The sequence below is a fragment of the Strigops habroptila genome, chromosome 4, assembly GCF_004027225.2.
Source record: "Strigops habroptila isolate Jane chromosome 4, bStrHab1.2.pri, whole genome shotgun sequence".
In the NCBI taxonomy this organism is placed as follows: domain Eukaryota; kingdom Metazoa; phylum Chordata; class Aves; order Psittaciformes; family Psittacidae; genus Strigops; species Strigops habroptila.
Window position 1 is genome coordinate 14607767 of NC_046358.1, and position 72089 is coordinate 14679855.

The following is a 72089-nucleotide window of genomic DNA, read 5'->3' on the forward strand; positions in this document are numbered from 1 at the left end:
GTAATCTGCTCACATCCTTGCAAAATTATAACCCACTAATACTAGTGAATACTGGCTCCACGGATTAGTCAGTTTGCTTCTTCCACTAAAGCTACTAAATCAAAAGAGACAGCTAGGAAGATGCACCTGTAATTATTCAAAAGCATTACACGTGTAAATCTCCATGATTTCCATCACTAATATTTATACTGTGACTTTTTCTGTTGTTAACACTGCACCTGTGTCTTCACTGGTCTGCAACTGGAATGGTCTCTGTACATGCTAAGGAAAGGCTTACCAGAGCTGTATGAGTACATTTGCATGATGAAACCTCAAAAACATGTTTTTGTAACCAGGCAAATATTCATGCTTCTGAATGATTTGTGAACTGCACCTTCTCCAGTGAAAAAGTACTCCAGTGTTGCACAGCAGAAATATTCTGTCTGGTGTTTGAGAGATGTATTGCACATACTGAATACATTATTGTTATTATAAAATAAGCATACCATTGTATTCAGCACATCACCAAAGAATCCCTGTGCACACTGGTACAGTGATATGATGCAAAAATGGTTCAAAAAGCCAAACATGGGCTTGGAGGCAGTTTTATGTACAGCTGATGCAGTGACAGTTCTCATGCACACTTTAGAAAAGTGCATGTCCTTTCTGGGACAACACTGACAAACAAGAAAGGTTTCAGGGTAAATCTGACAAGAATGATTTGAGGTCTATAAAATCTGTGGATTTAGTGGAAGACTAAACAAGCTCTATCCATTCAGTTTACCCAATGAAAAAAACTTATTTCATCACTACCTAAGTACTTGCAGGGAAAAAGATTTCTGATAGCAAAGGTCTCTAATTTATCAAGCAAATGTACAGTGAGGTCCAGTGCCTAGGAACAGCAGACAAACTGCTTTGAAATAGAAAGAAAACTTTTTTGACATTGAGCAAATCAAATCATCGTATCATTATAAGCAAGGTGATGTGGATTTTCTGTCTTTTGAAATCTACTCAAAGGCAGGACGCATTTCTCCATCAGTCTGCAGCAGTGGGAAGTCCCAACCTGCTGACAGACTTGGCATCTACCTCTGACTGTCTGTGAGAGAAGAAAAAAGTTTATTTTATAAAGGTAAAGAAACGGATAAACAAGAATATGGAGCGCATTGTCAGCTGAAAAAAGGTTTTGGGGGTAGCAGGTACAAAAAAGGATGAAGGCACTGACTTAGCTATAATCGAAGTTACAGAATTTATGCATACGTTATAGAGTGGATTTGTGTACGTTGCTGTGTTGTTGGAAGACTGTTGTCTTTCCTTCAAATGCATATAGGAATGTGTAGGCATGGCTACTGAACTGACTCAATAGATTGCTGAATAGCCTGTTGATGTAGGTCAGGAGAGTCATGTAGCAAAAAACATGGTTAGGTCAGTTTAGGACATGGTTTTTGATAGCAGAATCACTGCTGTCTGTAAAGCTGATGTATCTGCTAGAGGTAGTTGATCCATCAAGGTATTTAATGCATTAGTGCATTATTAATGTGTAGCATTTTCCAACAAGCCCTCCAACATGTGTATGTGTGGGTATATATATAGATGCAGCATAAGATCTTCATGTGCATAATGTAAAACTGTTGGAGCAAGTCCAGAGGTGGCCACAAAGATGCTCAGCAGGCTGGAGCATCTCTGCTATGGAGACAGGCTGAGACAGCTGGGCTTGTTCAGCCTGGAGAAGAGAAGGCTCCAGGGAGACCTTAGAGCAGCTTTCTGGTGCCTAAAGGGGCCAACAAGAAATCTGGAGAGGGGCTTTTGGCCAGGACAAGTTGGGATAGAACAAGGGGGAATGGCTTTAAACTGACAGAGGAGAGATTTAGATTAGATATTAAGCAGAAGTTCTTCTCTGTGAGGGTGGTGAGACACTGGCACAGGTTGCCCAGAGAAGCTTTGGCTGCCCCATCGCTGGCAGTGTTCAAGGCCAGGTTGGATGGGGCTTGGAGCAACCTGATCTAGTGGAATGTGTCCCTGCCTACGGCAGGGGGCTTGGAACTAGGTGATTCATAGAACCCAAACCATTCTATGATTCTATAATGACAAAAACTCAGCCAAAAGCTGAGCTATCCACATTAAGGTATCTTGCTGTTGAACCTCCTCAGGGTCAGCTGAGGGTAGCCCAGGGCAATGCTTCCCAAATAGGTGGGGAGATGCTCAGGGTACACTGTGCTCTCAGCCCCACAGCATGGCTGGAGCACTGGGCCTCAGAACTCTCATTCAAAAAATATATGTTTAAAAATATGTTCTTTAATGGAACTGTTTGTGCGTAACAACATTTCAAATATCCTTTTGTTTTTGCTCTTGGTAAAATCTGAGTGCAAAACCTTAATCATCTTGTGTTTATTTATTTGTTTACTTGTTTATTTATTTGCTCAGTTTCCTTGCTTCCCTCCAGCTCTTTGGGTTTCTGTGGAAAAACAGAGATAAGTTAATCTGAACAAAACACAGTAGTACTTGAAAAAGTCCTTCCCATCAAATTACAGGGAACAACGTTTACTTTTCATCTGTGTTCCATATTTTTGTGTCGGCTTTAATCATACTCTACGTCAGGCAGCATATGCCATGAAGGATTTGTTGTCCTAAATCACTTGGCTGCATTTCCCCCCAGAGATGACCAAACAGCAGAACCTGACAGGCTCTTAGACTTGGGGAACTGAGGCTGATCAAAGGCACAATATGCAATTCATGTGGAAAAACCCAGTGGGAGGGGCTTTTCTCCCCCAAGGGTCTACTAACTATAAAAATCTTGTTAGAATATTTATACCTGTTTTTATTTTCAATTTTAAAGATTTTTTTTCCTCTGCTTCAAACTATTAATGACATGTTTTATGATAACATTGCATTATATTTTAAAGACAACATGCATTTTTATTCACCGTCTTTTAGAAATACCCCAATTATTTATTCATTTCTGAAAAGCCCTATGGTAGTATTCATCTGCCTCCTGTGGCATCCTCCAGAGCCTGTTTTTGCCCCCCGGATGAGGAGGGCAGGGCTTCTCCGGCAGCATCTGCAGGAACCGCAGAGGAGGGTGCTGGTGGTCGTCATGGTGGCCGTCATGGAGGTGGTAGTGATGGTGGTGGCAGCGGTGGCAGCAGTGGTGGCAGTGGAGATGCATGCTCCCACTTCTACACCAGAGGGCAATAAAGTGAAGGTAAAATTTATTCTCTTAAATAAGAGTAGTTCGTAGAACAAAAGTAACTTACATTATTATTTATGATTTGATAATTGAATATATTATTTACCTGCCAAATATGTTTGAGAAGCAGATCTCTTTGTACATCGTTAATACATTGAACCAAGATTTTTCTTCCACACCGCTGTATTTTACAAAGCTACAGTTTTACAGACCTTAAGCTTTTACCTTGACATAGATATACATTTCTATTTTTACTTTTGAACAATAGATAACTTTATAGTATTATCTGTCATGTGTTCAAATATTTATAACCACCCATGGAAAGAAATAAAGTGATTATTTCTCTCAGGAAATTAGGATGCCAGCTGCAAACCTGAAATGCTTTGGATTTTGCAGATAAATAAAACACTCTCTTCCATTGCATGGGCTGCTTCTGGAAATGCAGTGTAGCAGCTGGGTATTATTTGTAAAGCTGAAAGCACTTGACTTCCCAGACCTTTAGAGCAGGTAGGAGAGAAAAAGGAAATATATTAAACATTCTGCCACAGACTTTACAGAAAGAGTACCAACACTCATGAACAGAAACAGAAAGAGAAACAGAATATTAAGGAAGGAGTGTTTGGGGGCTCATGGAAAGGGTAGGCTAAAAATAATTGCAAGACAAAGGAGATCCCGGGATCTGCCACGTATGACAGTGATTGTGGTGCTTCCTTGTCACTCTGTGAAAGCAAAAGGCACAGCCAGTCTCGGGTGTCTTCAGCAGCATTGGGCTCTGCCTTGATGGAGAAATGCAGCTTCTTGTAGGGATGAAGTTAACGAGGTCTGTGCTAAATATGGCTGGAAAGCAAGACTTGAATCATCTGAGAATACACAGATGGTTTCTAAAATGCTGATGATCAAAATATCAGGCAATGAATTTCTGGTCGTCTGAACCTGATCAGCACCAATAGCCCTGAACAGACATGCTGGTGAATTGGCACGTGCTCCAGGGCTGCAGCTGCTGCCTGGGATGATCCCACATCTGGGATATGCCTGCTGTCAGCCCACACCTCATATCCGTGTCCCTGCCACTCGCCGAGCTGTGCTGCTCGCAGGAGCAGGGCAAGCCGGTAATGAAGGGCTGGGAACTGAAGACCAGCAGCGTGAAGGCGTTTTTCTTCTGACACAGGCCCTCGATTATGTGTGACGGCACTGAGGTCATGTTAGGAGCTAAACAGAATGTACTTCGTGGTAGGATGGATCTGGAGTGCTTGTTCTGCCCCTTTGGTGTTCACAGAGCACCCAAGTGCTGGCTCATCAACACCCATGAACCGTTGAGGCTCATCTTTGCTTCTGTAACCACTTCTCAGAGCCGATGCTTAGATCTGAGTTGTGTTTCTGATATGGATTTGCCCCGAACTCAGCAAAACAGGGCTCTGCTTTCTGCCTGGTGTTTAAGGATGATCATCAATAGTAGCGCTCTAATCCCAGAACAGTGTTTTAAAGTGAAAACACCAGAGTTGGTGTGAACTATTGAAGCTTTGACTGGGGGGCATCTGGTGAAGGTCATTCTTAAATTGAAGCACACCCCTGCTCGATTTGAGCTGGAGCAGTGGTTTTTCATGCTGCAAGAGGTGCTCCTCAAGTGGATCTTTCTGTAGCCCAGGTTTGTGTCCTTGCTGCCCGTAACTGCCAGACTGTCTTGTTCTCTTGCATGAAAATGCCAAAGCCAATATAGAGCAGCAGCATACTGGAGGCACAATAACATAAACTGAGGTTGATCTTTGTGACAAAAAAGTACTCTGGTCCTCTGTTGTCGCTGCCTTATCCTGACACACGGGATGACTCAGGTCTGCCTGTGGCTGCTATAACCTTAGGACTCTTGTCCGGGTGACTTTTTCTGCTCCTGCTTGTATTTGCTTGTATGAAGCTAGTGCACTGGAGAATCTGGGCTGCTGGCTGTGCTTTCTGGGACTCACCTCTACCTTATCATCTCTGCCAGTGAAGTTTTGCCAGGCTTGAACAAAGGCATAAGATTATTCTTTGAGTCTAAACAACACCTTTGAATCTTTCATATCTTAAAATTATGAAGATTTACAACATTGGCCTTGTTCATCCCCCCTTCCTCCTGGAACCTAATGACCTTAGTCCAGGGGTTAAGCATTCTAGCCAAAATGAATGCTGAACACAGGCAGTTCCTGCTAGAAAACGGTCCCTGAGTGGAGCTGCCATTCACAGCTTCTGCTCTGTGGAGGGATTCCCCTGCCAACCATCCCACCAGGGTGGAGGTCGCCCCATGACTTGGGAAGGGGGAGTCTGGGCAGACCTGGCAAATACCTGGCAACCCACTACCCTGACTTGTTAGTCCCTACGCATGATTCTAAAGTGTCTCTGCAGCAGCTTTGGCTGGTGCTCTTGGATGGAAAGACAATCATGGGAACAAGCGTCAGAGAGCCATCAAGCCTCATATGCAATGCTTCTGTGGCAAATCCTAGCTGCTAGTCCCCTCCTGAGAAAAAGTAGTAGGTGTCTGCTCCACCTCAGGTAAACCCAGACTTAACCAGTTGGCTCCTGGTGCTTCCCAGAACTAGGTTTACTCAGTAAGACTCTTCATTTCTGCAGGACATTCCCCTGCACTGCACAATACCAGCTTCTTCAACACTAACAAATTCTCAATGGTGAGAACAACCAAAGTTGATGATAACCTCTGCCTGTGGATTATTAGGTTATGATGTTTTCTATTCATCAGTATTTTCTATTTCGAAAGAAACTATAAATAAGTGTTCAGAAAGTGCTCCCTGGTTAAATTAAAGATTATTTGTGATTACTATAATTTGAAACTTCTGAATCAACTCAAAAGTTAATCTTGACAGCTCTCTGGCTGATAAGCTCATATTACCCTTTGTTTGATGTAGCTATGTTTGAGCTAAGGATATACTCTTTTTAATGCAAACTGAGACCTTGGGGATCATTTCTGAACAGTTGATGATGTCTTGTAGCAGTGACACAGCCTGGCAGGGGATGGCTGAATGAGGAGCACTGTGCACCTGGACGGCTTAATAGCACTTTAAATGACTTTGTCTTTTTTTGTAAAGGTTACTCAGATAATATAGTTGAGAAGGAAGGCAAAGGCCATTGCTTAAAACTCCCTGCACTTGAAGCCATAGAAAAACCTGTGCTCCTTCATTGCACAGCACAGCATTACCAGCAGTGGACATGCGATTTATGTGTGCTGTGAGGGAGCTGGAAATTAAAGGTATTTTCTACTTGAAAGGATGAGAGGTCAGCAAAAGAAGAGGCTGCACGTGTGATTTGTCACTAATAAACAGCACCTTCTCCTCCAGCAATGCTTGAAATTAGCAAGTTCAGTTAAGGAGAAGCTGTAGCTTGGGTCATTAAAAAACGAAGGCAGCAAAGCTGGGCAGACTGAGGGATAATTGTCCTGGCATTTTAAAGATTACCTGAAAGTACCCAGGATATTATGACTGTTTGTCTACAAGAGGCTTTGTTCTTCTTCCATCTCCTTTGCCTTTTTGTATTCACAGTCTAGTTTGCTGCCTGCGTCCCTTCTAGCGCCAATTCATCAGGTCCTTGAACATTGAAATGACACTTGTTTTTCATGGAATTATTTGCAGGCAAAGGAAGGAAGGTTGGATCCTAGGTAGCTAGTGTGGGGAGGAGGAGCTCAGCTTCTGTTTCCAAGTTTAGCATGAACCCTGAAAAAATTTTCCTAACATGGAAATTTGGCAGGCTGCTCGTAACTGGGGAGGTATTTTTTGAGAGAGCAACTGAATAGCAGCCAAAGAAGGGTACAAGAAGATCTGAACAACGTTCCTCATGAATATTTTGCAATATTGCCCTTTAAAAATTGGGGTGGACTCAATTTTGCTTTTTTATATTTCTGTCACCCAAAGATAATGTGGAGACCTGGGCTTCTGGCTGTCATGCCTGTGATATCAAATGGAGATGAATGTTAAAAATTAGCTTCTTCAATAAATCAGGACTAGGCTAAGAATGTCCATTTTGCAGAACTCATAATACCTGTACCAGTGCTGGTCACCAAAATACTAATATCTGCTTCACAACACACTCTGGTGCTCTGCTGGCACAACCATCAGCTGCTCTTACAAGCACCCGTTGAATCCTACCTTGTACTGTGCTTCACATTAGTGCCTGCCCTTGGGAAGAGGATGAGCCACAGTAATACGGAAAAGTGAGTTGCTGTTTTTTCCACAGTAACTTTTCCTATACTTTGAAAAAAACCCTAAACCTTTGTAAAAATGTTATTGGGGGGAGAGGAAGTTGTTGGTTGGGTTTTTTTGGTTGGTTGGTTGGGATTTTTTGGTTTGGTTTTGTTTGGTTGGGGTTTTTGTGTGTGTGTGTTTGGGGGGGGTGGTGGTGTTTGTTTTGTTTTGTTTTTTCTGTGGAAAATATTGATCCTTTGCAGTTATTGTGTGTCCTGAGCTGGGCAGAGAGCATCAATAACAAAAACTTCTAAATCAGTGTTCAGGAAGTGCTCCCTGTTTAAATTAAAGATTATCCATGGTGACTATAATTTGAAACTTCTACCCTGGCAAATGCCACATATATCCACCGAGATGTGGAATGTGGATGTGCCATATGTACTGCCAGAATCTGACTTTTCAGGAACCCTCCATTAACTGTATATGCAAAATGTTAGTGAGGAGCCTGTTAAGTTGTGAAAACTCCTCATTTGCAACTGCAAAGTGGCTGGCAGGTATAGCCATATACCAAGGTGACAGTGTGGTTTTGAGTTGGCTGTTTCTTGCGTGTGACTGACTTTGACAGAGGTGGTGTTTCTAGCATATAGGTTAGTATTGTGCTTCCATGCTGTGAGGAGGAGGACAAAACCCATGCAGGGAGTCAGGGTGCTTGTAGGTGCCTCACATCCCTGGAAGAGACTGTCAGCGTGGTTTTGGTAGATCCCTTTCTCATCACGATCGTGTCCCGATTGCTTCAGGTCACTGGGAATGGGAGAACCCTCTGCATGACACCCAGGACTGGAAAGATGGCACATGCAGAGCTTCAGAGCTGGCACAAAGGGCCACGCTCTCACAGCCCTGCTTCCAGGACAGAGCAGCCAGTCTCAGGCCATGCTCTCCATTGGTTTAGGGCTTGCTCAGTTCAAAGGCAGGCTGCTCGAGTGAACCACCAAGTTCAGTTCTGAAACTACAGCAGCAAGTGGTGCAGTGCTAGGAGTTTTTAAATGAATGTGCAATTCTCCTTTTGCTTCATATCTGGTCAGCAATAAAATGAGAAATACATTCTGAAGACAGAGTTCTTCTAGCAAAAGCACTTCAAAGTCTACCTGGAGACAAACAGGGATGCATAATTTAAGCAGAGTGTTATTTCCGCACGTTATTGCATGCAGCCTGCTGAGGGTGCCCAAGGAGAGGCTCCCACTCAAGCTTCTGTTTGCAGTTTTATATTGTTTCCCCAGAACTTTCTATAAACTTATAAAGGGACTTCATTGACAGTAGGAAGATAAGGTACTTCCCAGAGCCTTAGAAAAGACCGAGAAGCCCAGGTTTTCAAAGTTTGCCTACCCCACAGTGACAGCTCTCATTTGAGGCTGTCATCATTATGTTCATTTTATTTCCACAGCAAATGTAAGGGAACCTGCAAACACTGCCTTTGTCTTTCCTGATTTTCTTTCTGCTGTCTTTCTTCTTCTCCCTTCCCTACCACACGTCCCATTCAACAGGCCATTATTTCAGCAGAACTGGTTGAAATCTTTGTTCACTGTGGATTCAGTCTGGGTTATTCCTAATCTTTTCTTGATTTTTTCAAACACATTTTGCTGTCTCATGTTAGAAAGCATTTTAGAGAACTTGACTGTGTTTCTAGACAAGAATAACCTGATTTCTACAAGACTTTCATTTTGAATCTCTGCTATTACATTTCTTATACTCTTAAGTTTAATATCAGCTTTTTCTTTTCATGCTTGAATACTCTATGACTAGAATCCTTTAAAACAGTTGAAGATTTTCAACATGAGCTAATGGTTTAGTTACTGAGTATCTTAAGAGCTGATAAATTTGGCTGTTCATTACTAGTTACTCATGGCATGGACAATACAGAGCAACGTTCTAATCACTGATCTGTCTGGCTCTGGGAAGACCTTAGAGCAGCCTTCCAATACCTAAAGAGGCTGACAAGAAAGCTGCAGAGGGACTTTTTCTGAGGCCAGTAAGACACTGGCATAAGTTGCCCAGAGAAGCTGTGGATGTCCCATCCCTGGCAGTGTTCAAGGCCAGGTTGGACGGGCTTTTGAGTAACCTGGTCTAGTGGAAGGTGTCCCTGCCCGTGGCAGGGGGCTGGAACTGGATGAGCTTTAAGGTCCCTTCCAACTCAAACCATTCTGTTGTTCTGTGAGATCCAAAGTAATGGAGAAGGAAGAGACTGTTTTGCACAAGGTAAGCATGTGCTGCAGCACTACTTTATCCTAGTAAAGCTGTAAAATAGGATTCAGCTGAAATGTGGATGATGCCAAGCTCTGTTCTGGCTTCCTACACAAAGACAAATGTTGTGCTACCCTCAGCTGTGCCTGGAATGTAATTCTCCTGCCTTGCCTTTCCTTTGTCATACCTTTACTAATGATATGGGTTTGTTTTGGTTTGGATTTTTTTTGCAAAAATCTCAGAAATAAAAACAATCATGAAAAAACCACCCCAAAATCTCAACTTGGATGATGTCCATTCTGTAAAACTAATGTTTATTTAGGCTTTGGAAAGATTTACATTGTTTTGTGCTTTCTGCTTTGAAAAACAAAGCTGAATATTTCAGTAAGCTGGGCTGCAATCTGCTCATGGTATTGGCTACAGAAGGGAAAAAACTGCAGTGTTCTGAAAATCATGGAGTGTGGGGAGCTCCTCAGGAAAGTTTATTTTCCCAAGAGATCCTATTCAGTTTTGCTGTTGCAACTTATTTCTAAGTATGCAGGGGTTTATCCTTTTCCAGCAGCCACACCACCAGTCCCCTCACCCCTAGAGCTGTGCAGATGCTGAGTGCAACCTCTGAGTAACTCATGCCTGCGTCAGCATTCCTCACTGAAGCCCTACACCTTCCTCCTTTCCATTTCTAAAACCAGGGCTGTCTCATGCATCAGCTCAGCAGAGTGTAAGTAGAAGCGACCTGAGAAAAATAAAGAAAGAATATCTTGTAGTCGGAGCTTAGAGAGGGGAGAAAAAAACCATGCAAGGCTTCCCGGAGCTATACAATCTCTTGAAAATAAAGGAACAGATTGCCATGAATGAATAAACTGCTTAAGACACTAATTCACATTCAGGAGGCCATAGAGCTGAGGGTACCACTGAAGATGACAGAAATGTTTCCCTGCAATTGTTCCTGCATTGTGCAATTTCATTTCTGAAGGTAGCAAAGACAAGGTAGCCGTGCTCTGCAAACAAACTGCTCAGCGCAGATGGCACCGAGCACTGCTGCCGGCAGTGAGATCCCAACAATGCTCCTGCCCACAGAAATTGTCCATGTGTTAGAAATCATAACGTATGATTAACAGAAGTTTAATCAAGTTTTAATCAATACATACATATATAGCATTCAGCCTTACTGATTTGGTTGATTTGTGTCTCAGGTCAGAGAGACCTAGTACCTAGGATATGGACATAGATTTATGAGACTATTCAAGCGATATCCCTATAAGGTAGTGGTTTGGAAGGAACAGTACTTTAAAGATTATTCAAGTAGAACTTTTAATTGTGTTAAGAAACAGAGTTGTATACTAAGAACCAGTCAAGGAGAGAGAGAAGAATACTGGCGCAAACACAATTGTTGGGATTTATCCAGGACCCTAAAAGGTAAAAAGGACATAGCGAGGAAGACGTCTTACTTCATCTGAGGAAGACTACTTACTTCATCCTGAGACCCCTGCCCACGACCACCAGGAGGCACTGCGCAAGCGCAGAACATATGGAAATGACTTTTATACTCATTATAATACGAAGTGGGGATGAGTCATGAATATGTATCAGCATATTGGGAGAGGCGATGCATATGTAATACTTTACAGGATAAAATGCGGGCGCGTTGTGACAGTCTTTGGAACCAGATTTGGGTGCGTACCCCTGGTTCCCGGGGCCTCGAAATAAAGCACCACATATAACCTCCTTAGAGTGGTTATGTGTTCATTCTCTCCGCTAACACATGTGCACACCAGCCTGGCTTGGTGCTTTGGCAAAGAAGAAAATATGGGAAGCTCAGGCCATAGCGATGACGGGACAATTAAACCTCAGCCTGGAAAGGAACAGTCTGGGCACAGTACATGTATGGATGATAATGAGTGAACATGTTGGTGTCCTTTTACTTACTCCAGTGTGTTTCTGCGTAACTGCAACACCTCAGGCCTGCTGTCCTGCAGTGCCACGGTGGGTGGCTGTGGGTCTGCAATGGCAACCGGCCTCACCAGCACTGGGCTCACGGGCAGCAAGAATGACCTTCCCTTCCATGCTGGTGGGAAATTCCCACAGCTCTCACACTAACCCAGGCACTGGCACATCTGACCAGGCACTACCTGAAGTGGGATATCTGCATCCTGGGGCAACATCCTCCCGCATCTTGGTGTCCCCATCTTGAAACTCCCCTCAGGAGCATTGAGTCTGCATTTACGCTCCCAAGGACTGGGTAAAATACGTCACTGGATACTGTGAATGTTTGGAGCTTACAATAATCTGAAATCCCGTTTCAAACAGCCCCTTATTTTATCTGAAACAGGTTTTCCAGATAAGCTATTACTATTAGCACTAGAAAAAGCTGTTTCACAGCACTTGCAAATGGTGATTTGATGAATTCCTTGAGACGTCAAAATGGACTGAAGATAAAAATCTGTGTGATAGAAACAACTTGTTAGGGAAATGTGAGAGTTACATTGTATTCAACTGAGTGAATGACAGATGTGCTATTCAGGCAGTACCTACTGGGCACATAGGTCGCTGCTGCTTTTAGCTTTTCTGTGTAAACAGGCTCATTCAGCAGAATAGCTTTGTGTCACACAGAAAGGAAATTACTAGGTCTTACTATTTAATAATAGTTCAAGCCAACTTTTCCTATAACTTATGCCTTTGCAATATCTAACACTTTGCTTGGGGATAATCAAGGGGAGGAGAGTTGCTCCTGGGGCTGCTTTGTAGTGAATGTTGATCACACACCGATTACTAGTATCTGTGTTTAGTGGCTCATTAACACTACAGCTGACACTGATGGGAGTTTAGGCAGCTATGCATGAGATACTTGTTTTGTTGTCTTTATAATGCTGACCTTGCAGCTCAGCCTCAAAGCTGGTGTTAAGAGGATGTCCTAGGCTGTTATGTTACAAGAAATTGGGGTAAAATATCTGGAATGGGAGAAAAGGTGTGTTGTTGGAGTGCTCACTGTTCATGAGTTCAGTTTGACCACAGTGTTAGGTGAGCTAAGTTTGCAAAAGGATGAAGTTGAGATTTATTCTATGAGCTCTACTTTAATGCCAGAAAAGCAGTGGTGCTCTGTCTAGCATGGTGTTTCTCAGTTACTATCTGTGGAGATAAGTAAGTTGTGGCTAGTGCTCTGCGGTTTGTTGGGCTCCATGGTCTCTGTGGATGCTGTGTTGCTCCCTAAGAAAACAGTCTGGCAAAATGGGTGATTGAGATTTGTTGGTTTTGATTTTTCTTTGTACTGGCTTGTGTAATTTAAGTACAAAATATAGATTGCTTTTTCCTGTGGCTTTTACTGTGATTTCTAATCGATAAGCTGGCTTCTTTTGGGGTAGGAGGTGTGTGGATTTAGCTGGAACACAGTATGATTAATGAGACCCTGGTAATAGTCTTCTTGATACTGTCTGATTTGGAAAGGTGTCATCTAGCAGCAGGATAGGGGAGATTATTTACAAGAGATAAGTTACTTGGGTGCTTTTGGCCCATAGTGGAAGCAGTGGAGCACTTTGAGTTCACAGAGGTTCAGGACTATGAACCATTGTGTTGTCCTGGTGCATGCACCAGGTCTGCTGCAGCTTGTGTTAACACTATGGATGCAGGAGCAAGCCCAGGGCATGTATAGATGTGGGTTGCTCCTGAATCACTTGGGTAATGAGGGAGGAATTCAGCCCCAGAGGTAATCCTGGAAAGCCTTCGTGTTCAGCAAAAGCAAACAGGCTCTTCTCTATGTAGCTGAATTGTTTTACTTTGGATTGGTGGAAATCATTTCTCCTCTGCTGAAAAGCCTGAGTAGCTAACAAACTTTAGAGACCGTGAAGTCTCTTTTAAACAAAACTCAAGAGCTGCTGCAATAGATGATGCCTCCTGTCACGACTGAAATACATGACACCATGCTCTGAGAGATAGCTGCTGGGGCTTGGAGGCTGCCTCATGGGTGAAGGGCCAGAGAATCGGGCAGATTCTCTCGGGACAGGGTGTTGTGTGGGGACTCTGTTCTACCACAGGAGAAGATAAAAGGGAAACCTATTGCTCAAGAGTTTCCCCTTTGCCTGGGCAATGCTACTATGAGCAAAGCCTTTGTCTGCACTTACTCTTCTGGGCTCTCTGGTCAAGCTCACTGTTCTGGGGAATCGAAGATTCTGGTGAGGAAATAATGGAACCAACAAGAATGAGTCTCTCCTTTACTTTATTACAATGGTTAGAGTAGGAAAGGAAAAAAAAATGCTTAAAATGGTTAAAGAGTGTTCAGGTTACTTATTAAGTTACATGCTTACCGACCCCGTTAAGGACCCGATGATCAAGAGACCAGCTCCGAGATACATCGTAGCAGGAGGGGTGGCAGGTACTACCTTGGCGGGCACCCCCGCGGAGGCAATGTGGACCTTGGTGGTAATGAGATCTGCCTCCCTTCACAAGTCCTGGGCTTTTTTAGTTAAAAGGTGCTGACTCGTCTTGGCTCAGGAGACCAGCTTGTGCCAAGAGGAGCGGCCTAGTGACCTATTTGGCACTAGTCTGAGTTTGCGTTCTGAAGCACAGAGGGTCTTTTAGGGGTCGGCAACTTCCGGTTACTTCCTCCCCTTCCCTCCTCTTCATCGCTATCTTCATCCCAGTCCAGCGTCTTTGTCACTTCTAAATGTCCTTGGCTGCCTTTTATGGGCAACACTTGGCTATGGTAGCTGGTTACAACATCCGCTTCTGATGAAAATGATGAATTCAGCACAGCTCTCTGCTCCTTCTTAGTTACAGTTACAGTTACAAGGCAGAAAAGCTCAGGATGTACACTTTCAAGGCAAGAAAGACTCGGGATGGGCCATCACGGACCGTTAACTGTTGTGTCCCTGGACACACTCACATAGGTGCTTTCAACCACCACCTGAAGACTTTGTCCTGAGACCTTAGACTTGGTTTCTCTTGGTGACCTAGACTCTGTAGGGCTTCTTGAGGTTTTCTCAAAAAAAACCCCAACATTCTTTCATATTAAAATTAAATTAAAGCCATGCTATTTCATATTGAAGTCCTAATTAAGACCAGTCATTGACAGCAGGAAACTAAGAAACAACATGAGAAGCAGTGTTTGAATAGGGTAGTCCTTTCTCTGGCTCTTATTCCCAGCTTTCAGCAGTTACTGGTATGAGGATTTCTTGGCTGTTGGATTTAATGCCACCAGTGGACCTGCCTTACACAAATATCCCCAAATTACTTCTGAATCCATACATTTCTGTGATATCTGATGGCAGTGAGTTGCACAGATTTTTATTATGCATTAGCTGAAAATACATCTGATTTGTGTTAAACTTTTTTGAAAATCTTTCTGCTGTTCAATCTCCTTGAGAGTGGAAGACATTGTGTTTAACTGGAATATTGAAGTCACTGAAGAGGAAGAGAGCAAAGAGATATGTGGTCCTGCAAGAGATGGTGGGTCGGAGCTGTGCCTTTTTTCTTAAACCAAGTGCATGTGAAGCGCTCTAGCCTGACTCTGGAGGATATCCAAGCAGTGGAGTAGCTATTTTTGTTAAACTGTTTTCCTGAACAGCTGCCTACTCGTGAGTGCCCCTCTGCATTTACTTTCTGTTCAATATTCCTTTGGTAATAGAACACAGTTGCTTAGCCTTGGATTAAAAAAGGAATTAAAACCCTAGCGTATATGCAGGTCTGAGCTTTCTAACTTTTTATTGTTGCTGTGTGTAGTTGAATTTAACTCCTAATTACATGGTGTAATTTTGCAGACTAGGCAGTGTTGATACTTTAAAATTCTAAACCGCAATTTTTAAACAAGGCTGTAGAACTGCTTTGGATACAGAAAATACTTGGAGTCTGTACTAGCTGCTTTTTCAGACTAGTTGCCCTTCAATTTTAGCACACTCTTCTGTGCCCAAGATATTAATATTTCTATGCAGGGAAATTTGTACTGGTACACAGGTGCTGGAACATAAAATGCTTTCATACAACATCTAAGGATTTGTTCATTATGTCAAAATTAACACATATTAAGATCCAGAATTTACCTGAATTCAACATTTACAAGCAGAGTCTGATTCTCTTCATCACACGCATATTAATATTTTTAGTTTTCCAGTTTGAAGCTTTGCTGTCTCCAAAGAACAGGAAGCTCAAGATACGCTTTAAGGTATACTGTCTCATTATGGAACATCAGGTTTGTTTGGCAGGACTTGCTCTTGACAAATCTAGCTTGGCTACTGCTCATCACCCTGTGATTTCCTGGTGCTTGCAAGCTCTTGTTTGTGTGTGTCTTCCAAATTTCTTATGCCTGAAGCTAGGGTAATCTTTAATCATACATACACACCCCCCCTTTTTTTCCCCTTAAGATATTCATATGTTCATGTCATCTCAATTACACAAACATACACTAGCTTATAATTATTAGTCCTGGCAAATGTCTGTTAAACATATCTGTTGGCTGCATTAGTTCCATATTTAACGGAAAATGCACACTCTTGCAGTAATGCAAGAATATGAATATGGCATGTGCACAGTTAAAAAGGCACTTTGTCCTGTTTCTTCATTTTATGGCCATGTGAAGCTGAGATGTGCAAGGTGTAGGTGAGGGCAGAACTGAGCCCACAGTTTGACACCATGATCTAATCTCTCCATATAAATGGCCTGTCAGGTTAGTTATGTGATCAGCTATTCAGACATGATAAGCTGTTTCTTCACTCCTGTTCGCAGCTAGGTAAGTGCTAAGCTTAAGGAGATCACTTTGTCATGCCACTTGGAACTGCATATTATTTTCTCACTTTCTCTTGAGTAATTTCTTATAAGTTTCCTGCTTATCTTTGAATAGAATAGCAGCTACTTTGGTCATCCATCAAAGCAGAGCTCGATGACATTAAGTTTTACAGTAATACTGGCTGATTCCTGGGAAGAATAGACATCGGCAATCCACAAAGATAAAGTTGTCATCACTGATCAAAAACCTTGGGAAAAGTAAGCGATCCTTTTTCCTGCTGTCAAAGCCAGAATTAAGGAGACAGTAGGAGACATGTAGCAGTATAAATAGCATACAGATACAGTGGCTTAGTCTTTGGGATATTAAAAGCCTTAAAATTCAGAACACTGCTCCTCAAAATCTCTACAAAACTAGAGCTTTCTCTATGGCTTGCACACAAAGGCAAAACTTTTTTGGTTTTTTTTTTTGGTGCTAATATCAGGCTAATTTGTGCAATAAATTATTTTAGACTTTTGACAAATATTCCAAATTTCTTGTGTTCAGGGAAAAAATGTCTAAAAGACAGAAAATGGCTATCCTTCAAACTCCTCGTTTTCCACCAATGTATGTAACTTCTCTTCCCTCTGCACATCAGTTCACTTGGAGATGAGTGCTTCTATTAGCAAAGTGAAACCTGTGCCCATTACACATGTGAAACCAGCTCTCCAGCACTGCTTATGTTGAGGTTCTGGATTAACAGGAGTGAAACCAGCTGCTGCCTCCTGCCACCTGAATGGTTTTTCTCTGCAAACCCTCCTGGGCCCTGGCTTGCTCTACAGATAACACAAACCCATGCCTTTACCCAATTTCATAATGAAAATATATCGCAGCATTAAAACAAGAGGAGCAGGCAACTTGTATCACCTTGGGCAGGAGAGGAGGGTGCTTGTGCCCCCGTTCCCCATCCCCTCTCTCCCTGGGCTGTACCTGGTGCTCACCCAGCCAAATGATGCGGTGTCTGATGGGTCCAGCTGCGCGCTGCTGTCAGAGTAGTGCAGCAGGTCAGAAGTATCCTGCCAAGAGAGCTTATTGTCAGAAACCTGCCACTTCATCAGCAGTGAAGCATTTGGCAGAAACCTGTCAGTTCTGAGGAATTGAAAAGGGAGCTGGTAGGGCTCAGGGAGGGAAAGGAAATATAAGGTCATTGTGTTGAGTCTATTTTGTCACAAGCAACCCCAGTGTATATGTACAACTTGGTTCAACTTGCATCCTAAAAATAGTTTGATTGTTCCCTGTATCCCTGGATATGTGTCTGTGTTTCAAAAGCTAGTTGTATTTAGTTTTCAGCCTTATATTCATGCCCACCAATGCTGACCTTGCTTTTCAACCTAAATACAACTATTCTGTACCTGATACATTTATACAGAGCCGTTATACATGCTGCCAGCCTATATGTTGCTCATCCACATAAACTTCCTCTTGTATGAGCAGGTCTCCACTCCCTGATCACTCCAGCAACTGTTTTCTGGCCCTGTAATTTTTAATTCATCTTTCTGTGTGGATCCCATTAAGCTTGATGTTAAGCCTTATGAACATATGATGAGCTGCATAGTCCATCTATGAATTCAAATGCAAATGTAACACCTTGTTCAGAGGAGATTTGGACTTCTCAGAGGGTAGGATTAGACTTAAAAATGAGCCTGACAAATGAGATATGTGTTTAGGGTAAAAGTAAGAATAAATTTAAGATGATGTGAGACCTGTGTTTTGGCTAGAACAATCAACTTCACAAATTGAGGATGGGTGGTAAATGTAATGCAAGAGCAACCTCGTCTAGTGGAAGGAATCCCTGCCCATGGCAGGGGAGTTGGAACTAGGCGGACTTCCCTTTCCACCCAAAACATTCTAGGAGTCTATAAACAGTACGTACATCTCCACATATAATGCTGGTTGTGTCTTCAGGTATCTTGGAGCTCATATGAGGCCTCAGAGAAGGTCATGTTCCTTTGTGCTGGGTGATGAACCAGGTCACAAGACAGCTCTCTGGCAGTTGTGGAGTCAAAAGGGAGTAAGAACACCATCAGAGTTATCAAGCTGCTGGTCTCAAGGAGTCATGCACTGTCTGGAAGAGGGGCATGTCTTCAAGCTAAAGTTCTGCTTAAAAAGAAGTTTTCAGAAACACCAACATTTTGCATTATGGATTCTCTAGTTATAGGGAAATGCTGGAACAACTTTGCCAGATTAGCTGGTACATCTGCAAGGAAAAACGTCTTGGCTTCTTACACCCCAGGAGTTGAGGGTAGGAAGAAGTATTTTGCTGTCTCATGTGAAATAAGTGCATTGTGAAGATGGGATGGAACCCAAAGGGGATCCAGCAAAGCACAACATACCTGGTAATCAATCAAAGACCCCAACAAATGTAAAAAAACCTTAAGTTTTCCCCACTCTTTCAAGTTTTCCTGTGATTCACAAGTAGCTTTCCCAGTTTATTCCAGAGAGCTTGTGTTAAAGTGGGTATTTTCCAATTTTGTCTAAACACACTTTTTCTAGCAGAAATAGTCAACTGTTCCACCTGTTTGGTTTCTGCCTGTATCTGCAGCAGGTAACCATATGCTGGGCAGCTCTGAATAAGCTTTTTCAAATACTTACACTTGGAGATTTAAACAATTTGGACAATGAATTTTCAAAGCAACATATCTTTGAATATTTTTAGCTCTCCAATAAATAAAGCATTCCAGATTAAAGATGTTATTCAAGACATTCCAATAGGTACTTATACTTGAACTTTTGCAATTGTCTCCTAAGTATTTGACAAGGATATTCATGGTATGTAACCTGCTTTGTCTCCAAGTGAATGAAATTCAGAAACATTAGGTTGTATAATCTACTTTTACTTAAAGAAATTGAATAATGGAAGCTGTTTCTTCCAGGTCTCTGCATCCTTTCTTTCAGCTCACAACAGAAGAAAACAGAGGAGAGAAATCCCAAGCAAGAAAAATCCTCAGAGCCCAAGGACCTTGGGTAATGTTTTCTTAGATTATGCTGTTTGTGAATACAGTTAAAATGGAAAAATCTAGCTCTTCCAGAGACCAATTTTATGTGAAACTAAACTTTGGTCTGCAACTCTCATTGTTTGGGGGGGGGGGGGGGGGGAAGGAAAATTTACACAGGAAGTCCAGGGAAGAAGGAGGAAAAAGTCAATATCAACATAAATCAGAACTGTATTTAAGATAGATCTGCAGAATGCTGACACTGTTCTCAGTTTTAAGTTAAGCTGTACAAAAGGCACATTCTTAGATGCAAAAAGGGATTGAGGGAACTGGTGATAATCTGCTTGATAATCTTCTTAAGATGTTGATAATAAAAAAATCTGTGGTGTACATTGACCAGAAGTTACCATCAGCAAGATCTAGGGAAAGAAGTAATTTTTTAGAATGGTAAAATGAAAATTCTCATGGGAAAAGTGGCAGAAAGTATTTCAAAAGAATAGATATGTGGATTGATCTCCCATCCCCTGCTCCTCCCTTGATATTATAAAATGCGTTTGACATGATCAAAATGAAGAAGATCCCATCTTGGGAACGAATTAGGGCTGTAGCAAAGCGAGGACAGGGTTTGATACTGCAGTCAAGAGCTGAAGATTTCTGTTACATCCTAGGACAGGTTCCTCAGTCAGGAGTTGTAGAGGTGCTGATAAGAAGTCATGTTCTCCCTTTTACTCTACATGTGGCCAGAAGACAAACAAGGAAGTCCCAAGTCTCTACTTGTGCATCAGGCAGGCAATCCACAAGACTGGTGCAGTCTCTGTGAACTGCAGAAACAAGACATTGCACCATCCATGGGCAGATAAACTGAGCTGTCAGACACCAGATAGGTCCAAGTCTGAGATGTTGGTCAAAGGGGCAAAACCAGAACACTTGTTGGGAAGGGACACATGGAAAAGAGTTACTACATGCAGAGCAACACTGAGAAAACCCCAGCCCTTAGCCTGCTGGAACCCAGCGCTGAAGGCTCAGAGATAAGGTTCATCCATGTGTCTACAACTGACGTCATGGTGATGTGACTGGACCTTTTGGTTCAGGAGTGGAAACTAACAACAGGCTCAGAATTGTGTCTCTGGGGCTGCAACGTGTTGGTGTACATCAAGAGTCATTAAAGAAATTGGTGTATCAATAAGAAGTGAGATAAGGGTAAGGCTCTTTTACCAGTGGGAATTGTACAGAACTAACAAGACATCTTTCTTTGGTCAGACAACTGCTTTTCATAGAATCACAAAATGGTGTGTGCTGGAAAGGACCTTCAAGATCATTTAGTTCCATCCCTTGTCCCACCTTCCACTAGACCAGGTTGCTCCAAGCCCCATCCAACCTGGCCTTGAACACTGCCAGGGATGGGGTAGCCGCAGCTTCTCTGGGCACCCTGTGCCGGTGCCTCACTGCCCTCATAGTGAAAAATTTTCTGGGTGCAGCAGCTGTGATTGATTCTGGGTACTGATGTTTGTTACTCTTTTGACTTGATTACGAACTATTAATTCAGCTGGCAAGAAAATGAGCTAGCACAAGAATTATTCAGGGATTAGGTAAATGATGAAGGGCTATCTTTAGAAAGGTGTGACGCTTCAGGGATGTCATTAGCATGAAAACTGGAGTGAGAGGAGGATCAGCACATCCCAAAGGAAGGAATTGGTCTGAATGAACTATGATGGCAGGGAGAAGGAAGGACCAGAGCTTCTCTGCTGAGTTTGGTAGATAGTTTGTTAATCGATTTAGAATATTTTTTTGTTTGAATTTCCTTTTGAAATAATACATCTCTTAGGTGTTATCTGCCCCTGCAATATGTCAGTAGTGCATTAGAAGTGACATTTGATTTCCCTTCCAACCATGCCTGCTTGGGCCATACAAGAAGGGAGAGCTTTTTCTTGGATGTTACTGTGCTTTGTTCCCCACTACAGCCCTGCCAGTGTAGGTGGATAGAGTGTCATCAGAGGGTGGTGCAGATTGGCATCGCTATTTTAATAACTTCCCCCAAAACCAACTGCCCCTTATTCTTCTCTCCATTTTAAGGGGAGGGAGTGGGGGAAACAAAAACAACCCCAAATTTAACCCAGACAACTGTGGTAAAGTAGAAACCTTGAAACTGTTTTATTGTGGCACTGTGTTTATGTCACCCCTTGCTGACCTGCTTTTCACCCTCTTCCCAGCCCTGAGGTGTTTGGAGGATGTATATACTGTAGTTCTGAGTCTTCTCTTTGCTTTTGTTTCCAGTTTGCTTCTTTTGTCATTCTTTTTTTTTCTTTTTTTTTTTTTTCCTTTTTGCTAAGTACTGCCTATTTTGTCTTGGCTTATGGTAATATCTTAGCCCAGAGTGGTGGATGATGATGGTTGCCAGCCTGGCGGCGGGCAATGAGAAGGATTGGGCTGGGTGCCAGGGAGCCAGGAGCCACATTTGTAGGGAGAGTTGTGATGATGCTGCCAGGGAGGAGGTGAGAAGGTGCCTTAGTGGGATGGAAAATGCCCCTCAGATCTCTCAAGATCAAAGTTCTGCCTCTCCAGCTCTGTTTCTGATCTGCATGTTCAGAAATCATTACTTGATTTTTTTTTTTTTATATTAAAAAGGAGCAAACCAGTTTTCACTATAGGGGGAAAAAAAAACCCAACCCACAATTTTGATGTCTTCCAGTTTGTTTCTGTCTGCAGTACTGTGCAAGCTGCATGCTTCAGTTGTGCTGGCAGTGCTGCTTTTCGGCACTTCACCCCTCTGCTCCACAATACTTGTGTACCCAGAGAAAGCTGCTGCTGGCAATGTCATAGTAAGTATCATTCATTTTTATATATTAAACAAACAAAAAAAAACCCTAAAGAGGTTAATTATTCTTGTGATACACTGATGGTATCTGACAGCTAAGAACATCCCATCACTTGGATAGAAGAACACATGAAAATTAAAATTGTGGGCTCCATAAAGATAAGTTTTACATCTCTAATAAAAAATAATTGCTATAGACTTTATATAGCTTCTTGGTAAGCTAGAAGGAAAACCATACTCCAGTCAAGATAAAATCTTCTGTTTTAAAATTAGTTTACAGTAATAATTGCATTTTGCCAAAGTTAATGATGTTCTCACTCATGTGTCACCATAACAGTGGCCAGCTTCAAATGCAACTGGCTAACACTTGGGGAAGCAAAACACTAATAAAAAGGCCTTAATAGAAATGTCTGTACAATCTCTGTGCATAGAAAACTTGACATCTCTTTCTTTCTCGTGGTTTGACTTTGCTCATGCTAATGTTTTAGAAACTGAATTTGCTGGGATCATGCTTGGGGTAGTGAGACCCTCAACCGCAGCTGTCTGAGTGGGTTTCCTGCAGGTCCAGAGAAGATGTTGGTAGTGTTCAAGACAGTCTTGCTCATGGCAGGGGGGTTGGAACTAGATGATCTTAAGGTCCTTTCCAACCCTTACGATTCTATGATTCTATGATTCTATGACTCGCACGCAGCACTGCCAGAAAGCAGCATTGTTAAAATGATAGCTTGAAGGGTTTGATTTTCAGGCACAGCATTATTTTCATTAAAAACTATTATTTGTGCCACAATGAACTGATCTGTGTGGTGAATAAGGAGAAGCAGAAGAAGGAATAGGGAAGCCGTGACACCAGACTGCCAAGCAGTGATGAATGTGGAAAAGTCCTGATTCATAATGAACTCTCCAGATCTCCTGGATTCTAGAGGAGGGTTTTTTTTTTCACATAGATTCATAGAATGGTTTGGGTTGGAAAGGACCTCAAGATCATCCAATTCCAACCCCCCTGCCATGGGCAGAGGTGCCTCACCCTGGACCATGTTGCCCAAGGTTCCTTCCAACCTGGCCTTGAACACTGCCAGGGGTAGAGCATTTACCACTTCTCTGGGCAACCCATTCCAGTGCCTCACCACCCTCACAGTAAAAAACTTCTTCCTTATATCTAACCTGAACTTCCCCTGTTTTAGTTCGAACCCATTATCCCTTGTCCTATCATTACACGAAGTTGAATAGCCCAAACCTTGGATTTTCTCACAGGAGTTCAGATCTGCCTGATGTGAGAGCAGTGGCTCCAGCCAGGGAGTATCTGTAAATCAGAGCAGCACCTGGATTGGAAGTGTTGCTGATTCTGTTTCTTGTCTGTTTGGGGTTGACTTCTTTTTCTCCATATTCCGTCAAAAGTCTTCTTTTTGTCTTATGTGTTGTGGGGAGCATGGGGAGAACAGCAAATTGTAAATGCTTTTGCAAAAGGAGGACTTTTTCTTTGCCTGCCAGCCCTTGCTGCTTCATGTGGCCCTGGGTGTCACTGAGGTCTGTGTTATGCCCAGAAACCGAATGAAGGAATGAACCCATCACACTTTCATAATTTTATACAGAAAGGGATGAGTGTCAGATTTCCTAAATCTATTTCCTTTTCTGGGAAGGCTCATATACAAACATTGGTGACCAGAGGGAACATCTGTCCAGCTCAGGTTCTCAGTACAATGCCTAACCCAATGTCTACAGATGTGTAAGAGCCAAGGGAGGCACATGGTGCTTTCTCTCAAGATTATAACCTTCAAAAGTCTGTGGTACTGTGACCACAGGCTTCAACAGTCATTAATTCATTTTTCTTCATTAGTATGTCTTTCCAGAAATCCACCACACCAGCAGTGAGGAGACCTGTGGTGCAGCTGCACAGCACATGAACTTCAGCGTGCTGCCTCTGAGCTGGAGCTGGGTCTGCCTCTGGTGCTGCCAAAGATGAAGGACCATTCCCTGTTAACCATGCCAGCCTGTCACAGTTATATTATAGTCCATTCCCCTCTGTTCTCTTTTCCAGTCTGGAGAAGCCTGGTTTATTTGAGGAATATAAAAAAATTACCCCGAAAATATAGACAGTGACAATACTTCAAGCTGATGACTTGTACATTGCAGGAACCTTTTAATCTTTCTTGGAATAAAGTAAATCCTAAATTAGCCTCTGGCTGGGAAGCACTGTGATGCTGAGCTCTGCACCAGAAAGTGGAGATTCTGGGCACAGAGCCAGGAGATTATTTGCAGGACAAAATAAAGTCTATGAAAACGCTTAGCCTCTACCTTGCCCCCCAGATCTTTGTGCAGTTTTATGGGCTTAATTTGTAAATATTTAAAACGGGGTTCATATTAGCAAGAAAATATTACATGCTTTCTTGCTGAAAAATTGATGATATGAGCTGAAGAGTATTGCTTAAAATGATACTGTTATCAAAACTATACTATTATCACTCCAATCCTTGAAAATACTTCTTAGGATGATGCTTATTTTGAAATAGATGCTCCTAGTTTCAGAACTGTAAATATTAAGCAGCTGCAGTTTGTACTACACATCATGATGTGAGTGCAATTGCAGCTGGTGCTTAATGTTGTGTTGTACCTGCTATATTATAATGAAATTCTATAGAAACAACACTTTTAATTTGCCAAGTGTTTCTCTGAATGTTTTTTTCTTTGTTTTGCTATATTGGAATTTCAGTCATATTTACCTTCTGAGTTTTATAATTAAACGGAGGGTTTTTGCTTACAGATCAACAGAATTTTTCTTTTTTCACCTTCCTAAATTGTTCATGTTTCAAATTGTCAACAGCCAAAACTGGCACATTTATGTGCAGTGCAGCTCTTCTGCAACACTGGGGACATCTATTACCCATAACTGAAGAACTTATATCAAATATATCTACAGCAATGTTTTCTATGTATTAACCAATTCCCTGTATTTCTAATTTTGAAAGAAAATAAGGACTGGTTCCTGTAAAGGAGTGATTACTTCAGCTAGTGCAGATTTTGACAGTGCTGTTGTTTCTAATGTTGGATTAAAATAAATATATATGAATTTGCATACCTTCAAAATTAATGACCAGCTTACACCTGCAGTTGTACCTGGCCTCTGGGAGTGGACTGGCTATGGTAATGATCTGGATCCAGAGGTCCTGGGCAGCAGCAGTTCTTGCTCTGTTGGCATGGCTAGTGAGAGGTGGTGTCTTCCCCTGCCCCCTGAAAAAATGGGAGGTAAAGGGAACTTGAGGAGCAGAATCCACCTGCACCTCAGTTTTGCTGAGTTGTGATTCTTCACCCGCAGTTCTTCAGGTCCTTAAATCCTGAATGGCAGGTCAGGGTAAGTACCACTCAATTTTCAGCACTTGTGATATAATACATCTTCCCCAAAAAAGCATGTCACGGGAAAAAGAAGCTCGGAATGATTATGCTTAATTTGTAGTGTTGTTTTTAGTAGGGAGGGCAAGGGCTATATGGATGTGTCCCTGGAAAGAAGTGGCTGAAATACAACAAACCCAAGCAGCAATTAAGAGCATGCAAGTTTAAGCCCGTCTCCCAGCAGCAATGAATGTACAGAGCTCTTCTGCTATCTGCTGGAGCTGGGACTGTTAATCACAGCTGGTTCTGGGCACTCCTGGCCATGCCTCACCATAAGTCTCCGTAAGCACTGGTGGCATTGGGAATGCTGTTTGCCACAGAGCATCACTCACTCTAGTTTGATGTAACGTGTACTGGGTCCATCATGTAAATGTTCGTAGGTGAGGAAAAAAGCATGTCTAAGTCATGATATGACCTGTAGCATGAGCATCACCAAACCAATAAGCCACCTTTGCACTCGCTGTCGCAAGTGTGTCCTGGTGCTCACAGCAGTGCGCGGGGATGGTGCTGGGCAATGCTGTGGGCACCGAGTGGTGATGGGCAGTGTTTAGACTAACATAATAAGCTGTGATGAGCAAAAAGAGCCCTCAGACCATGTTATCTGTCCTTTTACAGGGGTGACTGATGAGAGGACCCCATTTAAATGATTATAAATATACATTAATCAAACTTGTTAAAGGTTTTTATTGGCCTGTGCTCTAATGTGTGCTTCTGCCTTTTCTGCATTAATATATGGGCTTGAGAGACTGTGGTGACTAATTAGTGACTGAGCTGAAAATGAATGAGCCAGGTGGGACTCTGCTCTTTCCTTGAGCCTCTTGGCTAATGGTGTCATGTCACAGGCAAGGCAAGCATGTTTGCTCAGCACAGAATAGGCTCTTTATTTATGTAGGTATTAGCAGTCATTTTAATCACTGAGTTCCTTTACCTACTTGTGGAAAGCTTGTGAATCATTTAGGAAACCAAATATTAATTTACTAATGGGCTTCACTTGGGCATTTCCCACCCTGTTTTGCATCCCAGGTGCAGAACTTGGCTTCAGTATAATGCACAAGAGGTGCAAAGCTTTAGAGGAAAGTGAATGCTGCATAAAATCTGTGTTGTGCACTTTGCAGGCTGGTCACAGGCTTTTGGAAGCTGCCTCTTTCATTTTTGTGCTTTTAAATTTTAATCATCAATCCTTTACCTTTCTCTTATTTCTTTAAATTAGAAACACAAGTAATTTCTTACTTGACAGTTCTGTTGCATATTAGCTGCTTGTGCCAAACCAAACACAGTGTGAAGGTGCTTGTGTAGGAGGCACCTTAGACCTTCCCAGATCCTGTCAGCAGGAGGAGCAGTTCTCCACACCCCCGCATGCAGCAGCCCTTGTAATCTTCTAGTGGTTCTGCTGGGGCCTCTGCGGTTGCATGCATGTGGGTTGTTTTGTTGGTTGGGGAGGGCGGTTTGATGGTCCTCCATCAGGAATGGAGAAAAAGGAGGACACAAGAAAAGTGTGGATAAGATTTGCAGGGCCCCTAGTTACAAGTTAGGATCTGAATTTCAAGTTCTGCAGAACAGTCTGAGAAGAGGTGCCTGTTTTCCCCTGTGTACCTGGATAAAAAATTATTCATTATTTTCCTTGTTTCCCTGAGAGTTAATTTCTCTTTGAGCTAATTTCTTCTACTTGCAACATGTGACTTTCCTTACAACCTTTTTTCAACCCTGCCATGTCCTTCCAGTGCCTTTCCTTGGCACGCTGTTGGGCAGCCCTGCAGCAGCACCTGCTGATAGAGAAGACATGCATGGCAAGGGCAGTGCTGACAGGGGCTCAGATCACCTCTCAGGTGGTGAAGCAACAGGCTGGGTAATGCAACGCACACCATTAGAAAGGGTGCAGAGCCATGCGCAATGGCATGACGGCAGTGCTGTGAGTGGGGTCTGTTCACGGAATCTTCAGCTTCTCATTTACAGGCAACCTGCAGCCCTGGTGATTGCAGTCATCATGTGGAGTATGAAATCCAGTCCTTTTTCTCTTAAAAAAACAAAACAAACACACACATAAAAAAAACCCACCCCACAACACTACACTGGCTTGTTAATTGTTTTTTTCTGATGCTTCACATCTTGGTCATTTTCTTCTTCACTATTTAAGCTTTTAGCAGCTGTTAAGGAAGAAACTCAGGACACAGTCTTAAGCATGATTTCTATGTCCGTCTATCACATTCAGCCCACTTGAAATATCCACTTGAATGGTCTATACTTTAAGTGTAGTGCCTTAACATCTCACAAATGCTGCTTTTTAGGGAGGGTTGGAGCCAGGATGTGGATATGGCCCCCATGTGAAATGAAAGAGGCTTTCTTCTGCATCATACATAATACAGGACTGAGGAAAGAAACGGTGACTCCAGATCACAAAACCACTTCACCATCCCAAAACTTGGGAATGCAACACCACTAAGGAAACTAGGGAGTTGTACTAAATGAACAAATCAAGTAAAGACACTTTTAAAATATCTTTTCTCTATTCAGGTTTTACATGTTATTCTCCTTAAAAATAGTTGCTCCTACAGCTAAATAATACATTTACTTCTCCTTTCTCTGCATTTCAAGGTCTCGCTTTTGCCGCTGGGCATGTAACTGCTTCAGATCAGTGAAGGGGTGAGCTAGGAACCAAGATGGCACAGATGAAAGGCCATGGCTGGAGCCTATCAAAAAATTCAGTAAAGGATCACAAAGAAATAGATGCCAAACATCTCTGCATCACAAAGCTAAAAATATATTTACGAGTCAAGTATGATTAAGAGGGTATGGGGTTATTACAAGTTGTTCTGGTTTGTTGTTTGTTGGGGTTTTGTTTGGTTTTGTTTGTTTTTGTTTTTTTTTTTACTTTAGAAGTGGATCTGCTTCATGTAGAACTGTGACAAATCACTAAGAAAAGCTGTTGGATAAAAGGTGGAGATGAGATTCCTGCTCCCAGGATACAGGTGATGCTTCTCCAGGCTGGAGGAGCTGGGCCGGGCTGGGTGAGTGTGGCCCGTGTGACTGTCACAGAACAGAGATGATGGCTAAGAAATCACTGACCTGCTGTGATACACAGTTTAGCAAATGAATTTTGGATCATATGCCAAAAGAGTGTGTTTTGGCTCTTGCAGCCATTCCACATAAATCCCCCCATCATATGCACTGGAAGTGGATACATTATTTCAACAACGAAGATAAATGCTGTACTGCATAATATGAAGGCAATCAATACTAATAGCAGAGTGAAACATACAATTCTTGTTTCTGTCTTCTGTTGGACTCTTATCAATATGAAAATACTCCATCTGTATGCATGTGTATTGACTAATTCAGAAAAAAATAAATAGGTTAAAAATGTTAACAAGCATAGCTCTTCAGTAGAGATGTATTTTAGGTGCTTTACTTTCTTCTTTCTCTCTACCGATGTTCTAACTTCACACAGTACATCTTTCAGGAGGCACCACAGAGTCCCTTGGGCCACTTTTTACCTGGTCTGAAGCTAGAGACCATCATGGGAGACATCCTGGGTGGGCTGCCCAGCCCATGGGCAGTAGGAGAGACTCTGGATGAGACAGCTCAGGCTTTGCTCATGGTAATAATTCAGGCAGAGAATTTCTAGATTAGCTAAATTGAATCAAAATGTTGCAATACATTTCAGTAATCGCTTTTACAGGAAATGTACTTCAAAATGAACAAATCATTTTGACAGAAAACTCTCTGAGCATCTGAAGATAAACTCATGCAATTTTTTTCTAAAAAGCTTCAATATATCTTACTATTCACCATTAATATAGCATATATTCAAAATACTTGTAGTGAACCTTTTTCCTGTTTAATAGAGCGTTGATGTGGGATGAGTAAAAAGTTGTCTTTGGGCATCTCAATAGCGATCATTATTTTCCACTTAAAATTGAATTTCTTTTAAATTTTGATTATATACGTTTTAATAACAACAAATGTTACACCATTATCTTAATATGCTACAATTTATCAGGTCTGAAAATAAATAAATCAGTCTATTAAAGACAGATATTAAACTACCAGGACATGGAGGCCAATGGAAAATACTGATTTAGGTGGCATTAAAGGGGCCATGCAGTTCTGTGTTGTGGACATGGCATTCCTTTTAAAAGGCAAACAAAACTCTCAATTTTCCAGAAACCTGATGTCCTGTCATCTTTTCAGGCTTGATACCTCCCAACTTCTGCTCCATTTCAAACAGGGGCTGCTTTTGTAGGTGGAGGAGGTTGCTTGGGCAGTACTGAAGCTCCTGTGGTCCCAGCAGAGGAAAAGGGTGACAAAGCCTCCTGAGAAAATGCACCACGATGATTTTGGATCCAGCTAAGCACACTGTGGTTCTCACCACTGAAAAGCACTGCTTAGTTGAGGCTGCAGTGAAGGAGACATTTGTCTGATTAGCTTTAACATCTGATTAAAATGATCCCAATGGCTTTCTTTCCTACTACCAACTTCCTATGGTTTTGGGGACACATATGGAAAATGCCAGAGCCAGATGGCCAGAGAGCTGCTGTTTCTCTCTCTGCGGTGCAGCGTGCTGACAGGAGGAGGCTCTGGTTCCTCAGTCACTTGGGGAACTGGAAAGATGCTCTTTAGCTCAGCACCACAGTAAGTACCATGACACAGGCGTTTTACTGAATGATGCAAAAGATTTCGTGAATCCTGACCAGGGTGATAAGCCATTGCCAGAAATTGCAAGCAAAGGGAAGTGTCAGGCTGATATTTACCTCCAGAAAATGTTACCGTATAAAACTTCTTAAAGCTAACTTTTAGTTTAATAAAGCTGTCCCCTCAAATGAATTTTGTTCTTATCCTCGAGAGGAGAGAACCTTCTAAGTCCACTGGAAAATGTTAATAAACCTTTCATGTTGTGTGTTTTTTTGTTGTGTTTTTCTTTTTTTTTCCTCATTCAGTAATAGCTGCCAGCACCTTTCTTTCCCCACTTTCACCTTAACAAGTTAATATGCTGCACTGCCTCCAGCCTGTGCTGTGATTATTAATTAACAGACCCTTCAGAATGCATTTTTGTTCCTCTTTTTGTGCAGTGTGAACAGCCATTCATGTTTTGTATGGTCTGGTGGACAGCTTTGGGTGAGATCTTCAGCAGGGGAAGCTCTACCTCTTCCAGTACATATCACTGGGTGCCCAGTAAAATACTCTCACTGCAGCAATTGGTGCTACCATCTCACACTGGTCCTCATCATCCAGGGCCATCATGTGTGCCAGATGAGTGGTCCAGATGAGGTAGGTATTTGCAGCCTAAAGTTTGACTATAGCTCATCGTATCTAGATCTTAACACTTGGGTAAAATCCAAATAAACTTCCTGCTGTCTTGTGGCAAGAATGGATATCACCCTGCTTGCCTTGCGCCTGTCTCCCTCTCCCTACAATGAAATCCTGCTCCCTACATGCTGGATTACAACAGTTCATGCTGTTGTACCAAGAGAGATTTATCAACTGTGCAAATCAATACATTTCTTAAATTAACTGGACTAGAGTAGCAATGAGACTGCCTGAACCAAAAGCAATCTCACGCTGCCACAGACAAACATGAAATATAATGCTTTCCGCAGACTGATAAGCCCCATCACACACCGTGTCATTGTTCTGCCATTCTTCCAGTGCTGCCCCATTATTAACAGGGCCTTCCCATGATTTGGCCTTGTGCAAGTTGAATTTTGTGTATCGCATACATGGGTAAGAGCAGCTCTGCACAGCTGCCCACCGTGTTCTCAGGGCTGCTGTGTGCACTTCTCTTGTGGACATGTCCAAGGCATGTGCTCGTTTTTGCCCAGCTGTGGTTTATGGGTGCCCAGGCCTGCAGGACTCCTACCCTCCCATGCATTGTGCCCATCCTAGAATGATAGATTTCCAGATCACACCCTCTGCACACTTTCTTCCAAGTACATCTGCCCTGTGGTCTTTGCTTTGTCTGGAAAACATGTTACTTTTATTAAAGAATAAAGTTGCAGTCTTAGAGATGAACACTCAGAAAGTTACAGCTTAGCTGCACATCAGTAATGGACTGCACAGATTATTTAGCTTTTTATCACATAGCTATTTTCTGTGATATTCTGTGTATATTAGGCACAGTATACTCTGGCTGAATGCATTTCTATTTCAGCATAGGCTCACACCACAATGATGAAAATGGAAAAGACAAGTGATTTATTTCTCAAAATTAGCCACATCTGCACATTTCAGACAACTGGCCATAATAAGATGTCTTGCACAGCACTTCAGCCATGTTATACATGAGACTGATTGAAAGCTGGAAATGAGCCTTAAAGAAAATGACATAAAACTATTTACCCGTGTTCAGTGGTGGCCAGCAGGACTTCATGCTGATGTACTGTCAACATATCTTCTCAGCCTTATGTTTAATTCAGCACAGAGCTTGTAGTGGAATAACATCAAGTCAAGCTTTTATTAAAATTTCCTTACTTGAACTCTCAAAGCAACCAGTGTCATTAGAGTTTAAGCATGGTGGTGAATCAGGAACCAGGAGAGCTCTTAGGTGGAGCATCTCAAAATTAGTCCTGGATTCAGTTAACTTCAATTAACCCTTTATTCAGTAGCTTCCTCTGCTCACATGGTTGGTCTGGGGAAGGGTCTCCCTTCCTGGCATTTTCAGCCTGTGTCCAGATAGGTGACCACCACTGAGTGAGTAGGGCAAACTCTTGCTTCCTACTGAGCAAGGAGGATGACCCAAGACCCCCTGAGACTCACCTTCAGCATCTCGCAGGTTGAAGGTAGTAATGGCCTCTCTGTCCCATTTTATCTAAATACCTGACATGCTTGGGACCACTCAGGCGCAGCAAGAGGCTTCTGTTCCAGGTCAGAAGCTACCTGTACATCACTGTAAGCTGGACACAGCTGGGTTTGCTTGTACATTTCCATTTACATCTGTCATGATTTGAGCCCAGCCAGTAACTCGGAACCACACAGCACAGCTGCTCACTCACTCCCCCTCTTCTTCCTGCCCCCGCTCCCAGAGGGATGGGGAGGAGAATCAGAAGAATGTAACTCCCATGGGTTGAGATAAGGGCAGTCCAGCAACCAGGGTATAATACAAAACCACTACTGCTACCACCAATGATAATAACAATAAGGGAAATAACAAAGGGAGAGGATACAATTGCGCACCACCCACCGACTGATACTCAGCCCGACCCGAGCAGTGATCTGGGCCTTCCGGGTGACTCCCCTGGTTTATATACTGGGCATGACGTGCTGTGGTATGGAATACCCCTTTGGCTAGTTTGGGTCAGGTGTCCCGTCTCTGCTTCCTCCTGGCTTCCCCTCCTCCCTGGCAAAGCATGAGACTGAGAAAGTCCTTGGTCCAGCATTGTTCCCAGGCTGAAAGTTAAAAAACACAGCACTGCACCAGCTACTAAGAAGGAGAAAAATGACTGCTACAGCTGAACCCAGGACAACATCTCTGATGGCTTTCCCTAATTTTTATGTTTGCCTATGGCCTGCTGTTCTAGTGTGAAGCAGAAGACAGTGATCTGGATCATGGAGCACAACCCACCCCAAGATCCGTGTAGTCATTAGTTACTAGAGAATTATTAGTCATGAGGTTCATTTCAGAACTGTGAGTTGCAAGGTCCAGTGTTGAATGGAAACAACCAGAGGGAAGAATGGTTTTGAGTTTTTTATAAAAAAGGGGAGGGGAAAAAAGATAGGAGAGAATTTAAAGTGCATATGTAAAGGTAAATATTTGTAATGAGTACCTGAAAAATAGTTGGGAAGGATTATTTTAAGTCTTTCAGAAAACAGTTCCACCGAGAAGCCATGAGCTTCCCGAGATGGATGAGCTGGTGCCCTAGGTAGTCATCTCTCTTAGCCCAAAGCCAAGGACAACCAGGAAGGGGCTGGAAGCCTTTCATCCCTCTGACCTCTCCTCTGCTTGGGGACTGGGTACTGCTCTTACCCAGACTGATAAACTGCTCAAAGCATTGAGTCCAGGCAGGGACTCATATTCTGCTTCTGCCTGAGGTTTGAGACATCCTGCTCTGCCTGGGGAGAAGTGGTATCTCCAGCAGCTATAGAGGGGACTCAGAATGGCAAAGAGAAAGGGAAGTTTATTATTAAGGACAGCTAATAATATACTATCTTAATTAACAGACTGGAAGACCTGTGGAAACACTGGCTGTATTAGACACAGATGTGTGAACCCCCAGAGGTTGCTTGAGTGTCACTGGGGGCTGGTGCAGGCCCAGCAAAGAGAGAAGGGCAGAGCCATTTTTTGCCAGCACAGTAAGTTAAAACATATTTTTTTGCCGAATTCCTTGCGTACCTGTCTCTTACACATCAGTGTAAATAGCAAAGAAAAAGCCAAATTGGTTGTCAGGTCAGTTTTCCTTATGGAGTGGCTCATAATGGCGTTGCACCTCCAGCATCAGCTTGCTGGTTTCTAAATAACACTTCAGAAACAAGCAGTCAAGTATCTCCTGATCTTTGCAGAACTGAGCTAAGGTATGTCACTAATGCTGCCAGGGCCTTTGGCACCTCAAACAGGAAAAACAGTTCTAAGCATGGTGCCTTGCCAGCTTTCCTGTGGCTCTTTGAACAGGTAGGAACTTTCTTGCATGACATGCACAGGGCCATGTGGCAGCTTGGAGGGCCAAAAGCTGAGTGAATTCCAACACTTCTGTTGGGCCAGGAGAGGTGTCAGGCAGGAGGAGCTTTCTTCCTCCTGTCGCCGTGTCTTTAAGGCACACAGAGCTACTGCCTTCACAGAGGAGACACTTTGGGGAAGACTCATGCAGAAGACGATCCACCAAGGAGGAAGAAACTGCATCAGTGGGTGCTGAGCCACCACCACCACGAGTGTCATGTCCATTTGTTATTCTGCTAAAGTGGATTAGATGGACAACAAGGAACAGCAGTAGCATGGTAAGCATTAGTGCGCTCACACTCATAGTCATTTATTCTCATGTCATAACAAAGCCCACAAAGCTGCTGCCTCTGAGCAAATATCTGCATCTATTGTGTAGAGACCTCAGTTACAACTTACTCTTGTGTTCTTCACGAGAAGCTGTTTTCTGGTGATCCCCGGTTTTAACACTTGATTTCTGAGTAGTTAAGTACCAGTGACTCACTTGCCAGTGTGGAGTGGCAATGCCATGGCAATGGGCTCAAGCTGGGGGCACAGCTCTGCTCTCTGTTGGGATTTGGGGTGGTGCAACATGAAACATCTGGACTGCAGAACAAAAACCATGAAAAAGACACCGGTGTAGAGGGGAACTGTGGTTGTGTAAAAGCAGGTCTTGTACTGTTCGTCTCTGCGGTAGGTTTTTTCCATAGAGTTTCAGGAAATTGCACAGAGAGGAAGGTTATGAAAATACTCTGCATTCAATCAGTGCATTTCATTCCTCTTTAACTTGTTACTTGCAATATCAGCCAGTGGTTCTGCTTCCAGAATTTCCCATCCCATTCTTTGTCATGCTCACACCAGAGAAGATCCTTGCGTGCACTGAGGCCAAATGCTGCAACACCTCCAACTTTACGAAGCCGATCCCTTCCTCTGCAAGTCCTAATGTGCCAGCCACTTGCTCCAGCTGGGCTGGCTGCATGGGGACAGGAACCAGGGGACCATAGGGACCCTGCAAAGTGTGCGGCTTCAGTCAACCCTGGCACCGCTACCTAGCCATGCCAGCATACCTGCAGTAAGGTTTAAACAATGACTAGGTAGGTAATTAAGATAAAAGTATAAAAACAACCCCTTTTCTGGAAGGTATGACTTGTTTGAACAGAATTTCTTATGTGGGAACACGAAAACTGACAAATGGGAATAATTTCATGCAACATGTAATTAAACTGTACAACTTACTAGGAGTTGCTATGGCAAATAATTTATACAAATTTTGAAGGAAGGGAAAATATACACAGATAACAACAATACCCGGTTATCTGACTTACTGCTGAAAAGAGCAGGATTTATAAGTCTTGCTCACAGCAGCTGGGACGTTCCTAGTTTGCTTTCACTGAAACAAAATGTGGCTTGCTTTTTGTTTTGTTTTCTTACATTCTATTTTGAATGGACATTTTGTATGCTCTGATTTAAAATGTACTTTCAGAATAGGTAGGGTTTTATTGTTATTAATTTGGAATAGTTGGAATGGAACATTTTTACGGCAAGATTTTCCTGCATTCTCTTTTCCCTGGGAAGGGTTGGGAGGTGTAGCAAGGTTCTGGAATATACTTTGACTGATCTGAAGGTCACTTTTCACTGAATTAAGCTATTTTCAGAACAATTTTAACTAATTTCTTTGCCTTAATTTTGTGCTTTAGGTATGAATGCTTAGTTACTAATGGTGACTGGTTATTTTTTCTTTATATTTGATCTATAAGCTCCCTTCCAACCCAAACCATTCTATGATACTGTGATTAATTTTTGTTAATTTGTTCCATTTCTGGCTGTCGCCTTTCTCCAGGAGACCTCTTTCCAGACACCTTCTCAGACCCCTCCACAGCCTGGCTCTCCCCAGCTCCCATTACCTCTTCGTCAGCCCCTGGATGTATCCTCCAGCCTGGCACTCACCGGCACTATCTCAGCGGCACCAGGACATTAATCTGATATGGAAACACCACTAAAAGTTTATCTGACTGATAAGATAAATTGCCTCCTTTGATTTAAAACAGAAGTAAATTCAAACACATGGATCTGGACCTTCCAAAGGGACAAAAACCATTTTGAGTAAAACATGAAAAACTGCGCTTTCCATGGAAGCATTATTCCAGTGTGAATCTGCAGCCAGCTCCTTTAATTGATTGCAAGTGTCTATTGTTGCCAACTATCCACTAGATTATTCAAAGGAATAATTTTCACATTAAGACTATTTCTGCACAGTGTATTAATCATTTACTATTCATTATTTCTGAACTGTGACTGACCACCTAAATTGAGTGCAATATATCTGTTCTTCAGTTAGGTAATTGAAATGCTCTTTACATCAGAGTGATTAGCAGTATGACTTTTCAACTGAAGTATATTTTACCCCAAATTAATTGAAAATTCTGGGACTTGTGAGGTATTATGCCCGTTATTTGGCAGTGATCTGATTTCTGTCAGTTAAAGAGTGGTATGAATTTGTGAATTGCCTTGAACAAACCTGACAGCTTCTATTTGTAAAAATATTAACAATTCTGGTTTTGGATAATTCAGCCAACTCTAACATTTCAGAATATTTTAAACGCAATTTGTAACCAACAAGGCGTATTAGTTACAGAAGCCACGAGTTTAGTGTCAGCATACTAATGTCGTCTCCTCAAGATGGTGGAAATAACTAATTTTCATGCCTTCTGAGTTCTGCTTTAGTCAGTACACCAGTAAGACAATAGCTGATCAAATGAACTGATATGCATGCTGTATGTGCTCTTTTGAATGTCTCTGTGAATTTTTTTTGATAGTTTTTGCTCTTATTTTGCGTTCATATTGTGAATATTTTCCAGCAAATGATTTAACCAGCCTTAGAATACTAAGCTTCTTTACTGAAAAAGAGATCATTTAAATTTGCAGTTATAAATATTCACAGTGCAAATGAAACTATGTACCTTCAGCTAAAAAGGAATGTAATGAGAGGCCCGTGGTGAATAGCTACGAAAATGGAGCTTTTTGCTCCGAAATTATATGCAGGTCCTGATTTGGTATGTATTATAAAAAAAAATATTTCACTTTAAGCATATACATATTGCTGTTGGGCCTCAGTGGAATGAGTCATGTATTTGAAGTAAGCGCCGAGCCAAGTCCCAGTCCCTCTGTCCTGTGAACGCTGCTGGCGAGCTGCTTCGCATCAGCGTCATTGCGTGAATCTGCTGCCCCTTGCATACTCAGAGTAACAACTGTTTACTTAATGAATCGCTTTATCTTGTTTCTACATTTGTGCTGTTGAGGGCTGGGCACTCATCTTGTGGAGAGCAACAGGCTTGCCAGACCTTGGATGTCTCTTTGAACCCAACAGATTCCAGGGAACAGCGACAAGGAGGTGAAATGTGCAGCAGTATTCCAGGTAAGCTGAGCTGGGGCAGCCTTGGCTTCGCTGTGGTGCCTTCCGCTCCGACGACAGGCTCTTGGAAATCCCAATCAGTTCCTTGAACCGTTTCAGTATTGTGTTGAAACAAAGGATACTATTCAAAGAATTTATTATTGCTGTTGTTGTTACTGTTACTATTATTAATTATTTACTGAAGTTATTGAGCTGGCTATAAAGTTTATTTTATCTGCGTTATGCAACAGCCCAATCTCCCTCTCTCTCGTTTTTAGCAGCACAGCACAATAAGAAATCATTGTAGAGATTGGCTATTCCTATTTTATATTCAGAACATGAGGCTTTACAAGAGGAAATGTCCTGATGTATCTGCTATTTTATTTTTAATCAAAACATTTCTTGCACTGAAAAAAAGAGGTCACTTCACATCTCAGAGTAGAAATTTTTGCATACGCACATAAGATGGAAAAACACTAAGGATGGAGCTGGAGCACTAAATTCTGCACTCAACAGCACCTTTCTAACATGCAAATAAGGCAAACCCAAGCACCGTATTATTGGGTTTGGAGGACACAAAAATATCATCCCTGGAGCAATACCACTCCCCTGAGACTGTGTACCGAAAAGCACAGGAAGGGAAGTTGTCTTTTTGAGAAAGCTTTGTAGAGGAGTGAAAAAAATCCCTTGTGGACGAAGGACTGAGGATTCTTATATACCAAATATCTTCTCCATAAGGGTCTGAGTGCAATGACTGGGGAAAAGAAAAAAAAAAAGGTATCTGCAGAGCAGAAAAGAAATTGTTTCTGCTCTCTTGGGAGTCCCTCAGGAGGTCATTTGCTCCTGCATAGGATTACTGCCTTTCCCTGCTGCTGCTTGGTTGAACATCTTCCCTTTATAAGGAATGAAAGAAGGAAAAATAGTAATTTCTTTTTTTCTAAATTACTTGTTCATATTTCTTTATAATCAAAGCAAAAAACCAGCTTTATGTGCAGGAAAAATGTAATACAATTTGCAAGTATTAATTTTGAGTTTCTCCAAGCATTTTGGTTCGCAGGAGCATGCTCCATGGGGTGAATGCACTGCATGAGCTAGGAAGGGTATTCAGGCACTGAGAATAAAACATCTGCACAACCTTTCCTTGTTACGGTGGATTAGTATTTTCCATGTGCCTGTTGGTGTCACTCTGCATTGAATAAAGCTCTGGGTATTCCTTTAATAGCTGCCTCCGTCACTGTCCATTTCTCACTGCAGAAATAATGAGGTTTTATTGCTTCCCACACTGATGACTGCAGGAAGAAGTACAGGGCAGTGCTATAATTTGTATGGCTTCTATGTCATCCCCCCTGCAAGCAACATGTCACATAGGCTTGACTGAAGCAGAGCCAAGCAGGAGGTGGTGCAGCCTGAAAGTAGAGTGGCAGCAAGTCTCTAGGCTCAGCTCTGGACTTGGGGCTGAGCCCATGGGGCTGGCAGGGTGCAGGACTGAGAGCCACATGAGGAGGAGGGATGTTATTCCAGGAGCTGTGACCAAGGGGCTGTGACAGGTAATGGGCCACATGCCATCCTGCATGGACAGTGGAGGGGGGTGTACTGTTCCTGTGCCACCATCCCCTGCTCTTTCCTCTCCCCTCAAGACTGTGGCTGAGCATGTATGGGATGTCCAGCACTTTGAGTCTAACTCTGTAAATGCGGTGATTTGCATAATAGGAGTATAAGCACTGTATTAAACTAATTTTTTTTATTTAGGTTCCTGGCATGACAGATGGACGGGTAAAAAGACTTCTGGCAAGGTCCATAAATCACCTTTCTGAGCTATTAATCAACCCTGAATTGCACATCTAATGCTGTTCCTAAGCAAAGGTGGGGGATAGGAGATACTAGTAGTGTGTTTGCTGCAGAGGTCACGCTCCCCAGGACCTGTTGGGATCTTCCTCACTGACTATCTGCAGTGGGGTGGCGAGCTGAGCAGGAGCAATGGGTGGCCAGAGGGAGAGGGGGTCTCACCTGGCAGTCAATGGGACATAGGGGACTTGCGCTTCTGGCCCTAATTCTGGGGTGCACAAACTCTGCTACTGATGGCTGGTGGCAGGATCTCGCTACTGATCTCGCTACTGATGGGGGTCACTCCTGTTAAATGAAAGATTGAACCTGTGTTTTTTTCATTGAAATGAAAATCAGGATGGGAGATTCAAAGTGCAGCCTCGTTGCTGAGTGGTGGTGGACTCTTTTCACTCCTGCTGGCATACCCAGCCTGTCCTTGGGAATGGAAATCAATACATTTGGTTTTGAGCTGGTAGTGCTAAAACTCAGCACTTTCTGTCTTAAGGTTGTCTATGGCTTGTCAATAGAGATGGAGTGACTTTCACACTGAAGTGCCTTTTCTAGTAAGTTAAGTGTCTCAAAAAATTATAACAACCCTGATGGAATATGACTGACATTTCTTTGTAGCTACTAGAATAATTTCATTAAATATATTTGATTTTCCCAGATAACTTGGAGAGAAAACAAATATACTGCAGGTTTCTATTCTAAAGGTCTTTTATTAAACTTGCTGCATGTGTTTGTATAAACAAGGTCTCCTTGTGTTTGTGGACAGTGTTTCTTGAAGAAGTTTGCATTTAGCGCATCCCCATGTGATTTGGGATTATCAGTTGGGGTGATCAGTCACTTCAGTCTCACTTTGGGTGCTCTTGTCATTTCAGAAAGTGGCCAAAGGCACAGCTGCTGCCGGCCGAATCAGGACAAACACTCTGAACTGGGCTCACTACGTGAGGAGCCAGGAAAGAGCAATGCTTGTGGTGTTGAGAAACAGATGGGCTGTTCTGCACCAGCCTGAGCTTACTAGGGCACGTGGCATCACTCCAAACTCTGGTCACAGGGTGGAGGAGATAAATTTACCATGAAAAAAAAATTAAATCTTGGATAGAAAATACTTCACAAACAAGTAACAAATCAAATTTTAATTCACATGGTTCCCTTCAGTGTAAAAATTCTCCTGCATGCTGGCTGCTGCAACACATCAACAAAAAATACTGTTCAGCTGCAGCAGTTAACACTTTGGGCACAGCAAGATTCGGAATTCAGATGTTTGAAAGCATCAAATGACAGTGTCGTGTTAAATATATCCTGTGCCATATGCATGCAGCACTTCATGTGAGGGGCATGTGAGGTAATGTATAATTTTAAAGTACTGTGTCATCCTCTCAGACTTTTTTGCTTTGCCAGAATAAATCTACATAAAAAGATAAAGAACAAGGCCTCGTGCCCTGTAGAAAGTGAAATCTGATTTCACTTTCTTGGGTGAAGTACTTTCATTTTACATTTCCTATCTCAGACTTAATTATTTTATATGCCTTACCCCTGCTGCTCTCCTCGCACTCAGGATATGACTGAAGAGGTGCGTGCTGTCCTGACTCAGCTGCTCTTTGTCAATAGTGCTGTTAGTCTTGTCATGTTTTTCTCTGGGTCACCCTTAAATTGATACAGATTGCGTGAAGTATCTTCTCTGTATATGTAGAATATCAGATGCTGCCGTGCTAAAATTTCCGTGAAGTACTTCAATTTAAGGCAGCCTTTGTCTGTGCCTAACCTCAGTATTTGGTGCAGACTTCAGCGATGTTGAGGGTGAAGCCTGTTGGTATATGATGCTTTTGTGATAAGATTCTGTTCAGGTTTCAACATCAATGCATACCCAGCCTTTTCCTTCTTGATTCTCACTGACAACCCAGCTCTTTCCTCCAGGTTTTCCTCGGAATTCAGTTTCGTTGTTGGATCTGAAGGGCTGCTTCTCCTTTTCAGGTCCCACCCTTAGTGGAAGCTGCCTTGTTGTAGGACCAGTGTCCTGTCATCTGTTGGTACTTCAGCCTTTTATCTCCTGTTTCTGGGTTGCCCACACATCAATAGCACCCCAGATCCCAAATTCCCCATTTCTGTGGACTGGAGAGCATTTCCTTCAGGTCAAAATAAGAAAAATAAAATCCAGACAGGATATTTTTAATATTTGAACGTTGCCTACTTCAATTTAACAACTCACCACTATAGACTTGTATTTCTGCCTTTTAGCCTGATATATGTCTTAAGGAAGTCAGCAGTTCATGCAGTAAAGACCTCTCATTTCCCTGTAGCCAGCTAACATCTGCTGATTCCTTCTGCCAAGCGCTGCTCTCTGTGATCTGCTTGTGGGCTCAACGGCCATTGGCAAGGTTTCCTGCCTACATTCCTCCAAACAAAAAGCCAGACCTGGTTCATTTTTTTTTTCCTAGGCATTTTGTGACAGATTTTTGTTAGATTTCTTATGGACCTAATATACTGGTAGTATAAGGGAAACTGAAAAAAAATACCTTGATTATCAGGTGTTTTCACACATGCATGCATCTTCCAGCTGCACACACTGCTGGAAAAAGGAGAGAGAGCTAGGTGCCCTGTTTCAGAAGTGCTTGTGTGTGAGAAATTCTACCCTGACTGATCCCCTAGTGTCTCTGTTCTTTCCCATCAGCCATTTTATAGAGAGATACGGTGGCACACAAACAAGGCCAGCCACTCCAGGTCATGACAGAGCACAATATTTGAAAAGTCTTGCCTATTTTAATGCAGCTTTATAGAATTAATCTTAAATGGTGACATTAATCATTTTGAATACATCAAGCAGGTATTTGCAATTGCTGTTCCTATGTTCTCAGGAAAAATTATACCAATTTCCTTTAAGTCCCTACAGCTCATTACCTATGCTGAGGTGTGAACACTTTTTACTTTTGGCACATGTATAGACAGAACTTTTTTCTGCAGACACCCTTAGTGCATGGCAATGCAGAAGGCCTAGCATTCCCTCCTCACCACAGCAAAGCACAATACAGCTGACTGTGGAGCTGCCCTGGTTTGCCTGCGGTGATGCAGACTGGGCTGCTGAAGTGGCTGCAGGAAGAAAGGGCATCACCCCTGGGATGGCAAGGGCATGGTCATGGGCTTCCTGCCTGCCCTGGAGAGCCAGAGCTGTCTTGGACCTTAAAACACAGGCAGACGTGGGGATAACATGTACGTTTGTTAGCTTGTTTTCAGTCTCAGAAGGGGTCCAAGCTGCATTTCTAAAATCAGTGCAAAAGCGGTGTCTAGCGAACTGAGAATAGAAGGAACACTGGTACGTAAAAACAGAGGTGATGTTCATTTAAATGGTATTTAAATGAAAAATAAAATGCACATCCAAATACAGCCATCAAGACAAAATCAGGTATTAAATTTACAGAGTTTCACTACATTTACAAATTTCAGCGGAAGGTTCTACACAGAGCTGTGATGATAACACATAAAGTAGATTTTAGGAAGAAGTTCTTTCTTGTGTGACTGGTAAGATACAAACAGGTTGCCCAGGGAGGTGGTGCATGCCCCATTCCTGCAAGTGTTCAAGTCCAGGCTGGATGGGGCTTTGAGCAAACTGATCTGGTTGAAGATGTTCGCGCTTATAGCAGGGGGGTTGGACTAGATGGCCTTTAAAGGTCCTTTCCAACCCAAATCATTCTATGATTCTAAAATGAAGTGACTTGAAGTGTATGAGACTGAACCTTGTGCTCACTGACCTAGTCTCTGCCTTTCATTTTACTATAATGATCACTCTTTGACTTCACCTCCGGATCCAGAGAGTGCCTAGAAATAAAGTATGCTGATTTTTTTAAGATTATGGTTCGTGTTGTTGGCTTGATGGATACAAAATAGGCTCTTCATAATATATAAGAATATTAATAATTCCTTTTGGTTAATTGAAAAGGTTATTTTAATGAAAATAGAGCACTTTAAAATATCTTTCCGATAGGGACATTTACACATTAGCTTTCTTCCCTGGAAAGCATGTGTTTGCTGCCAGGGTTTTCTTCCTCCTCAGTCTTACAGTGGCTTGGGCTTATTTTTATACATTTTATAAGACAATATGTTAACATGCTCTTTCCTCACGGGGACCCTACTAAAGCATGACTTTCTTTCCCCATTAGCTATTAGTTAAAGCACACAACATCCTCTCTCAGCTTGTCAGTATGAAGAACTAACGTTTGTTAATACTGGCTGTGTAGGTTTGTTAGGCGTTTTCATGTGCAGTATTTACAGAACTAAAATAAGCTAGGTAACAATCACCTAGCTGTTATGCAATTGCTATCAAGACTAAAACAAGATAAAAGGAGCTCAGCACAAGAGAAGCCCAGACAAATCTTAACACCTGGCAGTGTCAGGTCAGTACAAAGTCAAAAGCATTTTATTAGTAATGGCTAAAATTATATTGACTGAACTGTATCCTTTTACTTCTGGGCAAGTAAAAGGTAGCCTTTCTCGCATACCCCTCTACCATGCCAGTTGAAGCTGTTGCTGCTGAAGCCTAATTCTGGCAGACAAATCTTTAGGTAAGTGAAGAAGGTCCAGTTTTGGGGCGACTTGCCTAATGGCAAACTCTTTTCTTCACACCTGCCTCCAGAGGAGGTAAGGGAGGTGATGCACTTAAGCAGCACCATGTGAGGTTCTTTGTAGAATCATGTTTGAGTTGGACAGGACCAATAGATCACCTAGTTTCAAGCCCCCTGCCATGAGCAGGGGCACATTCCACCAGACCAGGTTGCTCCAAACCCCGTCCAACTGCCAGGGATGGGGCAGCCACAGCTTCTCTGGGCAACCTGTGCCAGTGCACCACCACCCTCACAGAGAAGAACTTCTTCCTTATATCTAATCTAAATCTCCCCTTTGTCAGGTTAAAGCCATTCCCCCTTGTCCTGTCAGTACAGGCCCTTGTAGAAAGTCCCTCTCTAGATTCCTTATCTGCTCCCTTCTTGTCATGGCCAGGAGTTGCAATGGCTTAGTGAGTAACAGCAGTAGCCAGGGAAGGTAAATAAGAGTGGGCCTGGAAGGATCAGGTGAACTTTATCTTCAAGAATATGGGATTCTACAAAGATTCAAAATGAGAGCTAGCTGTTCATTTTAAAGGAGTGGATGAAGAAAAGGGCTGTTTAATTCCTGACAAGCCAGACTTGTCCAGAAACTATCTGCCTGAACTGCATTTCAGGTACGGGCTGGACTATCAGAAACCAGAGTGATGGAGAAGGGAAATAAATGTGAACATGTTTCTCTGGCCATTTGCTCACCTCTTGCTTCTGGTAGCATAAAGAGAAAAACTAAAGTTTTGTTCTGAATGAAGTTGCTTGTGGATTTAGACTACATAGATCACTGATATTGTCAATTAGTGACAACTATTAAAATGAGGAAGCAAAGATATGATTAATGTCTGGCAAATAATACTGAGAAGTGGAATTGCAAAGCAATATAAGCAAATTATATTCTTCAGATACAAAAAAGATATACAATGGGATAAAAATCTTACCAGATGTTAAAGTCTAGCATCACTTACTGGAAGTAGTCAAAAAAAAGAATGTTTCATGAGCATAAAGATAGTGGATAAGAAGTGTAGTTGATGTTAGATGAGGATTTTTATGAGAAGGCATTATGTACCAGACTTTGGATGAAGCAGAAGTTTTAGCGAAAATATAAATGTAAACTGGAGCTGATTTAATTTGTGGGGGAAAAAAGCTATTTTAGGTTTCAGCCCAAATTGGACTACACCCCTAAAACAAAAAAACCAATTCCTCTGTACTGAACTTTTTTAGGCAGACAAACCTGTTTCAGAGCATCAAAATAAGGACCAGTAAATCCAGTATTGAATCTGGTATTGAAGGCCTTCACATGGTATAATTGCTGTCTTTGGTTTGCCAGTCCCTCTCAAAAGCCAGACTGCCGCTTTCCGCATTCCTTTCATGACAAGAAGTTCTCACATGTCCCTGCCGTGGCCTTAAAAACCTTCTGCTTCTAGCTCAGCTTTCCTCATGGAAACATGGAGCATATCGGCAGTAAATCATGGTAGAGTTATTGTACAGTAATAGATTACCAGACATGAAATTTTTAGAACAAAATAATTTGGATATAAAGGCTTGTCATATTTTGGCTGAACTTAGCTTCATACAGTAATTCCCAAACATGTCTACTTGGAATAGTCGATGCAGTAAGGAAATAAGAAATTTTTGAAAACACAATCATTAAATGACTTCAGCAGACCATAACAGTGCAATGAAAGGATAAAGATGTAAATTGCAATATAAACAGTGTCAACATTTTTTCCTGAGCTCCCACACCTAACAATAGAACTACTGGCAAGAAGTCAAGAATCTTATATTTCCACTTAAGAAACAGAACATCGAAAATATTCTTCTCCATTGTGTTCATGATCCTGTGGCCCAGGAGATGCCGATGCAGGTACCAGATCAGGAAGGGAAGAAATATTTCCATGGCAAGTGCTGCAAAAAAATAGTCAGCTAAAAGCTGAAAATGAAATCATCACAGAATCATAGAATGGTTTGGGTTGGAAGGGGCCTTAAGAGATCATCTACTCCCAACCCCCTGCCACAGGCAGGGACACCTTCCACTAGACCAGGTTGCTCCAAGCCCCGTCCAACCTGGCCTTGAGCACTGCCAGGGATGGGGCAGCCACAGCTTCTCTGGGCATCCTGTGCCAGGGCCTCACCACCCTCATAGGGAAGGACTTCTTCCTTTTATCTAATCTAAATCTTCCCTTTGTCAAGTTACAGCCATTCCCCCTTGTCCTATCACTACAGGCCCTTGTAAAAAAAACCCTTTCCAGCTTTCTTGTCAGCCCCTTTAGGTACTTGAAGCTGCTTTGAGGTCTCTCTGGAGCCTTCTCTTCTCCAGGCTGAACAAGCCAAGGTGCAATAAAAATGGTTTCAAAGAAGAAAGCAAGTACTGGGATAAATTCACTACCCCATGCACCACTTCCTATGGCCTGAGAGACATTTCAAGGCATTGACAAGTCTGCATGAGCATGTGCTTTGGTATTTGGAGCACCTTGCCTGGAAAACAGGATGAGCGATGGGACAGCTGCAGCAGCCTTTACAGGCAGGTGGGGTTGATTCAGGTACCACTACAGCAAAGTCTGACAGGAATGTCTTTGTGTTTAAGCTTCCTATGAATTAGGAAGGGGTTTTCCATGGCAAGTGCTGCAAAAAAATAGTCAGCTAAAAGCTGAAAATGAAATCATCACAGAATCATAGAATGGTTTGGGTTGGAAGGGGCCTTAAGAGAAAAAACCCCCCTATGAAAGATGGGGGGTTTTTTTACAAGGGATTTAATTATATTCTACATTTTGCTTCTTCCGTTGAATACCACTCTTGCATAATCTCTTTAAAGTTTGATACCTGCTACATTTTGGCAGCTAATTCATTGGCCATACCCAGAGAGCTGTTCCTGCATGAATATTCATCTTGCATATTCCAACAAACACCAAAGTTAATGTTGCAGGAGCTCCTCAACTCTGCCTGGTTGCATATATGTCTGGTGATGATGCCATCCTCTGTAAACTGCCACATGGGCCTAAAAAGTTCTCTATGGATTCATGTACACAGGCAGAACAGCAGCGTTGCAGAGCTAGGTGTGCAACCAGCTGCCTTTATTATCTACGGATTTATAGCACAGAGTCTATCATGGAGAAATGACAGAGTGGAGAAGATTTTCATTTGTGCCCAGCACTGGCCTGATTCTCTCACAAAAAGTCATCTTAAAACCTGCTTTGTTCTGATGAAAACACAGTTAAGGCACTAATGCCTCTCTGGCCAACTTGTTAAGTCAAGTCAAGTCTCAAACAGATGCAAAAGGAGAAAAAAAGTCCAATGCAATGGAAATCCTGGGTTCTGAGCCACATCATTGTCCTACTTCAGTCATAAGCACTGAACATCATGAGTCCTTCCACTATATGCAGCATCTGGATAATGGGTCTTCTTAGAAGTACGGCTGCTTTCTGGAGGAAAAAGGAGCTAGCACCATATCAAGGTCCATTTGCATTGCAGAATCCTGTTGTAAAGGAATTGATTTTCATGAGCTCCCATCTCAATGTATTCTGCTCAAAGTCAGGGAAATACTGTATACTCAGAATGTTTTTGTAGCACACAGAGAAGAACTGCAATGAGACAGCACTGTAAAGAAGAGAGAAAAAAATTACATACAAGAGGAATTATAAAATGATTTCTACAATTTACAACCTGCAGAAGCAATAAGGGACCCTATTCTGCTACTGCTTACGTAATATACGTCCTGTGTACTCTCATAAACTATGTGGCTGCAGTACTTTGCATAGCCTCTTTGTATAGTTAAGATGGAAATGCGTTTTGCTGTTCCGGCGCCAGCAAGCTTCCCTGGGAATGTAGAAGGTGGCGGGAATGTAGAAGGTGGCAGGAATGTGCTGAGGGCTGGGAGCCAGTACAGCAAAATGTCTCACAGCACAGGACACCTCCCAAAAACAAAGGGGAATGCATAGACTGGACTGTGCTCACACTAACCTTGATCCACCTACTCCATGTCCATGTGCTCACGCCTCCCATGGCCCTTTTGGAGCCATGCAGACTTTCACATGAAATGCCAATGGCCTGGAAGGGAACTCTTAATGGACTGGATGGCTGTTTATCTTAGGTCACAGTTCCTGTATGACAATGTCCTTCCCCGGAAAACCACAGACTCACCCTGTGTATGTTTCTGTAGTGGCTTTCCATACTTCTGTCCTGTAGTTTTAATAGACACAAGAAAAAGCTACTTTCACTGCAGCTCAGAACAATCCTCTCAGGCAGCTATCTTTTTGGTACTATGACCATTGGATGTAGATGACGAGCCTTCCTGTCCATTTGGTCTGTGGAATGGAGTACACAGTCCTGCTTGTCACTGCTGACACTTGAAGACAGGATGTGGCATTCATGAGAAATTGATTCTTGACTTGAAAATGTTGGCTCAAATCAAACCAAGCATCATTTACATGGCAGCATAAGAACGGTCGTATCAGCTCAGAACAAGGGTACATCTGACTTGTACAACAACAAGGGTATATTCTCTCTTAAAGGATAGCCAAATGCAAATGCCTAGAAAAGAGCAACGATAGAGCAAGTGTATTTAACTGCAGAGTTGTTTCCCAACAACTGTGAGCTGGAGACACCAAGCTGTCTGGACGCTAACCAGCAAAGGGATACCCCGGCTCACTGAAATTACAGCTTTTATGAGATTGTCTAAAGAGTTTAATTTCTGCTATACCACAGGAAAAACTGTTCATAAAGGATTTTTTCCATGTATTTCTGGCCCTCTGGACTCCTGGTTCCTTGCCAGACAACCTAGATCTACCTGCATAGTGCCACATAGTGCTTCTGTTCTGGACAGGTAGATCTTGACAGCGCTGTAGACCCCAATATTCTGATTTTTTTTTTTTTTCCTGATAAATGTGATACTTTGTTGTTTTTCTGCAAAGCTCTGGTCAGCTCCTGCAATCATGCCTATCCTGTCTATCAATGTAGTCCTAACAGCACAGTCTGAACTGGAATGTGGCTGTTGGAAAAGCCCTGCTTCTGTTACGGCACCCTTGGGCTTCTTTTGCCTCCTTCCACTAGATTTCCAGGATGTTAGTATTTCCTGGGGAAAATAATATGAGTTTTTTCAAATTCTCCAGACACAGCTTGGCTGTGGTGAAAAAAAGGGACATTGTGAATACAGAAGGCATTATTAATTTCCAGGGGAAAGGAAAAGGTTAATTTAAAAGAATGAAAAAAAAAAAAGGACTCATCGACAAGCTGAAAAAAGAAAGTGAACAGGAAGAATTTTGGCATTTATGACTCTTGTTGTCATAGAAACTGAACTTGATATTTCCATAGAGCAATCTGCAGAGGTAACAAATACTGTACTTTAGAGCAGTGATGAATTAAGATCAGCTTAAGATTTCCAATACATTGTCAAGCAGATCAAATACTGGTTTATTTTGTATTGCCAAGTTGTAATCAGAGTCCTCAAAAACCATTGGTGATATATTTAAATGAAATCTATCTGATTCTTGCAGGCTATTATTAGAATTTAGAGTGTTCGGGGGAAAGATACTACAGTAGCCTAGGAAAAGTCCTCAAGTTTCCATCAGAAAAGAGCATGTCTCATGGGACACATCTCTTGTTTGCCATCGCATAACCTCCTCTGACATCTGCAGCAATGACCCGCATAGAAAACAGTTCTGTGCAATTTTGTGGGTTGTGAGGACTGAAAAGAAAAGGCGACCCAGAGAGAAAGGATTGACCAGTTCTCTGGACATCATAGCTCAGGACCTGCTGGTTTCTCCAAGGCTTTATATAGTAGGTCTTTTGGCAGCTGATACAATAAGCATCACTTGGGTTCCCCAAATTCTGCTTATCTGTGTAGAACTGTTAAAAGTACAGTGGTGCCACATCCAGGATTTCAGCTAGTTCAGCATATCCCACTGTGGCCACCATGTAGCTGAGACCACCAGACTCATATACTAAAGGGGTTGTTCTGACTGTTTCGATTATGAAACATATCCTCCTGTGTAGTTTTGACTGCAGGGCTTCTTTAAAAATGTGGTTCTGCTTCAAAGTGAGTGCTGCTTCTAAAAAAAAAAAAAAAAAAAAATCACATTTGACTTAAAAGATTCCAGTAATGGATAACTTATCACAATTCTTTGTAGATTATTCGTCATGATTTTAATATACAAGCAAGAAAACAGCCTTCATCCTGTAACCCCCAAACTATTCTTAACAAGGGTTTATTTAGCTTTATTTCTATTTGGATATTTTTTGCCCTTTATTAAGTAGGCTGCAGAATCCTCTGTCAAGGTTAGGTACCATTTGTTGTTAAAGTTGGAAAATGTGATCAAGGTAGACCTTTACCTTTTGTTTCGTAAGTGAAACATCGAGTTTCTAGGCAGTCTTTCACATCAGGGATTATTTTTGTTTCTTTTTTTGTTGTTGTTGTTCTCAAGATTCTCAGAACCTTCTCCCATTATGATTTTTTAAGTGATCATGTCAGATCTAGGCAATGCATTTTAGCACCACTTGTATTAATGCAAAACAGAGGGAAAGAGAAATGCCTTACAGCTACACAAAATTTTTGAAATTCTATAGTTAATGCTGCCTACACTGGCCTATGCCCTTGGTCAGTAGTGTCTGCTTAGGTGTCTGATGAATCAGCACTTCATCTTCATCTAGCAGGAGGATTTTCCCATGGTACTGACTTTGAGGCTGCTGCTTCCTTTCTTCATTGCTTCAGCAGCTCATCTCACTCTTTTTCGATCTCTTGCTGTTGACAGTAAGTGAGAATGCAGAAAAAGCAGTAAGAAGTGGAAGTAATCTTCTCTGTAATGGGGTAAGTAATCTGACAAACCAGCATGCCCTGACCCCCAAAAGCTGCGGGTATTGATGAACTGCATTCCTGCTTTGCGAGAAGTGTTTCTGCCTCTTGGTTTCAATAGGGGTGGTAATGGGCAGTAGTTGGTCTGGCTGATAAGAGTGCGTGGAGACTCTGTTCTTCTTGCCAGCAGTTGGATCATCTGAATTACGAATGAAAATAGTTACATGCTTCCTATGCTCTTCTACTTAGCTAATGTATTGAAAGATTGGAAAGAAAATGTGTATGGGATATGGTGAAAGGAAAAATACCAATACAGGGAGTGTGAAATGACACGGAGATATTTTGTGGGCACTAATGGTGTCACATAAAAGCCTTAGGGAAAATAATGCACTGTTCCAGGCAAGATAATTCTTTGTCCTAAACTTACGCTGCTGAGGATTCTTCCTCTTCCTTCAACCCACTTAGGAATGCATACAAATGATGTGAAAAGGCAGAGAGTCTGGTTCTCATTGCCACTGTTAAATGTTAGCAATAGAGACACATAGCTTTGGAAGTAGCTCACTTGGTGGAGCTTTTGCAGCACTTGTTTACAACTCGACATTCCTTGTACCCTTTTGGTAGATGAGAAGAAGAAATTTCAGTGCTCTTGTTTGTTCTTAATAAAGTTCAAGAAAAGTGCAAGAGACTTTTCATTATTTTGCCAGAAATCATTGAAATCAGCTAACAATCACAGCCACCTTCTGTGGAAAGCCATAGTGCTTTTCCTTTGAGTGCTGTGTTCCCTTCATGCTCAGGAAAAGGTCAGCAAACTGTGCCACCATGAAGAGTGAAACTAAACAGATGAGAAGCTGAAGGCTGTGGTGGGCATGACAGTGCCTGCGAAATATTCCATAGATTCAGTTTTCCAGAGACTGAAAATAGCTGCAGGATTTTCCTGAAGAGCTCAAGTATGTTACGTGATCAGCCACCATGTTAATGTTCTGCTTTGATAGCTCGATCGATCGCCAAGTTGCTGCTAAAAGCCCTGTCCCAATGCACAAAACTTGTTTATAGTTTATGTAAGCCACACAGATTTATACTGCTGCCAATTCTGTGGCTTACTGACCTCAGCAGCTTTCGGAAGTGGTATGCTTCTGTTTCCCCCTCTGTCCCTACGGCATGCATGTATCTTGCCCATATACATTCAGTCTGGTTACATATTTTCTTGGAAAATTATTTATAAATTTTTCATATAATGTGAGCCACAGAGCTGGAAAAAAATATGTGATGCTGAAGTGCTAATATATTTCCATGTCGTGGGTTTAAGAGTGCATTTCCCAGAGAATACAGAGGCAATTGTTAATGTCATGTCTGATTTCCTTTCTGGAGAAGGAAGATGGACAAAGATTTACTAGAAGTGCTCTTTTCCATGCCAAGACAACGGATACACATTAGTAAGTTGACAGAAAAGATGAATCCTCTTGTGCCACTGCTGCTGTCCACTCTCCAATCTTCCTTTATAATTAATTAGCTGTCAGATCTGCTGAAACTCAAATAACGGATTACTGGGATGCAAGGCAAATTGATCCTGAAATTAAGACCCAGTTTTGAGTTGGTCTTTTTACTGACCTTGCAACTCTCATTGTGTTCCATGATTTCAAAGATTTGGTACTTATGGCTGCAAGCTCTCTTCGTTACTTAACTTAATACATGAACTTTACTGAACTTAACTGAAATATTTACTTAATACATGAACTTAACTGAAAATTAACTTAACTGAACTTAACTGAAATATGAACTTAACTGAAATATTTACTTATAATAAACTTACATGAACTTAACTGAACTTAACTGAAATATTTACTGCTCATTTGTTTCTAAGTTTCAAAATGAAAATGAGGACTTAAATCTACTATTTGTCCCTATAATTATTTGTATAATATTATTTGAATAACTACTGAATTAATAAAACTACTCAGTTGCATAGCTTAACTGAACTTCCCAGACCTTATTAAAACTGAAGACACCTATGAAAAAAATACCTCTTGCCTCTTCTCATTTGTGCTGGGGACTCACCACAGTCCCATTTGTATCCTTCGGCTGCCCCCAGGCTGGCTGCAGTGCCTCCATGCTTCTCCTTCTGTCCTGTTCATAGGCTACTACTGTAAATGTTTTCTAGACAAGAATGACACAAAATGCAGTATTTTTTAGATAATACGACATCCACCGATGGAAAACAAAGTGACCAGTGCTCACAGAGGAAGCCTGGCTGAAGCAGTGATGGATTTTGTGATACGAGTCTTAATCAATTGACTTCAGTGTTCTCTCAATAATTTGGAAACCTGGGCTTTATACAGAAGATCTCTGATGTAACACACCTGAAATTTGTCATACTTCATGGGCATTGCTTTTGTGGAATTGCAAAAGGACATGAATAAATCTTGATGTGGGCAAAATATCCAAGAAACAATGCTTCATCTATTTGTGCGGTTTATAAAAGATAACAAGACAATTTTGTGCAGCTCCAGGTAAAGCTGAATTTTCAAAACCTACAGTTTAGTTAGGATGCATGAATATATCAGAAACACTGCATTGGCAAGTCCTGATGAATTATCACTCATTCATAAAAGCCTAGACACATTTGTACTGGAACCACCTTTCTCAGGAAAGTAGTTACTGCTATGGTAACACTACACATAGTGGTTTGCATTTTTATTTTGTGAGGAACTGAAGTTGCTCTGTAAAACGCTGCCTCCTACAAGTATATTCTGCTTTCATTAAAGCACAACTACTTGCTTCCATCATTATCCAGGCTAATAAAAGGTCCCATCTGAATCCTTGGGTCCGTCAACAGAAGAGAGATCATTTTCTGACCTGCTGAAAGCATTCAGTGTTTTAAAGAGGTGCATGCTGACTGATGTGACAGAAACTAACTGTGGCACTGTAGGACCGGAGAAGATGCTATCTCGTGAATAAATGAAACAGATGAGCGATGCCTCCTTAAAAAAAAGGATAAAAATAGAATCTGAGATGTGAAGTGTGAGGAATGAATCTTGCAGGCTTGGGAGATGTGTCCTGGTGAAGTGAACAGATTGTGATTTTGATCAGGATCATTTCCACAGGCATCCCTGGAAGTCAGAGAATTAATTCCTATGGGAGGAAAAAAAAAAAGAAGGATACTGAATTAACTGAGTGGGAAATAACTAGAGGTAACAAGTGTATCTTTAGCATCTGTATGGAAGGATATTTCAGTTGTGTATTGTATTTGCCTTAGGAGGCATTGTTAAAGAATTTTACAAATCTGTTTCAAGTATTTTTGTTATTTAAAGATGTAAATAAATAAACTTAGTATTTCCTCTATTTCTTTTCCTTGTCTCACATTTGGATGTTTGATCAGTGGTTACAAATATAAGTGTTTTCCTGGAGAGGGATCAGACTCCCTCAGCTACTACAAGAGTCGTGAGCCCAGTTTCACTGCACCATGCAGAACTCGGAGACAGGCAGCTCGCTGCCTCTGGGGGCTGGAGGATTGGATCAGCAGGGATTGGAGACACCCATGTGCTTCACCCAACCTGCCCCTGAGGGATAGTCGTCTGCCCTGGCTTTTCCCCATAAGGAACACGTTCACGGTGTCCCCCAGGAGCCTTCTCTTGTGCTTAACTGTCCTGACCATTGGTAAGAGGTTACTACCAGCTCACTCTCATCTCCTTGCTCCATGGACCAGGGAGACAGAGCTACCTCTCCATTTCCATAGTGCACACTGCCATCATCCCTCCTTCCACCTTCTCTTTTTCCAGTCATAACAGTCACTCTTCTTCCATTCTTTCTTGTTTCTGGGATTTCTTCTTTGCCTTATCCCCTTCTCTGGTACCCTAATTGGCTTAGAAATACATGGACACAGGTAAGGCAAGTAAATATCACAAACCAGAGGAATATTTCAAACTGAGAATGTCAGGAAATATATTCAAGGAATTGATCCGAATCAAAGACAAACTGTCACACGAACATTGAATCTGCAATAAATCTTACTGCTTCTTTGTGTGTGCCAGGGCAACGTCGTCCCCTTCCTGTGAACAGTGCAGTCTGACCTTCTGACCTGCCTGGTGTTTGAATGGTGAAACACTCGGCTTCCATCCAAAAACACTCTCTTTAGGGAAAATGCAGTTTGGGGAGAAGGCGCGTTCCTACATGGCTCAGCAAAAGCTCAAGTAAAAGCACAGGTTTCCTAAAGTCTCAAAATTCCTGTTGATATTCCAGAAAAAACTCCTTCAGGTGAAAAAAATGCTTTTCCCCCCCCAAGTCAGTATTTCTGGTGCTGAGCCTGGTGCACCAAGGCACAGCTCACGCCCCATCCAGTCTGGAGCTCACAGCTTTGTCCTTCTACCTAAATCTCTGGGTAAGCTGGTTCAAGAGGTGGCTGTGAGCTCACCTGGAGCAAATGGTGAGCAGAGCTCAACCCAGAGCTGCAGAAAAGGCACTGCTTCAAACCCTGCTGAACTGTGGAACATCAAACATTGCTGGTGCTACAAGCAACATTCACCTTAAAAACCTTTCAGCCTCAAGGAAGAAAAAACTATTGGAGGTTATTTAATGCATAAGCACATCTTTGGCCTCTCATACCTCCATGGCACAGGTTGCTGGGGGCTGGCTTAATGGCCATTTGCTACCTCCCTTCCTGGGGTGTCCCAGACTAGCTGTCTTAGGTGGGACAGCAGGGACTGCTCTCGTTGCATGTGATCACCCTCCTGTTCACACCAGGAATCTTTCATCCAAAAGCCCAGGAAGAGCAGCAGTCATCCTGCTGGAGGCTTTTTTTTCCCATAGCGTAGGAACCTTTCCACAAGGATCCAGCTCTTTCTCCCAGGAAAAGAACCCATCATAACTATTTACCATGAAAAGTCTCATTTAGCTCCCAGTTCATTGTAATCCAGCTCTGATCATCTTACTGCAACTCTAGTCCCCCTTTTATCCCTTTTTTTTCTCCATTACCATCAGGAGTAAAAAAATATTTCATTAATGTTATTATTAGAGGGAATTGCATCTAACTTCTTAGAAGCGCTCCATTGCTTGTCTCTCCAGCCCATGCTGATGCCAAGAAGATAACAAGCTCTCAAAATATTCTTTGTTTCCAGTCTTTAAATACATAATCACCTTTATCTCCTAAGAGCTGTTGGTGTGATGATCTTGGTTTTCAAAGCTAGAAATTTAAAATTTCTTGTCATTGCTAGTTAGATAATTACATCTTTCCCACCTCTTTTCAACAGATTATACCAGAAAGACCTACTTTGCACTGAGCTATGTTGTTACTGTGGTGTGGCGTACACAGCACAGATATCAGAAAGATAACATAGGAAGATTTATATTAAAACATAAAATATTGGCAAGTATACATCTCAGAATGGTGCTGTTTGTTTTCAGCATGTAGAGAACAATCAAAGTTTACTACAAATAATAAGAACTGGATCATTACTGAGATGAGAACAAACACAAAGACTGTGCTAGTTTACAACCCATTTAAGAAAATCCCGAAATTTCCAGCCATTCCAGCTGTACAACAGAGTTCATGGCTCCTTTATTGGTACAACTGTTTGTGAGGTCACACCGGAACTGGATAGCTGAGATAACCCAATGTAAAAAAGTAATCACTTTTTTTCCTTTTTGATTTAGGTCTTTTTATTGATCTACGAATCTCTGCTCTGGCAATATGTCAGTGGCACAAAAATGGGAGCAGGAATTGGTGCTGAGTGGTGAACTAGGAAGAAAGAAGAGGACTGTAAATAAGCTCTGCCACTGAAGAAAATATTTGTAAAAACAGCCTCTGAAAGAGATCACCAGTCTCTTCAGCAACTAATTCTGTTGAACATATTTTTTTAAATTAAAGATGTCACTGCTTAAGCGAGGCAGTCACTTCTTGCAGGTTCATACGGAAAGGTTTTTATCAGGAAGATGAAGAATGAATCCCACACTGCATCATCATTCCTGCTTTTGCTAGGATGTACATTCCTCTTTGCCTTCTAAACAGTGCATCTTCATGCTCAAGAAAAGGTAAGAGCTTTCTGAAAAGCCTAGGTTTTCTCTGATATCTGTTTTCTGGAGGTTAAGTTTATATCTATAACATACTATTATAATACTCACTTTGAAGTTCTCTGGGCACATTTTGATTTTATGACACTTGAATGACCATGGCCTAACTGTAATCTTTACTGTATGTAACATATTTTATTAAATGCATCATGGTCACAATTCCCAGTAAGAGCTACTTGCATCTCCCCCTCCCCCTTTAAAGTATATTATAAAACAAAATAGAATTCAAATTAAAACAATGCAGAAGTTATAAAAACCTCTATAAATATATTCTGTATTTCTATGGCTATTACTTCATTTTACATTTCAGATTTATCTTTGGCTGACAGGAAGACGAAATCCTGAAATGTTTTAATTAAGCTGAAAATCTTTTTTAATAAAGTTCTGCTGAAGAAATGTAAGCAAATGTTATTAACTTCCAAAAGAACTAAACATATGAAGTCAATGGTGAATTTTACTTTACAAACTACAGCCATATGTAAGAATGTAACTGACAGATGGAAGAATAACTATGACCATTTTCTGCATAATTTCTGAGGTTGCCCTAAAGATTCCCTCCACCTCCAAGAAGTACTTTTGGAAAAAACTCCATATATTCACCTGTTGCAGACTGATTATAATGAATGACAGGCATGGTTTGGACAACATACATATTGACACACCCAGACACACTCTGGGAAAACAGATCTGGCTGATGAAAGGCACAGCAAGCTCTATTTTGGAGTCCACAGAACCATACGGAAGAACAGGAGTGCAAACCACTGAAAATTTCAGCATTTAAGCAAAAAACAACCAAACAAACCAAAACCCACTAAACCCCCCAGATATTTCACTGGATTAAGTTGCTTTTGAAGAAACTGCCAGCACTAGAGTTGTGCACAGCATGGAAAAATGGACAATGATGTAGTTTAAAGGATTCCTTCACATGAGCAACACATAACATTGGAGGAGAAGGTGACCAGGCTGCCAGCCTGAAAGCAAACGGAATGTTTGCTCCTCCCAGGACAGGCAAAGTTGTACATACCAGTGTAGTGACAAAGAACCAAAGACAATAGTAGGTAAACAGGTGAAACATTTATTTCACTGTGGTAACATAACCAAATCAAGCGAATATATTGAAAATTATTTTGTAAATTACAAATAGAAATACATAATTTCAAATATTTTTCCAGACATGTACCCCCTTACACTGATCTTTGCCAGAGCTCATTTGTCACCTTTTTGCCCTGGGGAGGTCCTTCTGGGTTTTCTTGTCATTGGTGCAGCATTCGAGTACCCCAAAAAAACCTTAGTATTGCCTGCAAACTCATCAAAAACTAGATGAGGTAGGGCCAAAATAGAAGAACAAAATTAAGATCCCAGGAACAGAAGCCCATTGGTCAGCATAGCAAAGGTGAAGAAAGTCCACGTGCCACTAGGTCAACAACAAGCCTTCAACACAAGACGCTATGAAAAAGGTGCAAAAAAAAAAAAAAAAAAGGGGGACTGTTGAATTATGCAGAAACATTTGTCCCTTGTCTGCCAGTCTCCTGGAAACCATTTCTAGGCAGAAGCAGTACAAAAGTCCTTGGGCACATCCAGCACAGATATATGAAGACAAATGCTACCTGGCCAACTTGAGCGCTTCCTGTGGTGAAAAGGAGATGATGGGAGAGTGGTTGGTTGTCAGTACCTGTGAGGTTAGCAAGGTTTTTGGCACAATGTCATAGCAGACTCATACGCAAAGCTGGTGAGGTGTGGGCTGGAGAGGTGGGTGGAGGTGGGTCACAGGGCCACAGTGTGAAGCCTTCAAAGTCTAACAAGGAGAAACACAGTTTTATACCTGAGATGAAATAACCCCATGTCACAGGACAGGAGAAGAGAAGGTGAAGGAGGGATTTAATTATTTTCCTCAACTACCCGAAGGGGAGTTATGGAGAAGACAGAGCCAGACTCTCGTCAAATGTGTACTGCGAAGGGACACAGTGGGAACAAGCTGCAAGAAGGCAAACTTGAACCAGGTATAAGGAAAACAATGCTTTACCATGGGATTAGTTAAGAGAGATACCCAGACTGAGACTGTCAAGGGTGGATTTGTGTGCCACAATGGCATACACATTGAGTAAATTGGATTAAATTCCGAATAAAGTTTTGATTTTCAGGAAAAATCTCTCAGCAGTGCAGGTGATGAGATGGAAGGTTAGGCAGGACACAGCAAAAGCCTAAAGCATTCATGGGTTTGAAAGAAGATTGCATTGAATGCTCACCAGCATTTCATGGACCTTCCCAAACTGGCAGACAGAGCTGGATTTACTAATGTCTCTTTTTCTCTGCGTCCTCTGAAAACTCTATCATTTATTCATAATCTTTTTATCCATGCGTATTAAGTTTATTATCTGCAGTATCTGGTTAATGGACTACCACCTTTTTCTAAAGCATTCCTTCTAACTATTTTTCTCCCACCTAAGTAAACAGCTTTGCTTGTTTACAGTTGTCGTCTCAAGAAATCCCTCATGCCTGCCATGCTCGAGCCTGCCGTGCTCTCAACACTTTTACAGGAGCTGCAGCTTCTATTATTTTCCATCATTTCTGAAACTGACATTCAAGGCAAGATTGTTAATCCCAGTGCTGAGGAAACAATAATAGTACAGAGCTGAAAGTGGAGATACAGACTTCTCTTAAAACTATTTTTGGAATTTGATGGCCTGTATCTTTTGCAGAGTAAACACATTCAGAAGGCTGTAGCATGAGGGACCTATGCATGTTTTTTCATAATAAAGCGAGATAGAGATACCATACCAGCTTTTGCCACTGTCAATGTTGACTGGAGAGCTATCTCATCTCCTAGGAGTAGAGTCAGCTCCACTCAGTAAACCTCAAACCTAGGTGTGCAAATAGCCATGGGGCTTAAGTTAATAACTGTGTTCACTTTTATTTGTAGATCCCTCTTGTTAGGAGAACAAGTAGCCACATTCACTTCATAAAGAGAGTGGAAAAAGAAGAGCACTGAGCAGTCTAAAAGAACCAAAAATAGTGGTGGGTGGCTCAGTTTTAGCTGCAATTCTTGTTAGTGATAAGTATGTCTTTGATTTAAAGAGCTGCTCCTCTGGTTCCCAGAGAGAGATGGTTATACACCCTGTTGGTGTTATACCCTCTGAGGTTATACACTTTCCTACAAGATACACCCTGCTGTACATAGCCTCACTTAGGATCCTCAGGGATACTGACCTTAAGAAAAAAACATGCACAGGAAGTGAATGGTGCCCAGTGGGGTACTGTGAAGAGCCCTGCAAAGAGAAGGACCTGAAGAAGGTGTATGTATATTTACACACATATACTTGCACATATATAGATTTCTATGCCATACCATGGGCACTGAAAAAACCCTAAAGGGCAGCTCTGGCAGTGTGAACACAGTGTCAGGTGAACAGTGTGGTCCAGGAACCTGCACAAGCTGCAGGGATGCGGTTGTATGGTGCGTGGTACTGCACAAGCAAATCATCTTTCCAAGAACAAATGAATTCAAACTGGCTAGGGATAAATACAGGGAACTAAAAGAGGACTTTAATCCTTCGAGTAGCAAGAATATGAGATTACCTGAAACAGTTCCAGAAATCACGCAGGACTTGATTTGACAACCAGACAGTTGATGACGACTCTGCACTGCTGCACTCTGTACCAGAAATATCTGCAAACATTCCCACAAGCTCTAGTGTTCCTTCTGAAAAAATATGCTTGCGTCTACAAGGTCTGAAGGCACTTTCACCTGGTGAAACATCCTGGGGACTGCTCCTCTGAATGGGAGCTGCACATCCTCACTGCAGGCACCATATACGCAGCTGCAGGGCTCTCCACAAGTCAATCAGACCAAGAAGATCTGGAATATGAGGCAAGAAAACTTTAAAAGAAGGAATGTAAACATGTCTGGTTTTTTCATAATTAAAACACTTTGGAATGTGGAATCAGTTTTCCGATAAGAAAATGAACGCTTAAAATAGATGCTTAAAAATAAGTTTACCCAAACGGCAAATTTTCTGTTTAAAGGCATCTTTGCTAGATGACTGCTGGCTAAGCGCACTTTGAAGCTGTTAGTCCACCAAAAAGCCAGTCAAAGGCATTGGAGGCTTTGACAGGGGACTACCAGAAGAGAGAAATTCTCAGGAGTTGACTACCCCTCAGAGAATCATGACATTAGCTAGAAAAATCCTGTAATTCTTGCAGTGTATTTTCAACACAAAGTAGCTTTTGTGGGTGATGCTTGTGGTTACAGATATATTTCCTTCCCACTCTATTATTTCTCTATCACAACCTAAGAAATAGAGCGCATTTTTACTGCTGGAAGTGGAGAATATATCTTACAAAGTCAAGCACCGAATATGAAAAAAAAAGAAACAACCCCAAAATATCTGGATAGAAACGAATCGGAGAAAAGGTTTTGTTTTTCTTTTTCTTTTTTTATTTTTTTTTATTTTAAGCAGGCATTGGGTCTGAATTGAGTGGTATTTAATTGCAGCGCTGTGTATGGGTTTAGGAAATGCTGTGCAGAACATTATCAATTCAATGGGAAACAGATGGAAATAGGTTGTGAAAAAATACTGTGCACAGCAGACAAATGGCCTACAAAGTGTGAAAAAAAACCCTTAGAAATAGCACATTTGTAAGTTCTTAAGTTCTTCATATTGTTTGATTTCTTTACCTCACAGTTTATACACTATAATGCCTGATATGGCTATAAGAGCTGCTGATGGTTCCTGACAACATTGAAATAATTGACTGATATCAGCCTTCGTGTTGAAGGAAGCAACTTTGGGCATACTGCGTGGTTGATAGTAACCCAAATTATTTAGCTGCTCATTATGTTTTTTCACCTCTTCGATTTCAGTGTTATATTTCTGTCTATGAAGCATTGACCCAGACCTAAAAACTTACCTATTCATTAATACTTCTTTACCCCAATATCATGTAGCTGCTCATCTCAGTGCAACAGATGTTGTTCTGTTGATGAATACTCATCAGAAAAAGACATAGTCCCCACCCAAGGAATCAAAAATTAGATAAAACAGAACCAAGTAGCCTAAGGCAGCCAGAGGAGGACCAGAAAGCACTAAAAGGCTGACCTCAACAACAGACAAATTGCCAAAATCTCTTGCAAAAATGGAAATAAGGAGGACAGAAAGTTACGTACACAAGTTGATGCCGGGAGCAGTACTGGAGCAGATAGGGTGGCAGTGGGAATGCATAAATGTGCCTCTGAAAATTTCTCTGGAGGTTAAAGGAGATCGGCACCACTAGCCAGCAGGAAAGGTGTCTGGCACTGAAGATTTGACCCAAACAGCTGAACTATATTGCTGGTGTCAAAACAAATTTTGGAAAAAAAACCAAAAAACCTTCTGTTGTACAGTGTGCCATGATCCAGTTACAGCACTTCATCATCCATAATTGCTGAGTTCACCAAACAGCCCCACATGGGTTTGAGGAATCACAGAATAGTTAGGGTTGGAAAGGACCTGAAGATCATCTAGTTCCAACAGGACAGATAGGAAGGTGTGTTATGAACCCTGCTGTTTTGGCAGCCTTCTTACAAACCAAAATGACATCTGCCATAGGGTAAATCAGCAACACTAGGAATAAAACTGAAATTCCTTACGTTAAAGCCACTTAAACCATGGGCCAGAGATGGCTGTGGTGTTGCAGGGAAAGATCTGCTGTTCCTCACCCACCTGAGCTCCGTATTTTGGCTACCTGTATTCAACAGCCTTTTGGAGGGGAAGAAGACCACTGAGAAACTTCTACAAACACATGGCTGTGCCCAGAGCCCCATGGGGTCTGCGGTCCCTGGGGCCTCAGACACCCTGCAGCATGAACCCCACCTCGGGCTTTATTGTGGCTTCACAGTCTTTCCTCCCCAGTACCAAGCAGTGCCGCAGAAGCTGACAGCAGGTACAAGACGTGGTCTGATTTTCTTCATTAGGTCTTTGGTTGCACTTCTTACAAAGGGATAGGGTCCTATTTGACATAGGATCATAGAAGAGTATGGGTTGGAATGGACCTCAAAAGGTCATCTAGTTCAACCCCAACTAGATAGCTAATATCTCCAAGTCTGGCTGCAGTACAACACAGATGAGATGAGAATCCTTTGCCTTGTCCAAACTTTACAGCAGTCATAGCTCCAGGATTTAGCAAAACAGTTGTATTTTTATTCCAAGCCTCATGCCAATGAAGGTAGAGAAGGAAAATGATGGTGTAATTGCTCTCAGATTTTAATTTTAGAAGTGTCTTATCTGTTTCATCTCAAACTCAAGGAGAATCATAGAATCATAGAATCATAGAATCGTAAGGGTTGGAAAGGACCTTAAGATCATCTAGTTCCAACCCCCCTGCCATGGGCAGGGACACCTTGCACTAAACCACGTGGTCCAAGGCTCTGTCCAACCTGGCCTTGAACACCGCCAGGGATGGAGCATCCACAGCCTCCCTGGGCAACCATTCCAGTGCTTCACCACCCTCACTGTAAAGAACTTCTTCCTTATATCTAATCTAAACTTCCCCTGTTGAAGTTTGAACCCATTACCCCTTGTCCTACCACTACAGTCCCTAAGGAAGAGTCCCTCTCCAGCATCCTTGTAGACCCCCTTCAGATACTGGAAGGCTGCTACGAGGTCTCCACGCAGCCTTCTCTTCTCCAGGCTGAACAGCCCCAACTCTCTCAGCCTGTCTTCATACGGGAGGTGCTCCAGCCCCCTTATCATCCTCGTGGCCCTCCTCTGGACTCGCTCCAACAGCTCCATGTCCTTTTAATGTTGAGGACACCAGAACTCTATGCAGTACTCCAAGTGGGGTCTCACGAGAGCAGAGTAGAGGGGCAGGATCACCTCCTTCGACCTGCTGGTCACGCTTCTTTTGATGCAGCCCAGGATACGGTTGGCTTTCTGGGCTGCAAGCGCACACTGCCGGCTCATGTTAAGCTTCTCGTCAACCAACACCCCCAAGTCCCTCAATGCAGGGCTGCTCTGAATCTCTTCTCTGCCCAGCCTGTAGCAGTGCCTGGGATTGCCCCAGCCCAGGTGTAGGACCTTGCACTTGGCTTGGTTAAACTTCATAAGGTTGGCATCGGCCCACCTCTCAAGCGTGTCAAGGTCCCTCTGGATGGCATCCCTTCCCTCCAGCGTATCAACCGAACCACACAGCTTGGTGTCATCGGCAAACTTGCTGAGGGCGCACTCAATCCCACTGTCCATGTCGCCGACAAAGATGTTGAACAGGACCGGTCCCAACACCGATCCCTGAGGGACACCACTCGTTACAGGTTTCCAACTGGACATCAAGCCATTTACCACAACTCTTTGCGTGCGGCCATCGAGCCAGATTTTTATCCACAGAGTGGTCCATCTATCAAATTGATGTCTCTCCAATTTAGAGACAAGGATGTCATGCGGGACAGTGTCGAATGCTTTGCACAAGTCCAGGTAGATGACGTCAACTGCTCTGCCGCTGTCCATCAGTTCCGTGGCTCCATCATAGAAGGCCACCAAATTGGTCAGGCAGGATTTCCCCTTAGTGAAGCCATGTTGGCTGTCACCAACCACCTCGTTGTTTTTCATGTGCCTTAGCATGTTTTCCAGCAGAAACTGTTCCAAGAGTTTGCCAGGCACAGAGGTGAGACTGACTGGTCTGTAGTTCCCTGGGTCTTCCACCTTCCCCTTCTTGAAAATGAGGGTTATATTACCCTTCTTCCAGTCATCGGGAACTTCACCTGACTGCCAGGATTTTTCGAATATGATGGACAGTGGTTTAGCAACTTCATTCGCCAGCTCCTTCAAGACCCGTGGATGGATTTCAGCAGGTCCCATGGACTTGTGCACGTTCAGGTTCTTAAGATGGTCTCGAACCTGATCCTCTCCTACAGTGGGCCTAAGGTCTTCATTTTCACAGTCCCTGCATTTGCTTTCCAAGACTTGGGTGATGTGGTCAGAGCATTTGCTGGTGAAGACTGAGGCAAAGAAGTCATTAAGAACCTCAGCCTTCTCCAAATCCATGGTAGCCAGTTCTCCTGATAGCTTCTGGAGAGGGCCTGCATTGTCCCTAGTCTGTCTTTTATTTGCTATGTATCTATAGAATCCTCTCCTGTTATCTTTTACATCCCTTGACAAACTTAATTCTAACTGGGCCTTAGCTTTCCTAACCTGGTCCCTAGCTTCCCGGGCAACGCTCCTATATTCTTCCCAGGCCGCCTGTCCTCGCTTCCACCTTCTATAAGCTTCTTTTTTCCCTCTAAGTTTCCTCAGCAGCTCCTTGTCCATCCATGGAGGTCTCCTGGCCCTCCTGCTGCACTTTCTTCTAGTCGGGATGCAACACTCTTGAGCACGTAGCAGGTGATCCTTGAATATCGACCAGCAGTCTTGGGCCCCCCTGCCCTCTAGGACTGTACCCCATGAAACCTTACTAAGGAGGTTCCTGAAGAGGCCAAAGTCTGCTTTCTTGAAGTCCAGGGCAGTGAGCTTGCTGCATGCTCTTCTCACTGTCCTGAGGATCTCAAACTCAACCATCTCGTGATCACTAGAGCCAAGGCTGCCCTGGAGCGTCACATTTCCAACCAGTCCCTCCCTGTTGGTGAGCACAAGGTCCAGTATGGCACCTCTCCTCGTCAGCTCCTCTATTGTTTGAAAGAGGAAGTTGTCTTCCACACAATCGAGGAACCTCCTGGATTGCTTGTGCCGGGCCGTACCGTCCCTCCAACAGATGTCAGGATGGTTGAAGTCCCCCATGAGGACAAGGGCCTGCGAGCGTGTGGCTGCTCCTATCTGTCTGTAGAGCACTTCATCCACAGAGTCCTCTTGATCAGGCGGCCTGTAACAGATCCCCACCGTAATGTCCCCCGTTGCTGTTTTCCCTTTGATCCTGACCCACAAACACTCTGTTACCTCATCACTTGTCCCCAGACAGAGTTCCATACTCTCTAGCCTATCACTGACATAGATAGCAACACCCCCTCCCCGTCTGCCTGGCCTGTCTTTTCTAAACAGCCTGTAACCTTCCATTCCGACATTTCAGTCATAGGAGCCATCCCACGATGTTTCTGTGATACCAATGACATCATATTCCCGTAGCCTTGCACACATCTCTAATTCCTCTTGTTTGTTCCCCATACTACAGGCATTTGTATAGAGGCACCTTATGCGAGCTCCAAATGCAGCCGACTCAATGGCTGGGGCAGCTGGAACATCTCTACATCGCTCCAAGCACTTATTACAGGTGCTGGCAACTGACCAGGAATGTTGGGATGGATCAATGCTCCCCTCCCCCAACACATGTAGTTTAAAGCTTTCTTGACCAGCCTGGCAAGCTTTAAATCAGCTCAGTCCTTCCCCATAAACGCCCTGCACCAATTGCACTGTGGGCTCTGTCACTCCCAGTCTTTGACCAAGGGCATCCCATTGCCATGCGTGGTCCCTGGTGCCAGCCTCGAGAAGTGACCCAACACTGGCCAGCTCCACCTTGAGGAGGAGTGCTGAAAAACTGATAGCAATTAGAAATGGTTTCAGCTCACACTAAGTTATCAAGATGCTGGAAGCTGCAGTTTTATTTCTCCTTGGCTTTTATGAACGCAGCGTATTTATCCATCCCTGCAGCAGTGGCAAAAGTTCAAAAACCTATATATATTTTATGAGCAATATTTTTAATGCTTTTTAATAAAACAAGAAAACAAGACTTCAGCCTAAAATATCCTTCATTAAGAATCAATGTAAACAGGCAGAAGGCTTCAGTGTAATGCAAAGAATTTTCTGTTAGGACTGAAATAAATTTGCAAGTTCGTATTAGCTGGGTTGCTAAAATGCACCATTCCCTCAAATAAGAGCAGCAATACAACACCAGAGAAGGAAAAGATGGATTGTTTTCCCAGGTAAGAAAAAGAAATGTACCACTACATGACTAATTGCACTAATCCACTGGTTACCACTAGTGCAAGTGTGTATGGGTGGAAAGCATAATCAGACCAGGCACAGCTTTAGCTGTACCCTGGCTACAGAACAGCATTTAAGTTACACCTTGCCCAGAGAGATGACATGTCCCCAGGTGAAAGACCGCTGAGAAAGAGCCATTGTTTTCTAGTAGTGCCCTCAACCCAGGCACTGGCTGTATGGGTAGGCTGAGGTTCACTGTTTCCAGCCAGCAGAGCATGGAAAAGCCTTCAGGATGCTCATGGTCACTCAGAAGCCCTCACCAGATGGCCAGGGCTCCAGGCACTGCGAGACCATAGAGAAAGCATATGGCCAGTTTTTTTATCTGTTTCACAGTCCTGCTTTTGATATGGCTCAGCACATGTGCACAAGAGGGAGGAAAAATAAAAAATAAAAAAAAAAAGAAAAAAAAAGAAAAATGAAATCAAAAGAACTTTGCATGTGAAAACAGTCTTTACAGGAAGAAGTGTGTGAGTGGAGAAAAGTATACAAAAATATGTTCTTACAGCACTGTTATTGATAGTGCTAAGCATCGTAGATCATTATGGATTGTAAATGCTGACAAAAATAATCTCCAAATAACTCTTTGGTGAAGTAATACTGGCAGTAGAGTCAATAGTATCAACCATCTCCCAGTAATGCCCTTTCACAGCATGCTGAGATGAATCCCTGACCAATGTGTTTTCTCTTCCAACCTGCCTGATGTCACTGGCCAGGCTAGAATGCAGGGTTCGCTGGGCTCCAGCCCAGTCCATGTTTGGCCAATGAAAGACACTTGTTCCTCAGCTGAGAAGGGAAAAAAGGTAAAGCACAGAATTGGTGTCTCTGAAGCACAAGTCTAGCAATGGGATACTGAGACAAATATGTCCCTTCAGCCTGGAAAAGTCAGTTTTATAAATTGTTTCCACTCTTCATTAATGAAGTTAGTTAAAACAGTTATTCACTCAAAACCAGCCTTCATCTTTGACACAGCATGTCATATACATAGGGATACTGCCACAATCTATGGTTGTTTAACAAATCTTCCAAATCTCACAATGCTCAGCTGACCAGTTGCGCTTTGAATATCTTCAAGGTTGGAGACTCCACAACATCTCCAGGCAACTGGCTCCTATGTTTGACTACCTTCAAAGTAAGAGAGTCTATTATGTTTTAATAGGATTTCCTTCATTTCAGTGTGTTCCCATTGGCTCTTGTCCCATCACTGGGCACCACTTAGAAGAGCCTGGCCTTATCTTCTTCACACCCTCCCACCAGGTATTTATACACTTGAATCAGATCCCCTGAGCCTGCTCTTCTCATGGGGGAGATGCTCCAGACCCTTCATCATCTTTGTGGCCCCAAGCTGGACTCTCTCCGGTAACCCCATGTCTCTCTTGTACTGGTGGGCCCAGCACTGGACCCAGCACCGGACCCAGCACCCAGCTGTGTCTCTCCGGTGCTGAGCAGAGGGGCAGGATCCTCTCCCTTAACCTGCCAGCCACTCTGTTCCTGACACAGTCTGGGATGCTGATGGCCATCTTTGACATCACATCATTTGAAATGGTTTGGTTTCACTATTTCTGTAGCATCCAATGCAGTCTCCCAGTTCACCGCTCTCCAACTTCATGATATTTCATAGATAATCTCTCAGAACTGTTATTCTTTATAGAGAGGACTTTTATGTTTGGCATCCAGATGCCTTCTATGTGCAAGTTCCCGCCTGTAAGTTCTGGAAATTTATGTTGTGTATAATAACACACTATGCAATAGGCTTGTGACCTTTGCTATGAAATCAATGCTATGCATTTTGATTACTTGGCTTTTCCAACTGTCCTGTGTTTACACACCACATCCCACTAACCTTTGGGGACTGGACAAAGTGGCTGCTGAAACAAAATACAGAATACTGAAAAGGTCACAAGTGAAGTGTGGTCGAATATTATCCTTGTCTGAATACATTAAATAAGCACTATTCATTAGAAGAGTTCATTCTCACAGCCAAATGAAACAGTGAGGAACTGCAGACACATTCCCACCACAAAGTCTGTGTATGAGGAGTGAGAATGAGGAAATTTGCTTCTGCACATCTTGTCTTCAGGAATGCAGTCCCATCAAACTCTGCCAATCAATGCAGGGCGACACGCACCTGGTGACAGCAGAGAAAGGAATTAATATAGCGATAATAAAGCCCAGATCCACGTGCAGCTAGCTGTATGCAATTACATTTCATGGGAAAGCTCTTTGCACTGAATCTTCCCCTGAGTAGCAGCTATATGTAAGATGCATCTTATAAGTACCTGAACATGAGCTGAATAGAGAGGAATTTAAGCTGTTTGGAGTCCTCCATCAAACTGCAGGAGGCAAGATGTTCTCACAAATTACACTCCCATATTGGGCGGCTGCTCCTCAACCTATCAGAAAATACATCCAACAGCCAGAGATGCTGCATGGCATTGGTTTACAGCCACTGAATCTTTTATAATTGCAGCTTTGTGGTACTACATTACTCACATGTCCCCTTTCTTTGTGCCTTGTATTTTACAAAGGAGCCTCAAACAACTGAACAATTCGTCTTGTAATATTTAATGTTCTAAAGTGTTTCAGTCTGTTCCAGGGCTCCCTGGGCTCGAATGCTGGGCATGTCTTAGCACTACATTACATCGCAGAGCACTTCTATCCTTGGAGACGAAGGACACCCGGACCTGGTCCTGGGCAACTGGATCTAAGGTAGCCCTGCTTGAGCAGGAAGGTTGGTGCAGATGGTCTCCAGAGCTCTCCTCCCATCTCAACAATGCCTATTTTTCACACATATACAGTGTCCACATAGGCAAAGCCTGGCAGTGTTGCCAGTATGAGCTGAAGATGTCTGCGAAGCCTGTGGCAAATACAAAGTGGTGCACCTATCATCTTCCCACAGCTAACCATGCCAGCCTCATGGAAAGAGGAATGGATGACAACAGATGCACTCTACAAAATAAAAAAATAACTCCTATATGCAATATTCTGAAAAAATAATTATAATACCAGTTATTTACTAGAGGCAGAAAATCTCCTTACAGAGCAAGGTGAGCTTATCAATCTGATGTTACTGGCGCTTTGCTCAAGCAGCAGCTGCTTTCAGGTTCAGAGCCCTGGTTTCTCTCTCTGCAGACTGCCATGGGAAACAGCAAGGTAGTGGAAAGTATATAGTTAATGCAATTAATCTGTGGGTCTGCAAATTCCACTTGAATAGAGCTACATGAAAAATGTGGATTTCCCTTCCCCCCCCCCCCCATCAAAGTTCTGTCCTACAGGAAAGATATGTATTATTTTTTCCTTGACAAAAAAAGTTAGTCCATATTAAACAATTACAAGTAATAAGAGCTGCTGCTTTGTTTTTCACTTCTTACTGAAAATTTCTTTCAGTTTTAACAGTAATAAAAAACTACTGGCTTCTTTTCTCATATTTAAAAAATATAATACATAAACAATGTCCACTTTTTCCCATCCTTTTCAATTCAATATAATAGAAATGGGAAAACCTGAGTGTTCCCCCACCAAATTTTGCTTTGGTTTTGTTTGGGTTTTTGTTTGTTTTGTTGGTTTTGTTTGTTGTTTTTTTTTTTTAAGAGAAAAAGTAATGAAAAACAAAACCTCATAAATCATAACTTTTCCATTAACATTATTTTGACAGATCTACTCATCACCTCAGAGTTCTTCAGAACTGGATGTAAAGGTGGATATTCAGGCAACATTTTATTACTTCAGCCTCTATTGGCCTTTTTGCAATATATCTTGTTCTTTTTTCATCTTTCTTCCACAAAAGGATGGTTTGCCATTGTACCTTTAATGCAGTTTCTTTCAGTAACTGCCATCCTGCCTGCACCAGTTTTCTTCCTCACATTTGTTCCCAAGGCTTTATACCCTCCTGCTCCCTGAGCCTGCTGGAGCCAGAGGTTTTTTACTTTGTTTAAGCCTATCATCTCTTTTCTAGCACACTCATTACGTCCCTTCATTAGAATACTAAACTCCACCACTTAATAGATGTGTCGCTCCTTCACTGGTGATACCTGCCACCCTTCACATCTTCAGCTAGCCTTCCCTTAACAGCTACAGCTGCCTGTGCTCACGTTAAACCTTCCTCCTCCTGAATGAAAAACATTATCCCTGCCATTTCTCAATTAATGAATTTCCAATACTACCACTCACAGACCAGCAGAACAGACACTCATCCTCCTTTTTTTCTGTGTCTATATAGGAACGGATTATAAACTTTTACCTCCAAAATGATCTCTGGCAGCTTCATCTGAAGCACCCCTGAAGCTGACCAAGGCCCTCTCTGACTAGGCAATGAGACCCTATTCATCTTCTATGCCTGCTCCCAACAGATGCCAGGCAGAGCTCACAGCTGGTAGCCTGTGCTCCTCTGTTTCCTCTCTTATGAATATAAGAATTTCCCTTTCTTGGTCTACACTGAAATTCGTCAGTAGAGTTAGTATGTGAAAAGAGCCCAAAAACTTTGCCTTAGGGTGATTTCTCAATCACAATTATCTGTGTAAACAAGATCTGCAGCAAGAGCCACAACCTCACCTTTATCTTACTTTTAACTTTCACTTGTCTTACCCTAGTGTTTTCAGATGCCTGGTGGCAGATAGGCAATTCTGCCTCCCTTCATCGGGCTTATTATTGTTTGACAATCTTGTGATTTCTGGTTTCTCAACAACGGAGGCTAGTTCTGCATTAAAGATGCAGAACCTAGGTGCAGGATGCTAGTGTTGCATCCCTTTCCTAAACCAGACATTTCAGGTTCCACATAACAGAGTGCTCTGATAGCAGTACTGCAGCTGGCATATCTTATTCCTACTTCTCTGGGTACAACAACAACATATACTTGAAACTGCAGTATCAATATATATGGGTACAAATATATCTTCTGTATATTGGATGCATGTGCATATGGATTCTGTGTGCCTGTGTGTATATCACATGTTCCTGATTAAAATATTTGGGCACCAGCATTCCATATACTTATTTTTCAAAAGACAGCTGACACAGAAGTATAGATAAATGATTCTCTCAAACATCTCCTTTTTATCTTGGCTTAGTTACAGGAAGGTAACCTAGGTCAAAATCCTTTTAAACCCCGTCTCAGCAGTGCGAAATGAGATTAACGTGTTACATGCAGTTCCAGTACACCAACCTATACACACAGATTGTGGAATATACAAGAAACAAACATAAATAGTAGAACAGGATAAAGGAGGAATTAGGCTGCTATATATTGATTTCTTCTTTAAGAAATATTTTAGGTGTTTAAATCTGGTTTTTTACATAGTTCTTTTGATTTCTTTGTGCCAAATTGGAGTATGAGACTTTTTGCCTAAGGATTTCTGTGCTTTTAGTCTAATAGAGACTCAAAGCATTGTAATGTATATGCAGTATAATCTTGCTTAAGCACTACAGATGATTTCA

At 42.3% G+C, this 72089-nt stretch overlaps 1 long non-coding RNA gene across 1 annotated transcript; it reads left to right on the forward strand.

Moving 5' to 3' along the window:
- The first annotated feature begins 20607 nt into the window (after positions 1-20607).
- On the forward strand, positions 20608-44173 carry LOC115607212. Its single transcript, XR_003991138.1, has 3 exons — positions 20608-20701; positions 32218-32220; positions 44139-44173. It is a non-coding gene; the product is annotated as an uncharacterized LOC115607212 (long non-coding RNA).
- Positions 44174-72089: the final 27916 nt, after the last annotated feature.